This window comes from Wyeomyia smithii, chromosome 1, assembly GCF_029784165.1.
Source record: "Wyeomyia smithii strain HCP4-BCI-WySm-NY-G18 chromosome 1, ASM2978416v1, whole genome shotgun sequence".
Taxonomy (NCBI): Eukaryota; Metazoa; Arthropoda; class Insecta; order Diptera; family Culicidae; genus Wyeomyia; species Wyeomyia smithii.
Window position 1 is genome coordinate 117,400,911 of NC_073694.1, and position 72,089 is coordinate 117,472,999.

Below are 72,089 nucleotides of genomic sequence, written 5' to 3' on the forward strand. Positions count from 1 at the left end.
AATCTAGAGTAGAGAAATATTTAGCTCTACCTAGTTGATCTAAAATATCATCGATTCTAGGGAGAGGAAATTTATCCCCTAGAATCTTTTTATTCAATTGTCTGAAATCTACGACAAGACGCCATTTTTTGTCATTTGTCGCAGACTTCTTGGGAACAACTAGAATGGGTGAGTTGTAAGGGGATAACGATGGTTGTATGATATCTTCCTTCAACATTTTGTCAACTTGGATTTTAATTTCTTCCCGATGAACTTCAGGAAGTCTATAATTTTTAATGTAAACAGGCGAGTTGTCAATGAGCTCGATTCCCTGTTTATAAAAATTGTTACTCGTTAAGTTATCAGTCTTTAGGGCGAATATATCGTCATACCCCTTACATAATTCAATGACTTTTGAATTTAGTTCTCGCGGTGTTTGATCCAGTTGTAATTCCGAGATCAATTGTTCTTGTCGTTTTTCTACATTTTCATTATGCTTATTGAAAGTATAAACGTCGTAGTTCTCGATATCGGTCAAATGATTTTGAAAATTTCTGCTAATAGCTACCATTTTGTCGGTAGTATTTAAGAATTTTAAAATTGAATTTTTTGAATTTACTAAAGAGTTTGCGACGAATACTCCTGGTTTAATTTCGTTAGATTTTACTAAATATGTACTAGTCGTGCTTCCAATATTGACCTGTCTAAACACTTCGCAACGAGGTGGGATAAAAATGTTGCCCTCGATGCTGTCATGAATGGGAAATTCAAAGTTTTCAGATTTATTTCTACCTGTCAGAATCCAGGTATCATAATCAATAGTACAATGGTACTTGCATAAAAAGTCTCTACCGAGTATTCCGTCGGTAGGGATCGGTAAAGGATGGTCAACTAGATGAAATTTATGACCAATTTTATTTTGATTTTGTAAAGTAATGTAGGTAAGTGCGGTACCTAAAGTAGGTACTGCATAGTCATTTATTCCTGAAACAGAACATTGGTCATTGGTGTCAACAAATGTTGCTGGATTAATTCTGTTTGTTTTGAAAATAGATATTTCAGCACCAGAATCCACTAGTAAAGTGCATTCTGAGTCGAGAAAATCTAGCTTCAGGACCACAAAATTACTACAGGTTGAATTAATTGCAAAGAATTGTTTCGTTGGTTTTACTGGCGCTGCACTATTTGGGCTAGACGCACAGGTTGATTTTGTTGCTGTATTTGTTGGTTCGGAAGTATTCCCCCAATTTGTTGTTGCTGTTGGGGGATCTGGACGTTTCCCTGGTTCTGATTTGCGTAATAAATTTGCTGTCCAGCTCCCTGATTTCGATAGTAGGATTGCTGGTTACCTCTACCACGCCAATTATTGTTGTAACCAGTTCTGTAACCGTTATTATTGTACTGATTAAAATTGCGGTTATTGTTAAAGCGTCCACTATTATTATATGTGTTTCTACCTCGAGGACCATATCCTCGTCCGCTCTGACCACGTTGGTATCTGTGTCTTCCATGACCTCTCTGTGTTGCATGGAAAATATGTTTTTGTTGCAATGACTCTGAAGAGTCATTTTCTTGCAGTTTTTGAACTGCATCATTGATTTTTTCAAAGTTTCCTGCTTTCAGGATTAACTTTGTATCTTGGTTTTTTATACCATTTATTAATGTTTCCACTCCTCGTTTCGTAGCCATCTTTTCGGCTGTGTCTGGAGGGATTCCTTCAGTGAGGTAGGTAGATCTCAGATCGTTTGTTAATTTTTCAACCGCGTCGCAAAATTGTTCGGAGGTTGAATTCTGTTTTGTTATTTTTAGTTTGGCCAGAATTGCATCTGATGTTGCTTTTGAGGCACATCGAAGTTTTATAGCGTTGAGTATTTGTTGGAGCTCATTTAGTTCTCCAATCGCTTGTCGCGCTACACCGGTAAGCCTCGTTTTAATAAAACGGACCACTGTGTTTTGCGCTGTTACTTTTTGTGCAGCTGTTGCGGCCTCAAACTCTGCCTCGACGGTGTCAGCAAATAATGTGACCGCGTCGATAAATGCATTTAATTGCGCTGGTGAACCGTCATAGGTATTAACCAATGCGGTGCCAAGTTTTATATCTACTGACGGCATTATTATTATTTTTCTGCTAGCTCTACTCACTTTTATGCAAAATAGAACTGCCAACACTATTGATTTAAATGAATGGCTATTTTTCGCAAAAGGTAATTTTGCCTCAATTAGATCTTTAATTTCAAGGAAAGTTTGTCTGGATGATTTTATATAGAAGTTTAAAGTGTCCGGAAGAGTTACACTTTCGATTTTAATTAGCGTTTTTTCTATATTTTTAAAAAGTTCCCTAGAATATGTTATTTTTTTCAGCAATGTATCTTTTTTAAAATTCCTATAGGGGGCTTTTTTAGATTATTAAGTATTCGAGTTAGTTCTCTTATTCCGTTTTGAACTCTTATGTTATCAACTTCAAAATCCATCTAATTAAAAAAAAATCTCCATTTACGGTAACTTACGATTTGAAATCGTCATCTGCATGTCGTCGTTGGAAATCGCCGCTCGCTGGTAACCGTTCCTACGGGTTCGTTGTGCTCTGCTGCTGTAGCTCGCTCTGCTGTCGATCGTGTTGTTCCTCGCTGTTCCGTTTTTTGTTGTATTATGTGTTTGCTTTTTTTCTTCACATTTTTTTTTTGCACTGTTCCCTAACATGAAAGTCACTTAAAAGTCAGATTTACCATTGATTGTTCAAATCACTAGAAGAGCTTCATACGTGATTGATTGAAGCCATGCTTTTGGCTGCTTTCAAAGCCTGCTTTTTTGTGTGCTCCCTGAAGAGCTTATACACCATAACGGCAAACTGCACTATTAACAAAGCCAGGATTATGTTGAGTTTTGTATCGTGGCTGCTATGTAGTTCTTCGTGTACTTGTAATTGATTCAGTACTTGCACTTGAGGGTCTCCGTTAATTTCGGTGTCTTTTGACTTGGAGTTGCCCATTTTATCTTGCACAGTTGATAACTTGACTGGTTTTTACACAGGCACTAGCACTATTGGTAAATTCAATTTACCACTCAGATCAAATCAATTGAGTTACTGCAATAATTACAGGTCTCTTGTTCCGAGTTACGGTCAGCCATGTGGTTATTGTGGTTATTACCCAGTTAGACTGTGGATGATGATTAACCCCAACTTAGGGACTTGTTTCTGAATGAGGACTTTACGCCATCAAGTACTGGTTACGAATGAATGAGTTTATTTCAATATCACTAAATCGAACTTAATGCTAGTCAAGATACATAATTGGAAAATAGAGAGACGAGAGTGTCTCTCAAGAAAGAGAGAGAATTGGAGGTACCTGGTAACAGGCATGTGTACTTGAATTTTATGACGGTTGTCAACCCGTCGTGAAATATGGAAATGTTGTAATTTGAGTAGGGTCGAGGCTGAGCCTGTGAACTTGCATCGTTGGTGGTTCTAACATAGGCAATTGAACCCAAGCGTTATTGCTCACGCTGCGAGACCTCAACGATAGAATTGAAGGTTGCTATGCCACATCTGTTTGCAATATGCAACTCAAATATTTCATACTACATTAGGGATGTAACGGATATCCGCATCCGCATCCGCAAATGCGGAACATCCGCAAGAAAATTGACATCCGCATCAACATCTGCATCCGTAATCATATATCCGCATCCGCATCCGCATCATACCATGCGGATATTGAAAAAAAATATTGCTCCATAAAATATTGCAGAAAAATTTTCCTTGGTGTATTTATTGCTCGCCCAAATAACTTTTGCACTTGGGAGGGGCATGGTTATGTGAAAAAAGCAAAATATAACACAAGGGATGTTACGGATATCCGCATCCGCATCCGCATGAAAATTTACATCCGCATCAACATCTGCATCCGTAATCACATATCCGCATCCGCATCCGCATCTGCAGATGTCTGAAAAATCACATCCGTAATATCCCTGGTTACGATACAATATTACAAATATTTTAACAATTTTACCATACCTTTTCCGTTTTTTTTTATTTTGAGTCGTACCGCGTGCACTAGCTTTCAAGTCGCAATGTGTATTACTTAGCTATAAGTTTTAGTGAATATTAAACCCTGAGATAATTGTAAACTATATTTAACACCACCAACCTTCGTGCTCACTTCTACTGAACTAAGTGAATTACCGATTTTTTTTTTCCTTTTATCGAATTAACTTTTCTGTACTAATTTTAACTACTTTATTTTCCGTGTCTCCCTGTTGGTTTTTTTATCTTCTTTGCCTTTGGTAAGACCAACACTTCCTTTTGTATTATAAATTTTAAACGATTGAAACTTTCTTAAGACTGCGCCGCGCACTTCTAGTCTTGTCGGAGGTCCGGATCAGAAAGAAGACATCTCCCCATCAGCCAAGCTTCTGAAGCTAACGGTTGTTAGGAGGGAGTTTACATCGGCGAAAAGTAGCCGAAGTTTGACAATTCCTCCGCATCCGCTTGCGTTAGTTGGGTTCCGGAGGACGCGGTTAGTGAATGTCCCTGATGTTTATTTTTCGGGGTCCGTTCACACCATTCTATGGGCAGGTATGACAGTTGGTACGCAGCCCCAGAAGTACACCGCTATCAATCAATTTGGCAGTGATAGCATTCCTGTTGCTACCAGAGATGCCAGATGTTTTTGAAAAATGTCTGCAACTGCTCGAAAAACCGCAAAAATTTGCTCGAAATCTTAAAAAATTCTATCCGTGATCCGAAAAAATTTCGCTCGCGCAGGTAAAAGTTTGTAAAAATCTGCACACATTTTAAGAAATCTGCGCAAATATAAGGAGACTCTGACAAAAATCTGCAGAAACCGTGGAAAAACTGCAAATATCTGCAAATCAATAAAAATCTGCACACGGACTCCAAAAATCTGCGTTTTGCAGACAAATCTGCACATTTGGTATCCCTGGTTGCTACTCGGATCGAACTGTCAGCATGATATAGCATCGGCCAAAATCTGCAAAAGTATCGATACTCGAGCATCGATAATATTTTTGTGGTCGTATCGATACCAGGTTGATATCGAACACGGAGCATCGATATCAGCTGTATCGATATTCTAACTGCTACTTAAAACAGGTCTATGAAAAGCGGCAGTTTTTTTATCTTCATTGCGGTCAATCAGAGATGGCAGATGTTTTTGAAAAAGTTTGCAACTGCACGAAAACTGTCCAAATCTGCTTGAAATTTGAAAAAAAAATCTGGCCGTGATTTGAAAAAAAAAAAAATTCGTTTTTCGTAGGCAAAAGTCTGCAGAAATCTTTTTTATTGAAGGAAGAAGATACAGTTTAACAATGTTAAACTTTTTAAATAGGGAACTAGAAACATTCTGCAGTGCTTCAAAACGGTACAAGACATCGACCTAATTTAAGTTAAGCTTCCGTTTTACGTTTAGAGTTATCCGTTTTACAAAAAAATCACAATTTCTGGTGAAAATGTTGCATTTTTGTCTTTAAACGGATCACTCTCATATTCAAACATAGCAAGAAGATTTTAGAACGGTTTTCTTAGTAAACTTTTCAACTCAATTTAGTCATATTTTACGCGTTTTCATAAAAAATCGAGACGAAACCCCCGCATAAAAAGACTGCTGTATAATTATTGCCCCTTGCATGACTATTTGGACTTCTGTGATAATCATTCATTGCCCAATTTCTTATTTCGCTCTATCAAATTGACACCCCAGTAGCGCAGTGGCAGTTTTTTGGGTTCATTGTTTGTTTTGTTTTTCATTTGCAACATTAAGTATATATTTTTGAGCAGCTTTAGTTGAAAATAAGGTTGAATATCAAAACAAAACTAAAGCCTGTATTACACTCTTTGACCAATGGTCAAATATTTGACCTTCTGACATAATGGTTGAACTTATTTGACATCATGGTTGTTTTTGCCCATGTTTACCCCATGTAAAAATTGGAGAGTGACAAATAATTATCCAAATTTTTATCTGTCAAAGAGTGACAAATATTTGACGCTTGGTCAAAGAGTGTACTACAGGCTTAAAGCCTGTAGCCTGTATATATATATATATATATATATATATATATATATATATATATATATATATATATATATATATATATATATATATATATATATATATATATATATATATATATATATATATATATATATATATATATATATATATATATATATATATATTTAAAAAAAATTTTAATATGAAAATTATCTGAAGTCCATAATCGACACTTCATCTGAACATAAGGCGTTTTCTGTTATGCATTAGGAAGAAGGAGAATCTACCGTCATGTTCCATACTAGATTAGTACAAAAGTTCGCCTTTGCGATTAGGGGCCATCCACATACCACGTGGACAGCCGGGGGGGGGGGGAGGTGTGGTTGAGGAATGTCCATGGTCCTTACAAAAAAAAAGAATTTATATGGGCATTTGTCCACGGGGGGGAGAGGGAGGGGTAATAATCGCTAAAAATCTGTCCACGTGGTATGTGAATGGCCCCTTACAGCGTTGTAACCACCGGTTCCAAATAAAATTGTCTTGGGTCTTAAACCCAAGAGATTGGTCAATTTTACAGTCGTTCTCCTGCGTTCAGCCCTGTGAATCATGTAGCATTGGCCGATACCGTATCGATACCGACGGGATCGATACCGTGGGGCCTTAATATCGGTTTTTTTTATCGATGCTACTAACGCTGATATTAAGCTGGATCGATACTTTCGCCCCCGATATATATATATATATATATATATATATATATATATATATATATATATATATATATATATATATATATATATATATATATATATATATATTTATATATATATATATATATATATATATATATATATATATATATATATATATATATATATATATATATATCGGGGGCGAAAGTATCGATCCAGCTTAATATCAGCGTCAGTAGCATCGATAAAAAATACCAATATTAAGGCCCCACGGTATCGGCCAATGCTACATGATTCACAGGGCTGAACGCAGGAGAACGACTGTAAATTTGACCAATCTCTTGGGTTTAAGACCCAAGACAATTTTATTTGGAACCGGTGGTTACAACGCTGTAAGGGGCCATTCACATACCACGTGGACAGATTTTTAGCGATTATTACCCCTCCCCCTCCCCCCCGTGGACAAATGCCCATATAAATTCTTTTTTTTTGTAAGGACCATGGACATTCCTCAACCACACCTCCCCCCCCCCCCGGCTGTCCACGTGGTATGTGGATGGCCCCTAATCGCAAAGGCGAACTTTTGTACTAATCTAGTATGGAACATGACGGTAGATTCTCCTTCTTCCTAATGCATAACAGAAAACGCCTTATGTTCAGATGAAGTGTCGATTATGGACTTCAGATAATTTTCAATGTAAAGGACAAATGTATCATAGCACTTGGCGTTATTCAGATTTGGTCTGAGTCTCGCGGCGCGTATCACTCCCTTCATTTCCTCGCCAATCGACAAGAAAAGAAGTTGACATCCTCTCGCTGGATCGTTTGCATTTGCAAGCGTTGCCGCGATTTCAAAATGTTCACGGTGCTTGACCAATCCTCCCACATTTTATTCACAAGGATATTGTGTGGGAAAGGTTTGAGGTTGTCACATCGGATGGCCGTTTCGTAAGTAGCTGGGCGGTAGCTACCCCAGATAACTTCGTTTTCGTTGTTGCAACCTTGTCGTATTGTGATAAACGATCCTGGGCAGTTGCTAGTGCTTTTTCTAACTCGCTGATTTTCTGAAGAAAGTAACTGTCTTGTTCAGTGACGGGGGCGTTTTCTATCCCGGCTTCAGGGTGGCCCTGGTTTCCACCGTTCACCACTGCGGAAGACACACTGACGTTTGTGGCGGAATCAATCACGCTTTCGGAGCTCTCAAGTTCCGATGACGAACTCTCGTCCTGCTCGTTTGTAGTAAATTCTTCTTCATCCACTACTTCTGGTTCCGAAAGCCAATCTAATTTGGGAGAAACTGACCATGAAACGTTTCGTACGTATTTGCCAGCTTTTTCCATGTTTGATTGGTTGATACTGTTGAATACAGGGTGATCAGATAAAATGAGTATAAAGTATTGACCATAAAAACTTTTTTTTTTTTTTCAAAAGATAAATGTCTCGCTGCATCGATTCGCTTCACTGCTCCGAATCTACAATCGATAAAGCGTCTCATTATATCGTGCAAATGATCGTCTTTGCTAATATGGTGGGCGTCTCGCTTTTCCGAGTGTCAATATAATCGTTTCGAACGGATATTTTTTTTGCAAGTGTCTCGCTTCATTGTCTGGGAAACATTAGTTTTCGGTGTGCGTCTCGCTTATTCGAACCATTCCGATCATTTAGCACTGAATGATACTTTCTAATTAGCGTCTCGCTACACCGACTCACGAAATCCATGGTAACGGGTACAGTTGTGTAGAAGCAGAAAAAAATGGCGCTTTGTCTTTTTCCTTTGGATTGTGAAAAGAAAACCCAGTCGTTATTCATGATAACTCTCTTTATAGTTTTAATTTATTCATTTCGTCAATCAGAAGTAGACAATATACAATATTCTAATATTCTAATACAATGTTTACTTACAAACTATTTTTTTCAATAAGCGTTGCGATTGCGTATTGAGCTAAAAAAGTGTTTAAGTTCATGCCGAGACATTGTAAAGTCAATGGTTTCGCAGTATTGATTGTAAGTGGCCATCATACGATTCAAGGATCCGAATTTTGCATAATTTGTGCGGTAATGATTGGTGGCAAACGTGTTTCGATTTCGAAGTTGTCTAAGAGGTGCGTAGAAATTTAGCTTAGATAAAAGTGTAGCTGAATCAATGCGCTGCGAAACGATGTCGTTTACAAATGACACTATTGCGAATTCACAACGCTCTTTCAATTATTGTATGTTTATGAGCATGCAACGAGCTTCATATGGTGGAAGAGGAAATGATGCCCAACCTTATTTACGAAGAGCATACAATAGAAATTGCTTTTGTACTGATTCTATTCTTTCTTCGTGTGTGATTGTATAGGGTGACCATACAATGCTGAAGTATTCCAGTCTCGATCTTACATAGGTTATATATAATGTATTGATGGTATACGGATCCTGAAGGTTGTAACAAAAGCGCTTTATAAATCCTAGCATGTTATTAGCTTTGTGTATTATTGTGTTGTAGTGGTCAATGAAGGTTAGTTTGGAGTCTAAGACAACTCCTGAGTCCCTAACTCTTTCACAATTTGCTACAGTTTGGTTTCCTAATGATATTGTAATGTTTGGTGTTGTTCTTTTTCGACAGAATGATATGTGGTTGCATTTTTTTACATTTAACTCTAGTAAGCTTTTTTTACACCATGTGTAGAATATGTATATTTCATTCTGGAATGCATTGATGTCTTCTTCATTTCTTATTTTCAAAAAGAGCTTCATATCGTCGGCATAAATTAACACTTATAGTTTTTTGAGAATAAAGAAAATGTCGTTAACAAGATGAAAAGAAGAGGTCCTAAATGAGAGCCTTGGGGCACACCAGAAGTGACTAGAATCGGATTTGAGTTTTGTCCGTTAAATTTACCTATTTGTTGGCGATTGGTTAAATATGATTCGAGCCACTTCAGGAGTTTTGGCTCAAGTCCCATTTTTTGCAATTTGAAAAGTAGCATTGGTATGTCTATGCGATCAAATGCCTTACTGAAATCTGTGTAAAGAGCTTCTACATGGTTTCCATTATCCATTGCATTCAATGAATAATTTATAAATTCAAGTAAATTGGTCGATGTTGAACGGCCCTTGAAGAAGCCATGTTGCTTCTTAGTTATTCGGTTTTTAATTTGGGAAAATAGTTTTTCATTTACAATTGCTTCGAATAGTTTAGGAATGCAAGAAATTAGGGCTATTCCACGATAATTACGTATGTCGGATTTTCGGCCTAATTGGAAAATAGGAACTAGAAACGAGCTTTTCCATTTTGATGGGAAGCATCCATATTCCAATGACATGTTGAAGAGCCAGAACAATGGAGCTGTAAGTTCCGTTGCAAGATTTTTCATAAATACCTGCGGAATTCCGTTAGGTCCAGGACCTTTTGAGGCATCTAAGCTTTTCAACGCCTGAAAAATATCCTGCACATGAATTTGGTTTACACCAATATCCCTCGAGAAGTTTGGATAAAATGCAAAACAATCGTGGTCGCGATCCTCTTCAGAAAATGTTCCATAGATTTCTTGGAAAAATTTCGCAAAAAGATTGCAAATCTTTTCAGAGTTATCCCCGACATTTTCGTCAAGATGCATTATAGAGGGAAAATTGTCAGATTTTAGTTTAGTTTTCACGTAACTATAGAAGTTCTTCGGACAGGATTTTATTTCAAGTTCAGTTTTTGCATTATATTCATCAAACGCATTACTGATGGCAAGATTCAGTTGATCACATATATCCAAATAGATTGCCAAATTTTCACTACTGTTGTGTCTTTTATAGATTTTATGTGCTTTTTGTTTACGGTTTTTCAAATTTTTAATATGACTATTATACCAGACAGGATTTTTTGTATTTCCAGTACGTTTCCTTTTCTTCAGAGGTATTTCCTGTTTAATTATATCAAATAAAACTTCATAAAAAGTATACATTAAGACACAGATAACAGACATCCAAACTAATTTTGCTTCATGTGTAAAAAGACGCAACGGTTTTTTAGCATGTCGCAATACGCAGTATGGTGGCGCTAAGAACACTTAGTGGTCAATGATTCGAAAAAATCGATAGTTTTCCAGCTCTTATCGATTATATTGTAATAAGAAGGGTTGCCGTTTTTTAATGTAAAAATTTTGAGCGGTCGTAATTTGTACATAATCGACAATTTTATTTAGTCCCAGTTTATATTTGCGATGAATTTGTTTGTTTTAGTGCTGATAAGAAAAAACACAACTCTCACAAAACAGTGTTATACGTTGCAAAAACAGTGACTCTATAATCCGTGAAAATTTTCATGCATCTGGCAGCTTTGATTATAATCCAGCGCTGCCTTCACTAAAGTGGTCAAAGTCGCAAGCTGCAGAAAGATGTCGTTAGCATTCCAAACAAGTAAGAATTTGAAATCTTGCAAGCGATTTCTGGAGTTTTTAGTTCTAGCTTGGATATCTGTTATCTGTGGTTTAGTAGATTCCTTCTTTTTGCCTTTCTCCTAGAAAGGTATAGCAATCACTTGCAAAACCGAAAGTATAAAAGTGCTCAAAAGGGCCGAATGGCATATATCACTCGACTCAGATCGACGAACTGAGCATTTTCTGTATGTGTGTATGTGTGTGTATGTGCAGATTTTCATTCTCACTCACTTTTCTCAGAGATATCTGGACCGATTCTCATAAAATTAATTGCAAATGAAAGGTCTAGTTGCCCCATAAGACCCTATTAAATTTCATTGTGATCGGATTTCTAGTTTAGAGGTTATGTAACAAAATGTAAAAATCATCAAACATCATTATTTCGAAAACTACAATACCGATTTGAACAAAATTGGTTTCAAATGAACGGGCTACCTCAAGAACCCTTAACTTTTGAGTTTTATGAAGATTGAACTTGTGGTTCAAAAGTTATTAAAAGAAACGTGTTTTGAAGACTGTTTAATCTCACTCATGTTTCTCAGAGATGGCTGGACCGATTTTCAAATGGAAGGTCTAGTTGCCCCATAAAACCCTATTGATTTGTTTTGCAATCGGACTATTACTTTGCCTGTTATGTTGAAAAATGTGAAATACAGCTATGAAAAAGAACATATTCCGAAGACAAGTAGTCTTCAGTCCAAGTAAGATTCACTCACTTTTCTCAAAGATGGCTGATCCGATTTCCACAAAATTAGTGTCAAATAATAAGTCTAGCTGCCTCATAACACCCTATTGAATTTTACTGTAATCGAACTGTAACTTCGTCTGTAATGTACGGAAATGTGAAAATCACGAAACTTCATTATCTCAGAAACTACACAACCGAATTGATCAATACAATTATCAGACGAGCGGGTTAGTTAAGAGTTAACTGATGAATTATGATTGAACACGTGGTTTCAAATTTTGGCTGCCTATACGTTCCCATTTCATTTGATTATAATCGAACTTAAGCAACCGTTATGTATTAAATTGTCAATAAAACAACGAAAGTCTATAATCTCAAAGATAACATGATTTATTTGAACATAACTAGTGCCATACGAACGAGTCATCTCTCAAACTTACAGATAACAAACTTCATAACAATTTGATATGTGGCTCAAAAGTTATGGAAAGAAAATAAATTCAAAGACTATTGAAAGCTACACCTGCTTTGATCGATATATGTGGCCTCAACATAATTTAAATGTGGTATCGTACAATTTGAACTTTCCAAATTCATTGATTCCTTACGATGTGTTTAAAATCTGCAAATGTACGACGAATCGACCATAGGATGTGATCAAAGTCAAATAACAAATCGTTTAAAATGATTGGTTTTATCAAATTGACAACATCTTCGACTTTTGGCTTGTGTACATCGCCTTAATTCTGAATATATTTATATGGGACCATCCATTAATGATGTCACGCGTTTGGGGGGGGGGGATTTCAATTATTGTGACATTTTGTGACACATGGGGGGTTAGCTTGAGTGTGACATCACATTTAAACTCAAAAAAAAAATAATTAAATAAATAAAAAAGTCACATACCTAACCAAAGAGTTCAACTCAGAACTATTTATGATATTTGCATCATTCATTTATAGTTTTACGATCCCTTTTTGCCTACACTCAAAATATTTTTCACGTTATTGTTACGTGAAATTTCTTGTACTTATTCATTTTCTGTCATTTTGCATGATTTATGTGACAAACATAACATCTACGTGAAAATCACATGCATACTATGTTTTATCACGTAGCATCTACGTCAACTTGGCAACGTCAACCAGAATGAAGTATCGCGTGAACTCTCCGTGCGAAAATACACAGAAATCAAAATGGCGAAGCTGTTGACTGACTCAGTCTTTGAACATGAAAGGAATTCCTCGATGACTTCCCAATAAGTGAGCTTTAGAAAAACCATAAGAATACAGCATCGAGATTTCACACAGATTCAGTTCCAATTGCGAGGAATTTCCTGAACATAAACAGTTGCAGCTAACAGTGATGATCGCCAACGAATGTCGCAATATCATTTCGCCATTTTGTATGTCGTTTAATTCATTTACGAATTGGCCATTTTGCATGCCCGTGCGACTTATCAACCAACATATTTGGATAATTTCTGAAAACTATTCCTAGTCTCTAAAGAATTTGGGAAACCACGATCGAAAATTACACGTTGTATAAAACGTAGAACCTACCAGACAATCAAATGCTTTTTACTTTACCGGTAGTTAAATTCTGCGTGAAACTCACATGAAATGCATATGTCTACTGCATAAGATACATAGGATTAATCATCCTACCAGTTCATGATGAACTCAACTGACAATCACGTGAAATCTACACACTTAAATATGTCTACTGCATAAGATACATAGGATTAATCATCCTACCAGTTCATGATGAACTCAACTGACAATCACGTGAAATCTACACACTTAAAACTGGATCTCGAGCTCGGCAAAAAACATCCGAGTTCACTCGGCAACTTTGGATTCAACCGGTATTTCAGCAAAAAAATGCCGGTTGCCGACAGTTGTCAGATCATTTTGCCGAGACTTCGTCCAAAAAACTAAGCTTGACGAATCTCGTCTCTATTTTTGCCGAATTTATCGTTGAACACTGTTGATGCCGAGGTCAGCAAAAACATTACTGGTATCTCGGCACAAATTCTACTCGTTGCCGTGTTTCGACAATACAGCTGTCATTCTCATGAACGAGTTGCCGCCATTTTTCTTAGTGCAAATTTATGCGTGTTACGGGTGAGCAAACAGGAATCGGATACAAGTTTGGCTGATATTTGTGCAAATTACAAGTGTTTACAATCCGGTAGCAGAAAAAAATGTAGTACAGTTTGGGGGGAAGTGGCTGGAACTTAAAAAGTGTAGTTTCAAATCGTGTGAATACAATATTTTATTTGTTTTAGGGATAGGCATTAGACGTAATTTTAGATTAGATGTTTAGCTCAATGCCCTACTGGCGAGCAAGATAAAGATAAGTATTCAAGATTTAGTATGAATAAATTTCTTTACTTACTCATCAACTCATCGAGCTTATAATTTATCTTTTGAAAGAAAACTACCTGATTCACAGCAAAACTATTTTCTGCGATTGGATTCCACTGAAAAAACGGCTCTTTACTGTGCCGAACATTCACCTTATATAACCGAAAGGTCGTTAGACTGGTTTGCCGCTTCTCGGCTGGATTTGCCGAGAGCACAGTCAACTGTGTACCGCGATTCTCGGCATAAAATTACATCTGTCAAATATTGGTTTTCCGAGATTCTCGGCAAAAGAGATTCAGCCGAAATGGTTGCCGAGCACTCGGCTGTCCAAATCTCGGCACAAACAATGCCGAGATTCGGCGAAATTTTTTAAGTGTGTACGTGAAAATGACAGTGGAAAATATTCACATAACTTTTCCGGTAATTATAACGTGAAAAATATTTTGAGTGTAAGATTTGCTTTGAATAAAATAAGACATTTTTTTTCATGTTAAAAAGCATAATGTTCGTTAATTATGTTTTACCGTGCAGGTTCGTTTATGAATGACAGCGCAATTTCATTAATTTTTAGTGTCTCTCAATCCAATCAATAAATACAAAACTTGTGACAAAAGGTAAATAAAAATGCTTGGCTATTGTAACATGTGGAATGATTTGGATTGTGAATTGATTGAAGAAGAGGAACTAAATATTGATGGTCTTTCAAAATCAGCAATGATGCTGCAGTTACTGTCTCGGCTTTTTATGTCGTCGATATGCGACTCCATCAACAGCATCCTTGGACTAAGAACTAAACGCTTTCTAGTTATCTTCTATAATCTTCTTATCCTTTTAGTTTTAGTTTTTCTTTCAGTAAAATCGTTCTTATTAAGAAAAAATGCATTTCTAACTAATTTCTTGATTTTCAATCAATTATTACCAAAAATGAGGGAGGGGGGTTAAAAAAACGTGACGTAATTAAGGGGGGGTCAAGGAAGTTGTGACAGCTTGTGACAAGTGGGAGGGGGGAGTTAATTTTTTCCAAATTTTGTGTGACATCATTAATGGATCGTCCCTATTGGGTGGTATTCGGTCATTTTCAGCAGATTTTCTGGCATCAATCCGACACCGGAAATACCCATATTGGGAGGTATTTAGTTATTTTGGTTGTTTTCCAGAAACTAAAAGTGGTCGTCTTTAAATTCAAAATGGTGTCCAGGGTCAATGTTTGGTTTCTATGCATCATCTCGATAACGGAAATATCCATATTGAGTATTATTCGGTCATTTGCGACTGTTTCGTAGAAGTTGCCATTTAGCAATTTAAATGGTGCCTGAGATCAATTGTTAGCTCCTTGCATCATTCTGATTCCAGAGATACTCATATTAGATAGTATTTGATTATTTTAGGCTGTTTTTTGCCATCCTACAATTCATAATGGTGTCTAAGGTCAATTTTTAGCTTGCAACATTCTGGCTCCGGAGATACTCATATTGGGTGGTATTTGGTAACTTTGAGCTGTTTTTCAGAAATCGAAAGTCGTCATTTTGGAACTCAACTGACAATCACGTGAAATCTACACACTTAAATATGTCTACTGCATAAGATACATAGGATTAATCATCCTACCAGTTCATGATGAACTCAACTGACAATCACGTGAAATCTACACACTTAAAACTGGATCTCGAGCTCGGCAAAAAACATCCGAGTTCACTCGGCAACTTTGGATTCAACCGGTATTTCAGCAAAAAAATGCCGGTTGCCGACAGTTGTCAGATCATTTTGCCGAGACTTCGTCCAAAAAACTAAGCTTGACGAATCTCGTCTCTATTTTTGCCGAATTTATCGTTGAACACTGTTGATGCCGAGGTCAGCAAAAACATTACTGGTATCTCGGCACAAATTCTACTCGTTGCCGTGTTTCGACAATACAGCTGTCATTCTCATGAACGAGTTGCCGCCATTTTTCTTAGTGCAAATTTATGCGTGTTACGGGTGAGCAAACAGGAATCGGATACAAGTTTGGCTGATATTTGTGCAAATTACAAGTGTTTACAATCCGGTAGCAGAAAAAAATGTAGTACAGTTTGGGGGGAAGTGGCTGGAACTTAAAAAGTGTAGTTTCAAATCGTGTGAATACAATATTTTATTTGTTTTAGGGATAGGCATTAGACGTAATTTTAGATTAGATGTTTAGCTCAATGCCCTACTGGCGAGCAAGATAAAGATAAGTATTCAAGATTTAGTATGAATAAATTTCTTTACTTACTCATCAACTCATCGAGCTTATAATTTATCTTTTGAAAGAAAACTACCTGATTCACAGCAAAACTATTTTCTGCGATTGGATTCCACTGAAAAAACGGCTCTTTACTGTGCCGAACATTCACCTTATATAACCGAAAGGTCGTTAGACTGGTTTGCCGCTTCTCGGCTGGATTTGCCGAGAGCACAGTCAACTGTGTACCGCGATTCTCGGCATAAAATTACATCTGTCAAATATTGGTTTTCCGAGATTCTCGGCAAAAGAGATTCAGCCGAAATGGTTGCCGAGCACTCGGCTGTCCAAATCTCGGCACAAACAATGCCGAGATTCGGCGAAATTTTTTAAGTGTGTACGTGAAAATGACAGTGGAAAATATTCACATAACTTTTCCGGTAATTATAACGTGAAAAATATTTTGAGTGTAAGATTTGCTTTGAATAAAATAAAAGACATTTTTTTTCATGTTAAAAAGCATAATGTTCGTTAATTATGTTTTACCGTGCAGGTTCGTTTATGAATGACAGCGCAATTTCATTAATTTTTAGTGTCTCTCAATCCAATCAATAAATACAAAACTTGTGACAAAAGGTAAATAAAAATGCTTGGCTATTGTAACATGTGGAATGATTTGGATTGTGAATTGATTGAAGAAGAGGAACTAAATATTGATGGTCTTTCAAAATCAGCAATGATGCTGCAGTTACTGTCTCGGCTTTTTATGTCGTCGATATGCGACTCCATCAACAGCATCCTTGGACTAAGAACTAAACGCTTTCTAGTTATCTTCTATAATCTTCTTATCCTTTTAGTTTTAGTTTTTCTTTCAGTAAAATCGTTCTTATTAAGAAAAAATGCATTTCTAACTAATTTCTTGATTTTCAATCAATTATTACCAAAAATGAGGGAGGGGGGTTAAAAAAACGTGACGTAATTAAGGGGGGGTCAAGGAAGTTGTGACAGCTTGTGACAAGTGGGAGGGGGGAGTTAATTTTTTCCAAATTTTGTGTGACATCATTAATGGATCGTCCCTATTGGGTGGTATTCGGTCATTTTCAGCAGATTTTCTGGCATCAATCCGACACCGGAAATACCCATATTGGGAGGTATTTAGTTATTTTGGTTGTTTTCCAGAAACTAAAAGTGGTCGTCTTTAAATTCAAAATGGTGTCCAGGGTCAATGTTTGGTTTCTATGCATCATCTCGATAACGGAAATATCCATATTGAGTATTATTCGGTCATTTGCGACTGTTTCGTAGAAGTTGCCATTTAGCAATTTAAATGGTGCCTGAGATCAATTGTTAGCTCCTTGCATCATTCTGATTCCAGAGATACTCATATTAGATAGTATTTGATTATTTTAGGCTGTTTTTTGCCATCCTACAATTCATAATGGTGTCTAAGGTCAATTTTTAGCTTGCAACATTCTGGCTCCGGAGATACTCATATTGGGTGGTATTTGGTAACTTTGAGCTGTTTTTCAGAAATCGAAAGTCGTCATTTTGGACTTTGAAATTGCCTGTGAAATCAATTTCTGTCATCTGGGCGTAATTCTGGTTCCGAAAACATTCATATTGAATGGTATTTGGTCATTTCCGGCCGTTTTCCAGACACCGGAAGTCACCATGTTAAAATTCAAGATTAGATATATATATATATATATATATATATATATATATATATATATATATATATATATATATATATATATATATATATATATATCCGGAATTTACGCGGTTTTTTTACGCGGCACGTATCCCCCGCATAAAAAGCGACACTTAAGTGTATATATATATATATATATATATATATATATATATATATATATATATATATATATATATATATACATGTGGATATCTTCGGGATGTGTTATTAAAAAATATATGTCATATGTCGTTGTCGTCATCCTAGACGCTGATGCAGCGCATTGTTGTCTCGTTCCGTTGAATCGAGTTGTCCATCGCCGCTAGCGCGTTTGCTATCTGCTGTTGTTGTTGTTGTATCCTCCTTAGCTGGTCTAACATGTGTTTGGTTGAGTCCGGTGCTGCGTCAGGTATTGTTGTTGTTTACTAGCGGGTAAATCCTCATGATATCTGATGTTTTGTTCTCCAGTTGAGGGACGTTAAGCATGTATATGAGAATATTGTCTTTCAATGCTACCTTCGGAATAACGAATTGTAGTGCTCGTCAGGAAAATCCATCTCTACTCCTTGATCTTGGATGAGTGTTTCCAGACACCGGAAGTCACCATGTTAAAATTCAAGATTAGATATATATATATATATATATATATATATATATATATATATATATATATATATATATATATATATATATATCCGGAATTTACGCGGTTTTTTTACGCGGCACGTATCCCCCGCATAAAAAGCGACACTTAAGTGTATATATATATATATATATATATATATATATATATATATATATATATATATATATATATATATATATATATAAATATATATATATATATATATATATATATATATATATATATATATATATATATATATATATATATATTTATATATATATAAGTTACATATGGATATCTTCGGGATGTGTTATTAAAAAATATATGTCATATGTCGTTGTCGTCATCCTAGACGCTGATGCAGCGCATTGTTGTCTCGTTCCGTTGAATCGAGTTGTCCATCGCCGCTAGCGCGTTTGCTATCTGCTGTTGTTGTTGTTGTATCCTCCTTAGCTGGTCTAACATGTGTTTGGTTGAGTCCGGTGCTGCGTCAGGTATTGTTGTTGTTTACTAGCGGGTAAATCCTCATGATATCTGATGTTTTGTTCTCCAGTTGAGGGACGTTAAGCATGTATATGAGAATATTGTCTTTCAATGCTACCTTCGGAATAACGAATTGTAGTGCTCGTCAGGAAAATCCATCTCTACTCCTTGATCTTGGATGAGTGTTCGTAGAGTGTTTAGTTCTCGCAATGATAGTATTATAGTGGTATTTATAGTGGTTGATGCTGTCGATGTTTATTATTGTCATTATTGCTTCGATTTCGTTAAAAATGATGTTGTTACCATGGAGATTTTCAACAATCTTATTTATAGTTTCCGTGAGGTGTGCGATTCTGCCATTTAGTTGCATGTTTGTTTTCATCTGCGCGTTATTCTGGTCGATCAGATCGTTCATAGTGTAGGGTAAATCATGTATTTTGGACAGGCTAAGGAGTCATTCAGATGAAATTGTAAATATCTCTATCAAATAAACATAAAAGTGGTATTTTAAAGCATGCAAAGAATACCACAAGTATCAATAATCAAATGAGCATGACACCCCACAATATTATCAGGAGATGTTTCTAATAGAACATAATTTTCGAAAGGTATTTTAAATATATTTTAGGCAGGCAAAATATATTGTGGACATTGTCCAACATATATTTTGGACACCCGAGATATTCTTGCATATATTTTAAACATCTGATATTTTTCCTATATTTTAACGCATTTAATGAAATGTTTCTTACCCTTGAAAGTAGGGAACCATTGATATACAACGTGGACAAGATTTGAATCATTCAAGACCAACACCAACCACACCCGCCTCCTCAACTGTAATCTACCGCGCACGAGTGCCTCCTTATATATATAAGCTCTGTAAATTTTTATTTACCAAACGCTTTTTTTGTATACTGACCACCAGTTGATGTAGTGTCTACGTGGTACCAATTGAACGATTCATTTTCAATTTAAAAAAAAAAACATGCAGCGGCGTAGTGAGGGGAGTGATATAAGGGTTCAAAATACTCACAGAGCCTCAAAATCTAAGTAGGTTTTCTTTGCGTAATCCTTTTTGAGATTATATAACACCAAGGTAACTTCAATCTGAAAAAGACGTGAAACAATGAGCTGTCAAAATGAACAAAGCGCTTGCCTGGCAATGTGAAATTCGCCGTTTTTTTTTTTTGTTTCACAGATCAAAATGATGTCCAAAATATATTTCTTCTCATTTTTTTGAATGCATTTTGGACAGTACAAATTTAAGAGTTTTGAATGATTTTCTAAGAGTAGTAAATAAACAAAAATGTGTGTTAACCTAATAGAAGTGCGGTAAGTCAACTAGTTTGACGGTGTTTCTGTTTTATTCAGATTTATAGCTTCTTGAAGTACAGTCGGTTTTGCTCTGTTCCTCTTGATTTTGACTGAAAAATGGAAGTCTTTAGTCAACAAATTTTAAATTATGATTTTTTTCTGTAATTTTGAAACATTTTGTCTATATTCCCATACAGCCTTGAAACGACAGTTCAGATATTGGTTTAGAATACTGGTATGGAGATTATATGCTTTAATTACGAAATAAAAACTGATAATATACCCAGTCAGTCCAAAATATATGCATATCCAAAATATATTATCTACCCTAGTTAATAAGTCTCAAATCAATTGCGTCGGGGGTTCCGGCTATAAACTTGAATGCTGTGCCAATCATATTCCATCGCTTGCTCCGATGATTCCTTGGTTTTAGTCCATAAAATGTTGCGTAAAGTCGTTGGATTTTTTGTCGTATTACGTTTGTTAGTGGGTTAGTTTTTACAAGTTTTTGATAGGAAATATTGGTCAGGCTCTCAACTGCTTCTTCAATTATTGTCAAGTTAATGGGATGAATAAGCTTTACTAATCCAGTTTGAATTTTGCCTGGTCTCTCTCTTATCAACAACAGTGGGTTCGTGTGTAAATTATTGATTGTTAGAAATTGTGCTTGACTCGCGGTTATCGTAAGTAGTACCAGTATTAACATCGTTTTCTGAAATTATCAAAATATTATTGAGATTAGTAAGGGTTAGTATTACTATGTATTTGATTGTGACCGGTTGTTTCGAAATAATCCCTAAGTTTTCCTTTTCCTTTTTATTTTTGTTTTATGGATTCTAATGTTTCGCTGATCTATGAAAGTTTTTCTATTGTTCTGTTTAACCTTTTGTTTTCTAAATTTTGGTCTATGTTTAGCTTTTATGCCTTGTATTTTGTTATAAATAGTTTCGCCCTCGATTAGAGGTGGTTTCTCTTCTCTCTCGGTGTTCTCTGGTTTTATTTTGATAATTTTGAATTTTATTGATGACGTCATCGAAAATCGCGTTTCTATTTTCCAAGATGGTTTCAAGATTCAAAGGCCTTTCATCGCCTTCTCTGACTCCAAAAAACACCTCGGTGGGTTTCAATTCAGTTGCCGAATGGATGGTGTCGTTGTATAATGAAGTCGCTATTCTATACAGTTCCTTTGCTGACATGTCATTATACTTCTGTCGTACGCAAAGGAAAATTTCTGCAAGAATTGAATGGAACCGTTCTACGATGCCATTCACCTCACTATGTCCGGAAGGTGTAAAATAAGTTTCAACGTTTAGCCTTTGAAGAAGGCCTCGAATTTCTGGTGATTTAAAAGCAACCTCATTATCACAAACTATTAATTTTGGTGTGCCATAAGTGGTAATAAGTTTTGTGATACCTTTTTTAACATCAGGTATTGAGCGGGATTTGATGGGTATGAGAATAGCGTATCGGGATAGTTTGTCGACAGCTGTTATGAAAAGATTTGGGGAAGAAATGTAAATGTCGACATGCAAGATGTCAAGAGGATCCTGTTTTTCATCTGGGGGAAATAGAACTTTCTTACGATCGTTGCGTAATTTTCCTCTATTCCACGATGGACTCTGTCGTGTGTGGCTTCGATAACGTTATCCTGTTCTTCGATAGTTGTAAGGTCCTGTAGAATTGATTGGGTTAGAATAATTTTGAAAGATTTAGCGCGTGAAAATGGTTCATATATGTGATCTGAAGGATGTTCAACCACTCCTCTGGACAAAGAATGCAGTTCATTCTTGTTGGGTGCATGAAATCTCGAAATATTTTTATGGCAACTGGAACTCCAAATGTTTCTCGTACCATGGTTCGTCTAAGTATACCTGGAAATATTGTCTCGTATGTTTCATTATTGCTACTTCCCTTTTTTATAACTATTTGATTTTTGAAGACGTTCAATGGAGACTCGGTCATTTTGATGAGGCTCTCATTGTCGGAGTCTGCGGAATGCACTGTTGCTGCGTCTGATGATGCTTCGGCCTCGTTTGCATTTACTTCGTGTTGAATTCGCGAGAGTCCGTCGGCTACTACATTTTGTTTGCCAGGGCGATACTGAATATCATAGTCGAACTCTTCCAATCTCAACTTCATCCGAATCAATCTGTCGTTAGGTGTTTTCAAATTTAATGCGTACGTTAAAGGCATATGGTCGGTGTATAGGGTAAATTTCCGACCATACAAATAGGGCCTAAAATATTTGCACGCCCAGTCGATAGCCAGGAGTTCTTTTTCAATCGCTGAATATTTCTCCTCGGTTTTCGTTAGAGTGCGTGAAGCAAATACTATGGGTTTGTCTTGGCCGATAGGGCCTTGTGAAAGGACAGATCCCAGAGCGTAATTTGAAGCATCTGTAGTGAGCACAAATCGCTTCGAAAAATCGGGATATTGTAGTACATGACTACTTGTGAGAATGTTTTTGCAGCGGTTAAAGGAAGAGACAAACTCATGTGTGTGTCTGATTTCCTCTCCTTTTCTTAACTTCTGTGTCATTGGCTTCGCTATTTTTGCGAAGTCTTTGATAAATTTTCTATAATAACCGATTATTCCAAGAAACCCTTTTAGTTCCTTTTCGTTTTTCGGCAAAGGCCATTCCTTGATAGCTTTGATTTTCTCTGGGTTAGGCTTGACTCCCTCGGGAGTTACTATATGTCCGAGAGAAGCTACCTCCTTTCGAAGAAACTCGCATTTATCAATCTGAATTTTGAGATTGTATCTGCGTAAAGTTTCAAGAATTTTCGAAAGGTTTAATAAATGTTCTTGAAGACTGGTGGAAAAGATGATGATATCATCCATATACACCAAGCAAATTCTGCCAATATGTTCCCTGAGGACATTATCCATCACTCTTTGGAACGTGGCCGGTGCATTTTTTAACCCAAAAGGCATTCGGACAAACTCATGGTGTCCGCCGTCGACACTGAAGGCTGTCTTTTGAATGTCCTTTTTCTTCACCTCGATTTGATGAAACCCGGAGGCTAAATCGAGGGTTGTAAAATACTGACATTTTCCCAACTTGTCGAGAGTGTCGGTAATATTCGGGATGGGGTATCGATCGTCCACAGTTTTCTCATTTAACTTTCGGTATTCGATTACCAACCTCCATTTTCGTTGACCGGAAGCGTCTAACTTCTTCGGCACTACCCATACTGGGGATGACCAGGGGCTATTCGAAGGACGAATGATACCTTGGTCTAACATTTTCATGATTTGCCGCTGTACTTCCTCCTTATGGCAAAAGGGGTAACGGTAAGATTTTGCATACACGGGAAGCTCATCTTTGGTTGCTATTCCGTGGTGAATGGCACTGGTGAAAGTTAATTTATTGTTTTCGGTATAAAAAATATCTTCGTATTTATGAAGAACGTTCAAAAGTTTCGCTCTTCTGAGTTTAACTGATCAAGCCTAAGTTGATCGTCGAGAAGTTTATTTTTGCTAACAAGGCTGTTACTATGGACAAATGTCTCGAAATTATTTATCTCAATGTTCAACACATCGCAAATATTCAGTTCTCTGGAGACATCATCGCATTTATGAACATAGACCCTTGCTTTGTGGTCTGAGCATTTGTATAATCCAGAAGGAATGTGAATTCTCGGCAGCAATTCAATTTCGAAAGAAATCGCCATCGAGTCCTGAAGCTGGTATGATAATGGGTTTGATTTTGTTAGAATTCACTTGAATATATATAATTGGGATATTTTTTATTGAGCGGTATTGAGAGGTTTTTTATTTTTAAACTGTCGTTTGCTGTATCAATTACAGCACCCAATGATCGCAGCGTTTTGTACCCTATTAATCCATGAAAATAGTCGTGAAACTCAAATAAGAAAAATTTTTGGTTTGGGAGTGTTTTGTCGTGATGCAAGAAAGGGTTGAGAAAAGCATATTTGTTTACCAGGTATTCTCCGTTTATGTTTTCGATTTTTTGATTTGTTCCTATTTTTATACAACTTGCTGGGACTAATTTTGGAGAGATATAATTTTTATTGGCACCGGTGTCGATGAGAAACTTAAAGGCTCCAAATTTTAAAAAGGGTAAAAAATTGTTAGTCACTCCTCTTGTTGTGGGGGTTGTGCTAAATGAAAATTTGATTCGTCGCCAATAACTTCCTGTTGTTGGTTCGGGTCGTCGGTAAATGAGTCTTCCGTCTGTGTGTCTGTAACGTATGGCTCACCGAACTGATCTTCATTCGATGTGTCTGTTTCGTGCGTGTTAATCTGAGGCTTTTGGTATAGAGTGATTTGCCTAGAACCGTTTTGTCGCATTTGACCTGATGGGTCGGGTTTTATGCCGGGAAGTGCGTGCTGTTGGTTAGGTACCGGTCTGGTGGGAAAATTATTATATGGTGGTCTTGGGACATTTTGATTAAATTGTGGTCTGAAGGTTGAATTATAAAATTGGGGTCTGAAGTTTGTTGGTGCGGCTGGGGTTTGATCTTGCGGTCGGGAATTATTTGAAGGAAATTTCCTAACATTCTGATCGGGGTACTTATTGATCTGCCAATTGTTCTGTTGTGGTGTAAGTTTGAAAGTTGCTTTGGATTTTTTCTCTTTCTTCCGTTAATCCGCGTCGAATTGATAGACAGCGCTTTGGCGTGCTTCGTTTAAACTTTTTGGACGCGACGTTCTAGTGAGCGTCGAGCAGAGTTGCCAATGTTCCAGTTTAAACTGGGTTTTTCCAGTTTTTTTCAAGTGATCCAGTCAAACAGTTTAATCCCAAAATCTTCCAGTTTTTCTGTATATCTGCCAGTTTTATCCAGATTTTTTGGACACTCAAGCTCCGACTGGTTTGGAAATATATTTAGAACGTAAATTTTGTGGTTTGATAAGCAGCATTTTCAGTGTTGTATCTTCTCGCACGAAACACGGCCAAACTCAGGATGTGTTGTGCATGGTTGAAATAGAAAGACAAGTAAGTTCAGCTTTATTCTGAAACCAACAAATAGGTGTGATCAGATCATGAAGAAAAAAAATAATGGCAATGATGGGTTAATGTTATATAAAAATAGAAACAATCTATCTCAAAGATATTATATATAGGCGGTATTCTTCAAATTAATTTCAGTTGCGTAGCAGTTTAAAATTGATCGAATACACAGATGTGACGTAAGAAAATGTTGCATCAATTAAAAAAGCTTCATTTTCTTGATTTTGCGATAAACTGGTTGCGCAATTTAAAATTTTGCTCCTGTAAATGAAAATTTTCAGTTTACAATTTCAAAAAAATGTAGGCTCGAAGTTGCTGTATTTAAAACTTATATTGGATTCAATAACCATCACAGAGAAGCACTCTCACAATTTATTTTTTCGGTATTTTGTAAATTTATTCGGAGTCCAGTTTTTTCCAGTTTTTTCTTCAGCAATCTTCCAGTTCAATTGAAAATTTTGTTGGCAACTCTGTCGAGTACGGTTCATTCAATCCATCTATGAATGCGTTCGTAATCATGCATTCATAGTTCTCCGCCAGGGTTTTTGCGCAAATTCGCATCTCCCGATGGAGCATAATTTTGGCCGTGATGTCGGCTAAAAGCTCTCGACATTCACTATAAAATTCTTCAATACTTTTTGAATCTTGTTGTAAGTAATTAATTTTTGTTATTAAACTGCACAAATCTTTCGTCACCAAAATATTCCTCTAACGTTTTCTTTATTTCGCCCCATTCAGTGTTTGTATGATTTTGAACTAGCACGTCATTAGCTCGGTCTATTACCTTATCACGAATGATGCTGTACCATAAGGGTATAGCAGCTGCTTCGTGTTCTGGTGTGGGGCACAGTTTTTTGGCAAACAGCAGTTTACTTTCGACTCATGCCAACCACGAGGAAAGGGTTTTCGGATCGCCGCCATTTTTTTTTCTCTGTGTGGACTCATCACTGCGACCAGAGACATTTTGATCTATTGTTATATTGCCCAGGGGTTTTTTGTACTCCGCACTTCATATTATTGGCAGTATCACTATTGAAGTGAATGATACGCTTTTTTTATTTATATCCGTGCTTGTGTGTGAGAGTTTACCCTTACATTTCAAGCTTACTGCTCTACTATACCGAGCCTCTTTTCTATCCTACCAATATCGCCAAATTACAATTGCCTGAACTGAGGCTACACCTAACGTTCCTCTCTGGCCAGGTTTATTCTAAGAGGGACTTATTATGTCAAGAGGAAGGAGTCTTATCGAAACCTCGTTCCTCGTGCCAATATCGCCAATTAAAATTCCCTGTAGAGGGTAAGTATTTCTGAAATCAGTTTTATTATAAGAAGGACTTATTTTGTCAAGAGGAAGGAGTCTTATCAAACCTCGTTCCTCCTACCAACACCGCGTCACAATCACAATTCCCTGAAGAGGCACTCAAAGCTTCACCTCTGGTCAGGTTTATTATAAGTAGGACTTATATTTTTGTCAAGAGAAAGGAGTCGTATCGAAACCTCGTTCCTCCAGCCAAGACCGCGTCATAATTACAATTCCCTGAAGAGAACTATTATACGTTACCCAGAACAGTTTTATTATAAGAGGGACTTTTTTGTTAGGATGAAAGTCAGCAAGGGTACTATAGAATTCAGCTTGAAGGAAGGGGATGTAGTGGAGAGCCTGAGGATGAACCAATGTTAAAGTCCTTTGACAACCAAATGGCTTGATTCTACTAAGATTCGAACCCACGACCACTCGCTTATCAAAGCGGACTCTGTAACCTTGCGGCTACGAAGCCATATGGCGCGATCAATTTAATGGCATCGGGCACGCGCGATGCATCGAACCTTGTCACTGTTTCTGTCACTACCGGATCTACAGGCACTGTTTGACAAATATGTGTACTATTTGAGGCTACTGCTGCCTCTAAACTCACTATTTTTAAACGCTGTTGTTCTAATTGAGCCAACAGCTCATCAATTTTATTTTGAATTTCTTCGGACATTTTCCGTGTAAACATGCACTTGATTGTTGCAATTATTCGACTGCGCCGTAATATTTAATTTTATAAAGTTTCTTATGTTTATTTTCACTCTACTTACGATTAGGTTCGCGGTAAGTTGGTTCAAAATATGTTGGTTGCCGTCGCCTTGGGGGTGTAGATCTCTTAGCCGCGGTTCCGGTGATCCAGTGTTTGTGATCCGTCGCAAGTCCTTAATATCCTGTTAAAGATGCCTTCTAGCGGGTGACGATTTTCTCTCGTATCTGCCAGTCAGCGGGCGAATCAACTAACACTTTTCACTAATTTTGATTAAGAAGAATCCTACCGACCTGAGCCAGTTACATATGGATATCTTCGGGATGTGTTTTTAAAAAAAACCACAGGAGGGTTGTGTGCAAAGCCACGACCGCAAGGTTGAAGTAGAATACTTTTACACAGCTCTACTTACGGCTGTACGTTAACCTACGACCGGGCGAATCGGTTCGCGCCGCTTTTCGCGTTTAGCCTGGCAGAGGCCTAATGCGCACGGCCAACACAATAGAAAGGTGTTTTCACATTGAAAATTAGACACGGCTTTACTGGAGTAAGTGTTAGCAAATGCATCTACCGCTAATACCGCCGCTATCGTACGAAAGCGCCTCGTTTCATGTGGGGAATAATATCAACAACGAAAAATGACGCGCGTCTAAGCACACCCGAACTGTTTCGCCGTGCCGCTTCCATTTACTTCCTTATAACATCGGCCTCATGGAAGTGCCGGCTGCACCTACCGCTGAGGCTGTTACCATACTGGTACCCAAAACTATTAATTCTTCAAAATAAGTGTTTTATTTGTCCTCAAAAGAACAATTGTTCAATTCCATATCGGATATAATGCAATCGCATCTCTGTAATATTACCGACAGTAATATTCTTCTGAACATAATGATCCAACTTTTCCATTAGAGGAAGTGCCGGCTGATGGACGGCAAAAATCTCGCCCGATCGCTCGCGTTGGCGTTCGGTCTCAGGCAGAGGCCTGGAACGTGGTGACCAACCAAAGGGCAAGTGATTTGTTTAATTTGAAGGTAGCCACAGGCGCAACCCGCTGCTATATTCTGTTACTGCTGAGTGCTGATATCTGCTGCTACTACTGTCAACGTTGTGGAGGTCTATCCAGCTCACCGTCCAACTAATGAATGTAGCTAGTTTTCCTAGAAACACTCTTTTATAGCCGAAGGGTGCTTCGTAATAGGCCACGCCTTTCAGTTCAGTTTTACCATTTCCCAATGTTCTTTAGACGAATTATTCCACAATTCGCATTTGATTTTTGTATCCAGCGAATAAACACCGATGGTGCGCTCACACACGCAACGGTTTTAACCCGTATCTTATTGCGATTTGTAACATCAAGCGATTCCGTTGACTCGCTGTTGCGTGTTGCATCATGTTGCAACTTGGCAGCTGGGAGACGACGAAATTCTGTTAATGCTGATTGATTGAATCGACTTCATATTAGCTCTGCATAGTCGAACTAACTGCTTTTGTGAATGCGTTCTAACAGTGCAGTTTATTATTCAATGTCGGTTATGCTGATCGCAGCCTTTGCGCTGCCCCTACAGTGAGGGGTTTACTAAAAAAAGTGAAAGTTAGAAAACTACAACAGAATTTGATTGCATCCCGCACAGAATGTCTGCTTGTGTTGATGCCAGAAAATTATTAACCTTCAATTATTTTTTTATTTGCCTTGAAAAAAGCATGTTGCGGTTCAAAATCGGTTGCCAATTACAACCTTTGAGCTGCCCTAACATTGGGGGAATTAAGATACACGGACAACATGCACTGTGGAAGCTATTTCACATTCAGTAAATTAGACGGGTGCGACAAATTTAAATTGCTAGGATGCAACACAGAATGCTTGTTTGCGTTGACAAAAATTATTAACTTTCAATGACTGGTTTATTTGCCTTGAAAAAAGCATTTTGATGTTCAAAATTGGATTTCCTGATGGCAATCTTCATGCTGCCCCAACACGGGGGGAATAATGGCAGTCTGGCGACACACGCTGAGAAAAACCGCGCTGCTCCTGAGACGTGATGAGCAACCACAGGGCAAGCGATTTGTTTAATTTGAAGGCAACCACAGGCGCAACCGGCTGCTATGGTCTGTTACTGCTGAGTGCCGATATCTGCTGTTACTGCTGTCAACGTTGTGGACGGTCCATCCAGTTCACCTTCCGACTAATGAATGTAGCTAGTTTTCCCAGAAACACTCTTTTATAGCCGAAGGGTGCTACGTAATAGGCCACGCCTTTCAGTTCAGGTTTACCATTTCCTTATATTCTTTAGACGAATTATTCCACAATTCGCATTTGATTTTTGTATCGACTGAATAAACACCGATGGTGCTCTCACACACGCAACGGTTTTAACCCGTATCTAATTGCGGTTTGTAACATCAAGCGATTTCGTTTGCTTGCTGTTGCGTGTTGCATCATGTTGCAACTTGGCAGCTGGGAGACGACGAAATTCTGTTTATGCTGATTGATTGAATCGACTTCATATTAGCTCTGCATAGTAGAACTAACTGCTTTTGTGAATGCGTTCTAACAGGGCAGTTTATTATTCAATGTCGGTTATGCTGATCGCAGCCTTTGCGCTGCCCCTACAGTGGGGGGTTTACTAAATAAAGTGAAAACTAGACAACTACAACAGAATTTGATTGCATCCCGCACAGAATGTCTGCTTGTGTTGATGCCAGAAAATTATTAACCTTCAATCATTTCTTTATTTGCCTTGAAAAAAGCATGTTGCGGTTCAAAATCGGTTGCTAATTACAACCTTTGAGCTGCCCTAACATTGAGGAAATTAAGATACACGGACAACATGCACTGTGGAAGCTATTTCACATTCAGTAAATTAGACGGGTGCGACAAATTTGAATTGCTAGGATGCAACACAGAATGCTTGCTTGCGTTGACAAAAAATATTAACTCTCAATGACTTGTTTATTTGCCTTAAAAAAGGCATTTTGATTTCCGAAATTGGATTTCCTGATGGCAATCATCATGCTGCCCCAACACGGGGGGAATAATGGCTGTCTGGCGACACACGCTGAGAAAAACCGCGCTGCTCCTGAGATATGGTGACCAACCACAGGGCTAGCGCTGCTGCTAAGGAAAGACGACTGCTGTTGTCGCTGTCTAGAACTGTTATGAGTGGCTCCGGCTGAAACAGGCTCTTATATAGGCCAAATAGCATGTTTTCAATTGCAAGGTATATGATCCTGTCGACCGTGCTTGGGAAGCAAGCATATAACGACCAATCAGTGGTCGAATTTTTCATTTTGACAAGGCTCGACTATTTTCAATAGTACAATAGTGTGAATAATAAAATTACAACTATCTTATTTTGGGAAGAATCTTAGAAGATTTTCCAATCTATTGCTGCAAGAACGAAGGAAATCCATCGAATACTAACCGATTTATTAGCATTTGAAATTGGACATATTTTTCACTTTTTTCGGTTTTAGATTTTCATTTCACATCCCTATGTAGCCGAACTTCCTGAGAGAAGTATTCAACTTCAAAAAATTCTCAAACCTAGCTCTTTCACTTACCTTACCAATCAGATGAAAGCCGTTGTAGTGACTCGTGCTGTGCGTGGAACGTTCCTTTCTATATATCGGGTCGTCCTTCGTGAGGGCAGTGCACATTGAGAATACTATAGTTGTAGAAACGGTCTTTTATTCTCAACAAACACAACCTGTGGCTGATCGCCTGCCACTTGATCGCACGAGTCTGCATCTTGCCCAGCACTATAAAACTGGTACTTAGTTCAATGGTTGTGCCACCGCTCTGGTAGTACTGTGCCCTGCGGCCACAAACACACCCTACCTTCTTTCCTTTCCGGAAAAGATGCTGGAGCGCAACGATGTCGAAGTGGCGGGGTTCTAGCTGATCCAGTAGAATCCAGTCGGCACCCGGGGTGTTAAGCGATTTACTGTTACAGTACGGATGTACTGTTGGTACGCACTGCCCAGCCGTTTACCAAACCTAGCTCTCCTCAATATCGAATCAGTGTTACTGAAAGAGGTTGGCGTTGATGCTGTGGTCTGACCACAGTGGTCAACATATTCAATACATATTCGGAGATTCAATCCCGATTGAAGTTATTTTTTCTACTGTCACGACACTATTTTATGCGTTTTTAAATGAGCGCATTTTAACTCTTTTGCTCTTTTTTTTAAATAAAATGTAATTACCGATTGAAATATGATGTAAATCATATTTCAATCGGTAATTAGAAGTGATTCCGTGTGGTCCCTCTGACCGCACGTCCAGTATTTGTGCCGCGGTATTTTATCGTAAAATTTCCCGCATAATCAATAACCATAAAACGTGCCTACAACTAGTTCGGGATATAGTCACGACTGTATGGGCTATCGTTAAACCATATGGATTATCATTCGTTTATATTTATTGATTATGCGGATTATCACAAGTCCTGCTAGAGTCCTACAGAGGACTCTACAATTGGGTTGTTTAGCTATATCAGTTTTTTATATCATCTGAAAGATCTGCATTTTCTGAGTAATACGTGATTTAAAAAAGAATTCCATCGTTGTCCTTCGCTCTTTAAATCAAGATTTAAAACTGCTCGAAATCTGCTCGAAATCGCTACAATGACAGTTCGCCCACATACATAAGACATACGTAACACTGGCGTTTGTTTCTGGTACACGTTGCCCCATAGTACTCCGTACCTCGCCCTGTCAAACTGCTCGATAAATAATGAACAAAATGAATTTTCTTTTTCTCGGCCTTATCGAGCCCCAAAGAAAATCCCATAAGGAACTGTCAAACAGTTATTTACAAAATCAATGCAGCATTTTTCGAGTAGGAACGAGACAAATGCAGGGCTGCGCAGGTACACTGCCTTCAAAAACAACTCAAACAGAGGTTTTTTTTTACAGAGGTTGGTACTTTCGAGTAGTTCATTTTGTACCAACTTTTTTGGAAGATTTCTTCCTGAGTGTTACGTATGTCTTATGTATGTGGTGTTACGTATGTCTTATGTATGTGGTTCGCCCACATAAGACATACGTAACACTGGCGATTTTTTTTTTTGGTGCACGTTGCCCCACAGTACCCCGTACTTTTCCCTGTCAAACTGCTCGACGAAAAATGAACGTAATGAATATTCTTCTTCTCGTTTCTACGCGAGCCTCAAACAAAAAACGATAAGAACCTGTCAAAAAGTTGTTTACACTTTTTTCATTCATGTTGTCCAATTCTGTCTAATCCATCTTACCGAATTGATTACAAAAGTTTTCTCGTCATTCTTTTCAAGGATTTAAAAATTTGAATAAGTTCTTCTGTATTTAACGGTTTGAAATAAAAATGAAGATCTTGACTCCAGTGGAAGTGGAGGCGGCAAGCAGGACAAACATTATCGAATCAACCGACCAGTCATCATTCAAAGCCCATCGGCTGTCGGAATCCAAAACTAGAACGATTAAAGGGATGTGTTGATTTAGTTGTTTGTTAAACCATTGACTGAAAAGGAAGGGACATTTTTTCGAGAAGGTAATGATAATTGTATTCGATATTTAAAATGTATGTCTTATTCTACTCTTGCAGATCGGTTACCGGTGTGCTTACAGTTTATCGACAGTATGTGACAAATAATAAACAATGCACAGGAGCGTTGAAAATCAACAAATATCTAGAACTGCGGAATTCATCTGGCTATATTATTCATAGTAACCAAACAAACAAGTTACTTACAGGAACATTTGAGCGTTTCATGTTTTTAATAAGATTAGTTTTATTGATAAGGATACTTTTGAATGATTTTCCAAACTGGTTTGTTTTTTTTTTCCTGCGAATAAACAGAATGCGTTTTCTTTTTCATATAAATTTTTCGTTTTTACTCAAGATATATGATAAGTTATTAGATTAGATAAGTATTAGGTGTTTCCATGAATGGTTATAATTACAATTGCATGTTAACCCTGGAAAGATAATCCTATTTTAATGGAAAATTGACGCATGACTTTTAAATCATTGAAAATGCCAGTTTTTGTCTATAAATTTCCAATGAGTGTTAATTACGATATTGACACAGAATTTAGTTGTTAAAAAATGAGAACAGATTCGCATTATTTAGAGAAAAAAAATAGAGCAAGGTCACTAACAGCGAAGAGTCAAATTGACGCAGACTAACTTTCTGGGATTAATAACTACTATAATAGCAAACAAACCCCACCAAATAGTCGATAATCAATCGGCTTCCATTAAGGACGTACACTTTACTGGGACAAAAACATTAAGCATTGCCAGGTATATGTAAGCCGTTGTGGAACAGAGTGGTCTATGTGCCATCGAGCAAATTTTTGGGAGAAGAAATTTTCGAAAAATCTTTTAACAAAGAAAACAATTTAACTCGTTCAAAATCGCATACTACATAATACACATAATATGTCCATGTCACAGTAGACATTAAATGTAATGTATCATGTTACAAATTACATGTTACTGAAAATGTTACATATTCATGTTATATCACATATAACATGTTACAATTCAAATGAGGCATGTTACGTATTACATATCACATGTAACATGTTATATGTTACATGGCACATGATGTTATACCGACCTATGTACATAGACCACTCTGTTCCGAAAAAAATGGCTATTCTGTTTCAGACGAATTTCAACATAGTTTAAATCAGCTTTAAAGTATGATTATTTGAAATTTTTATAATCGCCCAAGTACAGTTTTTGAGTAAATGTGATGATTGCAAAAAACTCATTTTTGGAAAAAATGGTTTATTGACCACTCTTTTCCGCAACGGCTCATGTTATAGTATGTTCCTGACGTTTCAAAGTTAATTTTTGCATAATAAAACTGGCACAAACCCAGTGGAATGAAGAAATTCGCTATTAGAAGCGCGTATGCTTCAATTGGAACACCCAGGTGAACATGCGTCATCAGTGAACGACGATTTGGGAGAGTTTCAAGCGTTTGCGTGCGTATGGAAAGAAACCAATACAAGGAACGTTTCCTGGAATTTCAAGATGTAGTATGCTGGACGATAATGCGCGCTTCACGCGTGGAACATTTCGATCAAAACTCAAAACATAGCATATTGTGAGGCATAGAAGATTTTATTCGAATGAAAAAAAAAAAAATCTATTGAAAATTAAGTTTCGTGGACTGAACATTATTTATCATTTGCACATTTTTTTCACGTATATAAACTCGCTTTCGTAGCAGCCAGAAACCAGCTGATTGGCACACGTAATCACTCTCCCTGCAAGATCCTGGTGGGTATAACAATCTGAATGCATTTGAAATTACTCATCGTTAACTGCCATTGCTAAATCGTCTTCCCATCTGAGTTGTCGATAGTGTTGAAAATCCTGCATAATTCTAGAAAACAAACAAGAATGAAATAAAGACAATTAAACACAAATTATGAAACTACCGGATGTGCGTTTTTCTGTTGAGAATACGATGAATTTCGTGGATCGTTCGAGTTCGTGGATCAATCATTTTTATAAATTATCATTTCTTCCTGAAGCTTCACATGCTCTTCGCGGCTATCGAATTTATATACGGTAATAAAAATCTTTAAGCCCCATTCATGTATGAGCACGGAGTCCAAAAATTCAGTATGCTGCAAAAAATACAAAAAAAATATACAAAAATATACAAAATATATGTGTGAAAAAGTGGTTGGTAAACGGCTGGGCAATGCGTACCAGCAGTACACCCGTACTAATTGGCATAAAATAGACCCCAGTGTGGTCCATAGCATAATGCCCAGCAACTCCTATCCCTACCTCCACGTGGTATCAACTGGGATACGAGCAACCAAGGGAAGATCGGTGAACCGGTGGGAACTTGGTCGTATGCTGACAGGGAAGGGGGAGTTGTTCTCCTTGAAGAGCAGCTTGCCTGAGCGTCTGTTCCTCTGGTCAGGGGCGGCTCAAACAGCGACTGATCCGGAGCGGACGGCTGAACTATGAAATGCGGTGCCTCGCCAGCTACACCCAAGACGCCAGCCGCGTCGCGAGACTAGGCATCGCAGCCCTAGTAAGGCAGCATGCTGAAAATAAACATACTACGAACGAAGAAGGACAACGATTGGAAACTTGGTACAGTCAGGTTTTTTTACGCGGTTTTTTATACGCGTTTTTTTACGAGGTTTTTTTTACGCGGATTTTTGAAATAGCGCGGTTTTTTTTACGCGGATTTTTGAATTACGCGGTTTTTTTTACGCGATACCGCGCTAATTCAAACAAATTTTCATGAATTTCCGAATTAACGTGGGTTGAACCCGAAAACTTTAAGTGTTTATCTAGTAAAAGACTTAGTCCAAAAAATACTCTCCGCCCACCGAAAGATCCGGAATGACCGTCAAAAAGGACAGTTTTAAATACTAGTTCTAGTGTGTCTCGGGTTTTTTCTAAAGCCCTTCTTGCTGGACTACTTTACGCGGATTTAAAAAAAAACGTGTTTTTTTACGCGGATTTTTGAATTAACGCGGTTATTTTTACGCGGTTTTTTTACGAGGTACGTATCCCCCACGTAAAAAAAACCTGACTGTACTTGGAATGTTAGGACTCTGCTCGAACCGGCACGCGTGGGCATCTTGGCCAGAGAGCTACGGAAGGCAAAAGTGGAGGTAGCAGCCATACAAGAGGTGCGTTGGCCTAAAACCGGGGAACGTGAATTCCGGGCGGTCGATCCGACCGCAGGCACTTCTTTCAAGTATCACATCTACTACAGTGGCGGCGATAAAGCGGAACGGGGCGTCGGTTTCGTACTACTTGGAAACCAAATGAAGCGTGTTATTAGCTGGAGGCCTATTAATGACCGTCTATGCGTATTGAGGATCAAGGGCCTTATCAACGTGTACGCGCCGACAAACGATAAAACCGATGACGTAAAGGAGGAGTTCTATGAGCTCCTCGAGAAAACGTATGGAGAGTGCCCACAACACGATATAAAGATCGTCATCGGAGATACGAACGCACAAGTCGGACGAGAGGAGTTCTTTTGTCCCGTTATTGGTAGGGAAAGCCTTCACTCTACCACCAACGACAACGGCTTGAGGCTAGTGAATTTCGCCGCGGCCAGAGGAATGGCCATCTGTAGCACCCATTTTGCACGTCTGAATATTCGGAAGCACACCTGGAGACACCCCAATGGAGAGGCCTGCTCCCAGATCGACCACATGCTGATCGACGGCCGGCACTTTTCAGACGTCATAGATGTGCGGTCCTTTCGAGGGCCAAACATCGACTCGGATCATTATCTCGTGGTAGGCAAGATTCGCGCCCGGTTGTCCAATGTATTTAAATCGAGATCGGCGAGGAAGATACATCTGGACATCCAGAGGTTATCAGCAAAAGAAGTTGCTGCAGAGTATACTCGGAAAGTTGATAGACGGATCGGTGGACCAGCTGGAGTGGACCTGAACGAGCAGTGGAAGCACATCCATGATGCGGTCAGCGAGACAGCGCGAGAAGTGATAGGCATGACAACGGGAACCACGCGTAGTGGGTGGATCGATGCTGAGTGCCTAGAGGTGACGGAGAAGAATTGAGCCTACGCCAACACGCTGTTGGAAGCAACATTTCGAAGTGGTGTTGAACGGCGAGGAAGGGAGGAGAGTCGTCGAGGGGAACAGGATAGAAATTGGGGAGGACGGACAAGTTGAGGACCCACCAACATTGGACGAAGTGAAGAATGCTTGCAAAGAGCTAAAAAACAACAAAGCCGCTGGGAAGGACGGCTTACCGGCCGAACTTTTCAAAGTTGGGAGCGAGCGGCTGTGTAGTGCAATTCACCAGATTATCCTAAGGGTATGGTCTGAGGAACAACTACCTACGGACTGGTTGGAAGGACTCATATGCCCTATCTACAAGAAGGGACATAGGCTCGAGTGTAGTAATTATCGAGGCATAACCCTCCTCAATTCCGCTTAGGCGACATCCATAAAGTACGTCACGCAAATTTTGATCAAAATTGACCCCCCCCCCCTCCCCCCATTGTCACATTTTGTCACATATTATAAAATAAATTACGTCTCAATCAACATATTTTAGTATTGCGTATACCTGTCATCACATTTCACGATTTGCAAACAATATTGACTGGTCCTGATGTGCGCTTCACACCAACTTTGATCACGACATTCAAGTGTTTTTGGATCCACCTCGAAATCATCTGGATCTACGTACTCAGCAACCGTAGGAAAACCATCGATAAATAAATCACCCCAAACTTCGGCCAATATATTTCCTGCAAACTTGAATTTTTTTTCTCTAGCTCGAAATCCGTAGTGCGAAGTTGCGAATCCAAGTGCGACCCGAAGTGATCGTGGGAGATGATCAGGCCTGCAAGCTCTCTGCTAAGAGGTGACATCCTTCGTTCCACACGATTAAATGCACTTCTCTTTGGAGCATTCGTTGCAATAAAAAGAGCATCTAAGTTGTATTTCAAAAATTGTGTACTGCAACCTGAATCACTTTACGATAGCGCGGATTTTCAACTATTATAATGGAACTGGTGTCACCAAACCATCCGTTTTCATAATGGAGTCAAATTCATCGATTTCCAGCAACCGCTTGAAGTCGACTGCATGGGAGTAAGAAGTGGAAGATGCATGTTTCCCGGATCGAATAGCAACGCAGGTTGGACTTGAATATCCAACTTCAGCTTGACCTAATCCATTACGCTTTACCTCGATACCTGCTGTAACCGACGGTATCAGCTTGTGACGCTGAGCCACAACCCAGTCGTGATCTGGGAGACTGATTTTATACTCAACATGCATCAGCATGGGAGCCTGCTTGTTGGCTGCTGTCAAGCCAATCACAACTCTCGCCTTGTCGTCCTGACTTAAGAATGCCACTTCGTTTGGTCCAACCAATGAAGCCACCTGCTCCAAAGCTCTTATTGTGGCAGTACAAAATCGTCCGTCTTGGTGGTCTTCATGTTTTGCGTTACTGGCACGAAGCAATCTTACTGGTACAGTATTCACGTGCCGTTTACCCTCTGCTGTGTTAGCACGACGAGGTAGCAGTCGAAGATAAGTTGCTGATCTGCTCAGATGGAATCCTTTTTCATGTAGAGCCGACGCTAACTCATCCAGAGTTTTCACACTTCTCATGCTTTCGCATTGCCGTCGCTCTTGAGCTGCCGAGCCATGCAATGCAATGTCACAAATCTATTTCCGATTGCTGTTCTTCCAAACGTGGGCGACCAATTGTTGCCCTTGCGTTAATGAATTGAGCTGTAATTTTGTTTTGCACATCAGTGATCAAAATTTGTTTTTTTTTTCAAATGAAATTACATACCTGCTTCTGGAATTGCTTCAATTAGTTGCAGTTTCGAAGACTTCACCTGGTTCCTGTGTTTTTGTTGTCTAGCTTGTTCAAAAATTTTCGTTTTCAGATCTTTCTCAAGTTTGATTTTTTAAATTGTCAATCCACGAAGTACTGTGGTTTCTTCGCTCGTAATCATACCAGCCGAATGACGCTCTTTAAGACGTAGTACTTGTTGCGTCACATCATTAAACTCGGTTTTTAACTTTTCTTGTACCGGTGCTGAGCGCTTCGAACATCCGGATGTACTAGGATGTGGTGAAACTTTGGCCAGAGTATCCTGAGATTTATTTTGCTTCGTATCGACCGAATCGATAACAACAGTTTTTGATGAGTTTGCAGCAGTCTTACCCCAAAACGGTAACAGTTTTCCTCTTCGGTTCAACGCAATTCCCTCAAGCTCACGAATTTTACACCGCACCAACGATTCCAGGTTTTCGGCAGATTCCTCACCCTTCGTTTCTTTCCAAAATTTGACAGCGTTGTTTTGGCATACAGATTTATTTGTTTCCGGATACGCTTTCACAAAAGCATTATACAAACAACGGAATAATTCATTTTTATCCATTGTGTACGCTTTACTTCACTATCAAACTATTTGAATTACACAGCCTGAATAAATAAATGATTTATCAATCACTTTCACCAGTGTATCATAATAGACTGCTTGTGTCAAAGAGAACGGAGAAGCGTAAACGAAGAGGCATTAGCAACACCCAGTGATACCAGATGTGCAGATTAACTTGCTAAATGTAAATTTTTGGAGTAAATTTTTATTAATTTGCAAATACTTGCAGTTTTTCAGGGTTTCTGTAAATTTTAGTACGAGTCTCTTATATGTACGCCGATTTTCTCAAAATGTGTGCAGCTTTTTTTCTTGTTTCAAGCAAATTTTTCGAGCAGTTTCAGACCATTTCTGAAAATATCCGGCATCTCTGGAACAACAGACCAGTGAGTCAGCAGCAATGTTAGCCCCAAGCGAAGCAAAGCAAAAAAGATAGAGATGCCAGTAAGATGGTTTTTACATTATTGGAATGAAATTAGGCTCACACAGATCATTTGAAAAGTAAACCTGGTGCAGGTGTTTTAAAATAAAGGGAAAATGGTCAATTTTCCAAATCATTTTTTTAGTTCCGAACATTCTCCATGTGACGTCACGCAGCTTCACACCCCCCCCCCTACGTCACAAATCGTCACGATTTTCTTAACCCCCTCCCCCCTATATGCGTGACGTACTTTATGGATGGAGCCTTACAAAATTCTCTCCCGTATCCTGTTCCAGCGACTGAGGCCGTTGCAGGAAGCCTTTGTTGGAGAATACCAATGCGGTTTTCGAGTGGGGCGATCTACAACGGACCAGATGTTCACCTTGAGACATATCCTCGACAAGTTTCGAGAACACAACCTGCAAACACATCATCTGTTTATAGACTTACGAGCGGCGTACGATACAGTGAAACGCAACGAGCTGTGGCAAATAATGCTAGAACATGGTTTCCCAACTAAACTGATTAAACTGATACGTGCGACGCTCGACGGTTTCACATCATGCGTCAGGACAGCGGGCAAATTTTCGGACGCGTTTGTGACGTTAGATGGTCTGAAGCAAGGTGACGGGCTCTCGAACTTGCTGTTCAACATAGCTTTGGAAGGTGCGATACGAAGGGCAGATGTGCAGAGGAGCGGCACCATCATCACTAAGTTTCACATGTTTCTGGGCTTCGCGGACGACATTGATATAATTGGTGTTAACCGTAGAGCAGTTGAGGAGGCCTTTACGGCTCTCAAAAGGGAAGCTGCGAGAATTGGACTCACCATAAACACTGCCAAAACGAAGTACATGGTGGCTGGCAGAGAGCGTGGTAGTTGTACGGGTGTTGGTGCTGCGGTGGAGATGGATGGGGATACTTTCAAAGTGGTCGACGAATTTATTTATCTTGGTACTCTCGTGACATGTGACAACGAGGTGAGCCGCGAAGTGAAGAGAAGGATTGCGGCGGCAAATAGGGCTTATTACGGATTGCGTAGCCAGCTTAGGTCCCGTAGCCTACAGATCCGTACGAAATTTGCGCTCTATAGGACTCTAATCCTCCCGGTGGCGCTCTACGGACATGAATCGTGGACGTGGAAGGAGGCCGATCGACGGGCGCTTGGGGTCTTCGAGCGTAGAATCCTGCGATCAATACTCGGAGGCAAACTAGAGAACGGGATGTGACGCAGGCGCATGAATCACGAGCTGTACGAAGTATACAAACACGCTGATATTGTCAAGCTGATGAAACACGGCAGGTTACAGTGGGCTGGCCATGTAGCACGGATGGCGGATGAGCGACCGGCAAAGATAATATTTAGTAGAGAACCGAATAGAGGCCGACGACTTCGAGGCAGACCGCGCACGCGCTGGATGTGTGCTGTCGACGAGGACGCCAGAGCAGCGGGTGTAAGGGGAGACTGGAGAGTAGCAGCCCAAGACCGAGTTTTGTGGAGACGTATTCTGGACTCGGCATAGGATCTTAATGATCTGTCGCCATAAAAGTAAAGTAAAAGTAAGTAATGTGTGAAAAAGAGAACATTGATTCATACAATTCCTTCTTCTTTTTCCGTTAGTAATTCATTTTCTAAATAAAGACTCATGCGATATTGCTGCTCATCAGTGAATATGTTCGATATTTGGTACCATTTCAATATATTTTCAATTTTTGATAAATGTCGCCCATACTTGATATATTTATCAAACAACGTTCGACGCTCAAACTTGTACTTTTCGTACGTACTTGCAATAAAATCTATTGAAAGATCATGACAATCTCTGAAAAAACAAGGAATAAAAACATGCTTTTTGTTGATTTGAGCTAATTTAACCGATGACTAACGATTTTTTTTCCCCGATCAGGAAATGTGGCTACAAGCTCTTCGAGTAACTGGATGCTGTTTCTTGTTTGCTCCATATTTGCATCGTCATTACCAACATTTGACGAACCAGCACGTGCAAATATGCCTTTTTGCAGACGAGTTTCCTTTCTTGTTACATTCTTCGATTTTTTTATAGGTGATTTTCGCTTTGTTATCCGGGTTAAAACCTTAACCCCATACTTTCGCTCGCCCCGATACTGCTGAATCCAACCACCAGACCCGTCACAGGTGCCTCGAAGTATGCTGAAGTAGCAAGATCCGGTAGCCGTTTACCTCCACCAGGTCTCCAAGGAAACTCGTCCGCAATGACTTTCTCCCAAGCTGCAACTGGCACAACTGACGACGAAACCATGCTCACCATGAAGCATATTTCACTGGTCGTGGAATGCATCAACACTTTTCGCACTTGCAAAAGTAGAGCTGAACAACTGCAATCTGCGGTGATGCTCGCTGGACCGTGAAATCATCAAGATTGCTAACTGGAACACTTGCTCAGGAACAAGAATTACGAGCTTGTTGACTTCCTCAACGTACACAAAATAGACATTGCTATCATCACGGAGACTCATCTCAAACCTGAGGAAAACATCTTTCTTCCCGATTACCGACTTGTACGGCTGGATCGAGCATATTCTTCTGGAGGAGATCCCCGGTCATTTCCTTCTAACAGCATCTGAAAAAGCCAATGCACTTGGACAGCATTTTGTCAACTCTGACAATTTTGATCATGCTATGGTTAACCCGCACCAGCATGCCGTCCAGGAAGTAATAACTAGAGTCGCCGATCTTCCCTCAGTCATTCCCGATGAATCTAAAACATCTGCTGATGAGGTGTTAGCTGTCATCAAGCGTACCAAGAACATGAAGGCCGCCGGTGTCGATGAGGTCCTCAACCTGGAGTTGAAAAACTTGAGTCGAGACATTTTCGAACACCTGGCAGCGATCTTTAATAAGTGTCTGGAGCTCATCTACTTTCCGTCACCCTGGAAGCTGGCTAAAATGATTCCCATCCACAAACCCGGTAAGGACCCTACCAACCAGACTTCCCGTGCACGCGCTTTTTTTTTCAAGCGACGAGAGAAATCTTTCTCTCGCTCGTAGAATTTCCATGCATGTGCGACGAGACGAGACACGTCACATACAATTTGCAGGTTGCTCTTTCGCTTCTCTTTCGGTTCGGATTGCGATGCGCAAGGCGATGTTTCATCGCACTACGAACTGAGCGAGACGCCCGTACTGTACACAGGGTTGCCACATTTAATTTTGTATTTTTGCTCGGAAATATCTGTATATCTGTTTCACGGGCCAAAAAATCTGTATAAAAAATCTGTATCGAGCAAACTAAGAATGTTGTCACAAAATATCAAAAAATTGGTCGCAGTGACGAAAACACCCAACACGGAAAAAAAAACTAAGAATGTTGGATGAAAAACTTCTTCCTTATAGAATATATTTAAACAAATCACTATTTTTTGCTTTAGCTTAATTTTTTGTTGGTGTGGTGGTGAACTTATTTATAATTAGGCGATAATCAAATGCAGTAACTGAACACGATATTGCTTATTTTTATTACGTGATGTTCATGCATGTCTTTGTTAATTTAATTTTAGTAGCTCCTGCTTGGTTAGCAACCTAGCTTTTAGCTTTCAAAATTGAGCTCATAAGCTTAGGGCCCATGATATTTCTGGCCTTAGACTTGCTGAAATTATATATTAAATATATATTGAATGCGTTCTACACAAGCTGAATAATGTGGAATTATTGAAAAAAATCGCACAAATAATCTCAGTAACGGAAGCATGAATTTACCATTTGGCATTATGGCGTCCAACTAATCAGACCAAGTTAAGCCATCTGTTTCAACGGATCTTCCGGTCAAAAAGTTTGTTCTTAGCGAGGAAAATTCGTTATCCAAGTCTTGTCGATCAGTTACTGTTACGAATGTGGGAAATCAATCCAATTAAATTTTCCAATTTTACGAATGTTTTAGGATTAAATAAAGTTACCGTTTTACAACAGGATCGATAGAATCGAACAGCTTCACATTTTGTTTCACGAATTTTAATTAGAAATCTCGTCAAATATTTCGAAACGTCATTTTTCGCCTTCGTCTAAGCCTCATCCCTCTTCTTCTGCAACGATACCAACATAAACAGCATCAGGTTTTTTTCACAAAAGTTTGAAAGTCGTTGAATCGAATTAAACATTTTAAGAAATTAATTTCAGTTCAAATAGCAAAAAATTCTGTAAAATTTGTATTTTTGACAATATTCTGTAATTCTGTAATACAGATTCTGTAACGCTTTTTTAGTTCGAAAATCTGTAAAATACAGAAAAATCTGTATATGTGGCATCCCTGACTGTACATACTTGATACAGCTCGTGAGACTTTCTTGTGTACACAGACTTCCTGTACACGCGCTTTTTACTGAAACGACGAGAGGTTTCTTTTCTTTTTTTTCTTCGGTAAGAGACTGCGGCGCACCACACGTTGTCTTATCGCTTTACGAACTGAGCGAGACGCCCGTACTGTACCTTAGTGAAACTGTATATTAGAGAAATGACAAAGCACTCACCGTTGAGGAAACTGTCAACATCAAAACGGGCGAGCTGTATAATTTTGCATTGCCGTTATCCGTTTTGATGTTGACAGTTGCCTTAACGGTGAGTGTCTCTGCGTCTCTCTGGTGTATAGGCTGCCTACCGTACCTACATACGTGTCGTGTTCTCCTCCGATTTCCGATGGATCTTGCATCATGCAACTGCCGCTTCACTCTACAACGTTAGCCGAAAGAATTAACTTAACTTGTTGGTGCCTGCAAGGCGAACCGTTTTTCTTGCATACTCTCTCACCAAACATTAAACTCTCTCGCTCTACAAGTTCGCACACGTACAGTCTTTCGTTTTAGCCATTCGAAACACGTCATACTCACACTAACACATGCTCTTTTAGACTATACAAACTCATGACACACACACACATGATTGCACACGAAGCAGGCCATCTCAATTATCTCTCGGATTTGCTCTCAACGAATCCAAATGAAGCATTCAGTCGGTTATTTTTCGACAAATGATTCAAAAGCACGCCTATGTCGGCTAAATTGAATGTCGAATCGAAATATGAGATCAAGACTAACATTTAAATTGGCCGCATTTCCAATGTTGTTATTAATTCAATGTTATCCCAATTACTTCCCCATCACTCTCTACAATCCCTTCCTCCCCTACTCTTTGTTAGTAGTGTCTTTTTTTTATATATATATATATATATATACACACATATACACACACATACACATATACATACATATATACATACATACACACATACATACATACACATACATATATATATCAGCGATCGCAGCCACAAATTTGAAGCCACGTTGATTTACCTCAAAGCTCGTTAAAATTTCTGCCTTTCCTCTCTGAAACCATCAGTCGACACAAATATATCAGTATTTTCTTCCCGCGTATTTTTTTTTTCAGCTCAACATCCCAAAGAATGCGTATCTCTTCTTGCAACGGATGGTTTCTCCACACACATTCTAATCTACTGCACTCTTTCCTAAATTCATTCTCAACTCACCCACTTTCATCGTGAGCAATATCCAGCTCTAGCCAGGTCTCAAACCCTTGGTCATTTACCAGGAATTCCAAATCGTTCCATATACGTTTCACACAGGATTACACACCTTAGACTTCACCATGGATGCCAGAATCATTTCTTCAAATGTTTTCACAATTCAGATATGTAGACACCAAGGGGATGGCAGCCCTATCTAAACTCTACACGATTGACAATCGCCCACATATCGGGGCTATATTTAAAATATAGCCCCGAGTCAGATGCCCAGCAAAAATTCCATATACCTGCCACTTTAGTCGGGAAGACTCTTTACTCCTTTAAACTAGAAAGATGTCATCCCCCTGGTAGACACACATCAAAAACATGTAAATTCAATCCATTAAAATTTTGACGATTGGCCAAAAATTCCAGGTAAAACATTAAATCGTGTGCGGCTAATCTACCGGTTATAAGGCTTCACGTCTTAATACAAGCTTAAATGCCTTCCAATGATGACATATCTTAACATCTGGCATCACTGAACTCCACATTAGCCATTTGACGACTGTTTTTCGATGCCTGTTATCAGGGATACCAAATGTACAGATTTTTCTGCAGAACGCAGATTTTTTTTTTTTTTTTTTTTTTTTTTTGAGCCCGTGTGCAGATATTTATTGATTTGCAGATATTTACAGTTTTTCCACGGTTTCTGCAGATTTTTTTCAAAGTCTCCTTATATTTGCGCAGATTTTCTTAAAATGTGTGCGGATTTTTTTTTGTTTTTTTACAGATTTTTGCCTGCGCGAGCGAAATTTTTTTTTTTTTTTTTTTTTTTTTTTTTTTTTAGCTTTCGAGCACATATTTCCGGTTTTTCGAGCAGTCGCAGACATTATTCAAAACCATCTGGCATCTCTGCCTGTTATATACATATTTACATGAGAGATCTGTCAGTTGAAACATTGAAACTTATATACTGAAATGTGCGACCGGCTGACCTACTTTGTTCTTGCAAAAGTACATTCGGAATTGCCGTTGCATTTCAGTTTTAATACTTTTCGCATAGAACTATAAACGATAGAAGGAATTAGTGCGGGGTAAGTATTATTGTAATAAGGTTTATTTAACTTTGTTTTTCGTTCCAGGACTACTCTACTATAGGCAAGAATTGCGTAAGGAAAATCGGATTACTCATTCGATTGAAGACAACTTTTCATTCTTTTGGTTTTGCGGGGTTTTTTTTTTTTTTTTAAGTTTTCAATTTATTTAATCATTAGCTTCATGGTAACATTTATTCAAAAATATGATAGAGATGCATGTCGTTGAATTTGTTTGGCATTCGCCTCGCTCTTTTTGGTCTTGGTGGGTGATCGTCGGGCTGATCTTGTTCGTATTCTATGTCAGCCGAAGGAACCGCATCAACTTCCGGAACCTTCTTAGCATCTTGGACGTTACGAGAATAGGTGACACCTCTATCGCTCCTCACTACAATTTTGGCGCCTTCCCTAGCAATAACCGTAAATCGTTCGGATCCAAAAGTAGGGTCAGATTTAACCCTTTTCGGTTGTGTAATGATGACGTTATCTCCCATCGCTATATCCGAATCCTTGGCTCCGCGCATCTTGTCAGCATATTGTTTGCTCTGAAGTTTAGAATCCGCATCTTTCTCTCTTATTTCGCTACGATCTATTTTCCCCGTGTTGGTTTCCCAGAGGCATGGAAATGTTCCTCTAAATTTCCAGCCTACTAACAACTCAAACGGCGTTACACCCAATCTTGACAACGGTCGCACCTTGTTGTAAATCGTAACATATTTCTCGAGGGCTGTCTTCCAATTTTTATTATCGAGTTTAGCTGCAGCTAAAGCGTTCTTAATGCCTTTATTTTGGCGTTCCACTGCACCGTTAGATTGTGCATGGAACGGAATAGATTTACGAATCTTCACGCCCTTATCCTCCCAGGTTTTGATGAAATTCTCACTCTGGAAGGGTGGGCCATTATCACTCTGGATCACCAGAGGTAATCCCCATATCATAAAAATATTATTTAGAGCTCCATTAGTGTTATCTGCGTCCATACTCCTCATCTCCACTACGTGTAGGTAGCGTGAATACGTGTCAATTACAACGAGAAACTCTCCAAGTCCGAATTCCTTATCGGTGTAAAAGTCCAGTTGCAATATTTCCCACGGACCATCAGGAAGTTCCCGGCTTGTAAGTGGTATAGGGGGATTCTTACGAGAAAGCCTCAAACAGGTTTCACACTGTTTTACAAAATTAGCTGCATCGGTGCTCATATTTGGCCACCAAAAATACTCACGAAGGATTCTTTTTGTTGATCCTATACCAACATGGCCCTGGTGAGCAGATATAATTGCTCGTCTCCTCAACGCTACCGGCAAAACGATTTGCTCTCCTTTGAACAACATGTGACCCAGTGTCCGAAGTTCTTTCTCCTGCGACTCGTACCTACGTAACCCCGGCTCCCACGTTCCCGTAGATATGGCGTATCTTACCTTGGCGAACTCAGAGTCGCTCTCAGCAGAAGCTTCGATTTCATTCCATGATAACTCCATTATACCAGCATCGATCATATAGAGGAGATGCCGATCGTTTACATCGTCAAAAGGTTCAGGCGGCTGAGATTCCACAACTAGCCTCGACAAAGCGTCCGCAACATTCGAATCGCTATTCACCCGTTCAACGCGAAAATCATAGGGTTGGAGCCTCAACGCCCACGCTTCCGCTCGTGAAACTGCTCGTTTGCCAATCCTGTGTAACCCATCAAAGATGAACTCATTCGATTCGGCGTCTGTCCGTATTACAAACGGAATGCTCATCAGATACATCGAGAAACGTTCCACACCCCACACCATAGCCAGGGCTTCTTTCTGGGTGTGGGGATACTTCTGTTCTGCAGTCGAAAGAGCTTTTGACGCACAAGCAATAACTCTTGGGGTAGCATTTTGATCGAATTGCACTAGAACAGCGCCCAGACCGTACGGAGAAGCGTCAACATACAGCTCTGTTTCATCGTCCCTGTTATAGTATCCCAAAGTGCTGATCGATTTCCAAGCCTCGTTCCGTAAATATTCAAATTCGTCTTCTAGCTCGTTGTTCCAGTAGAATGTTTCCGCCTTCGCTAGCTCTCGCAGCAGCCGAGTTTTGTCAGCTCTTTGGGGAATAAAGCGTTCGACGAAGTTTATCAACCCAAGGAAGCTTTTTACTTCTGCATTCGTTATGGGTCTCCGGAAGTTTTTAATGGCTGAAATTTTCTCCGCCTCTATTCTCCATCCGTCTGCAGATAGATTGAACCCGAGAAATTTAACTTCCTGCTTACGAATTGCGCATTTCTTCGTATTTATTTCTACGTTATGGTTCTCTAGACACTTCATTACCTCCGCTAGATTTTGGTCATGTTCGCTTTCGGTTGCTCCAAATACAATGAGGTCATCCAAGTAATTCACAACCCCTTTGCAACCACTCAAGATAATAGTTTGTACTATTTCTTGGAAAATGTCTGGTGCGTTCGTCAACCCAAATGGTAATCGGCGATATCTATACATGCGATCTCCCCCAAAGAAGTTAGTCAAGTGCCGACAATCTTTGTGTAGTTGCACATGGAAGAAGGCGTTCGTCAAATCTATAGTGGAGAACCATCTAGCACCATGTAACTCCATCACAATGGATTCGAATGTTGGCATTTTGAATGGGGTCCTGTATATGCAGCGGTTTGGACCTCGTAGATCGATAACCAAACGAATATCGTCTTTATTCTTTGGGACGACTAGAAGTGACGAACAAAACGAACGATCCATATCAGGTGTGACGATTTCAATTATTCCTGATTGAAGCAAGTCTTGCAGTTTTTGTCTAGTCAAGTCTCTGAAGGCTGGCGGAATGTGCGTGTAGATGTTCCGAGCCGGAGGCATTTCTTTGTTATATCTCAAAGAAACCGGGGGGACATTGAACGTGGGAAACTCTTTACTGGTAGTTTCTTCCAAAGCACATATAGTTTTTAACTCGCATTTCCAAAGATCAGCATAGAAGTCCTTAACGGCAACATCTAAACCAACAGCCAAAACACTATACCTAGTAGCTGTATTGAAACCTAACAGAGCTCGGATCTCATCTATGACGTAGAATTTCTCCATTAAAACTGGTCTGTCGGGTGTTATGAACAGTTCCGCTGAAAAGTGAGCGATTACGTCAATATTCGCGTTTGCTGCGTAAGCTCGTAGGGGAACATCGGAACAGTAGCTCAAATCATATAGTTGATTACGGGAGGCTTCATTTGCCAAAATCATATTAAAGGACTTCTTTGTTATCGTATTTACTTGGGCTCCAGAGTCAATAAAAAAATTAATCTCGATACCTGCCACTTTGGCGGAAACAATAACAGCTTTTTCATTTAGATTTTTCTGCTCAGTGGGATTTTGGGACTCGAAAGCGGAACAGATACGCTTCTCTTTTTCAGTTTGTATTTTCACAGGAACCAACTGGTCGAATGAAACCTGGAATATACAACCAGTCAATAATACTACAAAATAAGCTTTAAGGAGGCGAGACCGAAGAAAAAAACCATGCAGTGATCTTTCTCTTGCGCATATCTCTATTTATTAGATAAATGAATTCAGTTAGATAAAATTCTTAAAATAAAACAAAATCTAATGCAAACAAAGTTCGCTCAAACAGTAAATGACTAATGCATCGCATATCGTATTATGTTTGGTGCTAGTATCTATGTGGAATCATTGAATGCTGACTTTACCTGCTCATCTGGAGTTGGCTTTTCCTCGGGTTTTTGTACCATCGCCACGTTGCTGCTACCCTCACCAGAAGCATTATTCCAGCGTCGCTTCTGTGTTCTGGTTTGTTTGGTTGAGTCAGAATTAGGATCGGGACAAGCTCGAGCAATATGACCCTGCTTTTGGCATGAGTTACATATTTTATCTTTGGCACGACACGGGTTTGATCCATGAAAGTAGCCACACCTCCAACATCGAGATCCATTCCCGTTGTTCTCTCGCTGATTGAATCCTCCACGACCGGGTCCACGGCCTCGGCTACCTCCACGAATGTATGGTCGTCTGTTTCCGCTCTGCCAGCTATCGTAACTGTTGCTGCTTGTTCGTTGAAATAAATCATTCGATCCTCGACTCACTGCGGCAATAGTAGCCGCTCGCTGGCCTTGACTTCGTTGAAAATCTTCTTCATTGGACTTCTCAACTTCCCAATCCATCACCGAGTTGATGAGGTCACTGATTGAACGCTGGCCTACCCAGTTCCTGTGCGCTAGGGTGCGAACTCGCCCCTCAAGGGCTCCTTTGATAACAGTACGAGTAACAGCTTCAATTTCTTCCTGAGTACCGTAGTTGCAAAGTTTGGCAGCTGCTGCCACTCTTCTGATATACTGGACGCTGGTTTCTTTCGTGGACTGGTTCATACTCGAAAGCTTACTACGCTGTGTCAGTATGTATGCTCTCGACCCAAAATAACCATCGATTCGAGCGAGAGCGTTTAAAAATGGAGCTTCATATTCATCTGGCATATCTGATTCTGTCACTGTACTGTTGTAGATCTCCAGCAGTTTGGGTCCTGCCTTTATTTTAAATATTGCCATTTTTGATTGCTCATCAGACGCGGAGATCAGACCTAGAGCAGCCAGCAACACCTCCTTCCAGTGCTCAAAAGCCGCTTTATCAACCTCTGTCTCCCCTTCGGCAGCTTTACATTCCGGTACATTAAGGGAACTTATTGTCATGTTATTCATGGTGGAAATGAACAACGACTCATTTCCAGTGTTTATTTGAATACTATCATCCTCACGGTCCGTGTTCTGCGGAGCATCAGACGAGCTGAAGTTCTGTTGCGATTGGAACTGAAACATTTGTTCGCGTAACAATGTGTTCTCCTTTATAGCCGTAGTCAATGCCTTACGCAACTTCTTTTTCGAAGTTTTCCTAAAATAAAATTGTACCGAACAAAAATTCATTACTAAAATATTCTTCACAACTGCGCAACACAATATAGAATAATGAGAAAAGGATTCCTTAGAAATATGATAACTCTCTTAAAATCAGTTTTTTTTTTTTTTTTGATACCAGAATGTTGGTATTTTCCGAAAATTATAAGGGCAAATCAGTCCTCATGTAGCCAGATTGCTCTCTTCAATTTCCACAGCAGTTCTGTCCCGCTCATGCCGGAATATTACTATCGCCATAAAAAACAATGTAAATCAAGAGCAAATCTGTCCTTTTTTTTTTTAACGCCAGATGCTAACAGAATTCTTGCATTTTTTCTTTTATTAACCAGAGCAAATCTGTCCTTGTCCGCCAGATTACTATTTTCTCAGCAATTCAGTCCTGCTTACGCCAGAATGCTTGCATTTTCATGTAAATAATTGGAGCAAATCTGTCATTTTCGCCAGATTGCTATTTCTCCAGCGATTCTGTCATGTTGACGCTATAATGCTGTTATTTTATTTTATCTTATACTCACTTTTTCTTGACCTGCATGGGAGGCATATCTGCGCCATTGTCGTGTTCTCCTCCGATTTCCGATGGATCTTGCATCATGCAACTGCCGCTTCACTCTACAACGTTAGCCGAAAGAATTAACTTAACTTGTTGGTGCCTGCAAGGCGAACCGTTTTTCTTGCATACTCTCTCACCAAACATTAAACTCTCTCGCTCTACAAGTTCGCACACGTACAGTCTTTCGTTTTAGCCATTCGAAACACGTCATACTCACACTAACACATGCTCTTTTAGACTATACAAACTCATGACACACACACACATGATTGCACACGAAGCAGGCCATCTCAATTATCTCTCGGATTTGCTCTCAACGAATCCAAATGAAGCATTCAGTCGGTTATTTTTCGACAAATGATTCAAAAGCACGCCTATGTCGGCTAAATTGAATGTCGAATCGAAATATGAGATCAAGACTAACATTTAAATTGGCCGCATTTCCAATGTTGTTATTAATTCAATGTTATCCCAATTACTTCCCCATCACTCTCTACAATACGATACATGCCGTCAGACCCTTCTGAAGGTGTATTAATCGGAAGAATTCACAAAACTATATTACTACGATCAGATTATCACGAACCATCAGAACCTGATTTGCAATATCTATACACTAAGGTCGCTTTTTACGCGGTTTTTTTACGTGGATTCCGGAATTCAGGCGGTATTTTTTTTTGCGGATTTCGGTTCCTCTTCACTCGGATTGCAGAATTTACGCGGGTTTTTTTTACGCGGATTCCGGAATTTACGCGGTTTTTTACGCGGCATGTATCCCCCACATAAAAAGCGACTTTAGTGTACTCAATTCGAAAATTCTATCCAACATCAACATGTACTAGAAAATATAAACAATTTCAATGGTTTTACTATTTTTAACTCCCAAAAAACTTATGTTGTAATTTCTAACCACATTTATTATCCTTAGAACTACAAAACAGAGTTCTATCATAAGATAGTCAATGACATCTAAACCGACGAAAGGAACACTTCTGTTAACCAACGTAACACTCTGCATCCGGTGCATTTCCGTACCGTTAGCATAATAAGTATAGTAACAAAACGTTCCTAATTCATGTTAACAAAAGTCGGATGAATTAATCATAGAATTTGAATTGATAAATAAATGAACTAGGTTATATCATTGATAATTATAACGGTGTTTTGATGCATGCTGCTATAACACCGTAAATAAAAAAAAAACATAAAATCCCCTGCTTGTATCCTTCTGCGCAAAATCAATTTCCTTCTCGCACCATTAGCGCAAAGCAACATGCGAGGCAAGCTCGTGAGACGAGCTCACGAGAATTCGCACGCAAGCTGTCTCAAGTACGCGACGCCTATGCACCGCACTCGTTAAGTTGAGAGACGAGATATCTTCGTGTACGTCGCAATAAAAATTCCCATGCGACGAGACATGGCTCGTACGAACGGTAAGTTTTCTCGCTCGCACGCTGCACACAGCACGAAGCGACTGAATGAGAAACGAGACTTGTAGCGCAAAGCACACTGTCTCTTCTTTGTGCGAGCGAGATTTCAGGAAGTCTGCTACCAACACTTAAAACTATCATCAGCCTATTATCGTGCATCTCGAAGTTGTTCGAAAAGTTGATTCTTAGTCGCTTACTGGAATTCGTAAACCAGAATAACATCTTCCTCCCAGAACAGTTCGGATATAGGCAGGGTCACTCCACCGTTCACCAACTCACTAGAGTTACTCAGATCCTAAGGCGGAACAAGTCCGTTAGTAAAACATCGGCCATGGCGTTGTTGGACATCGAAAAGGCGCTCGATAATGTCTGGTATGATAGCCTGGTGTTTAAGCTGCAGCGATTCAATTTCCCAATCTTCCTCGTGAAGATCAAGAATTATCTGTCGAACAGATCATTCCAGGTCTTCTTCAACAAAATCCCCTCTGATACGTTTAACGTAGACGCTGGGGTTCCACAGGGTAGCCTTCTTAGTCCCATCTTGTTCAACATATTTACCTCAGATGCTCCTCCCCTTTCCGGGTGATGGCATCGTGTCTATGTCTGCAGACGACACTGCCATTATCTACAAAGGTCGAGTGATTAGAGCTTTGCCGTGAAGACTACAGGAGGGTCCGGATGTTCTGTCCGACTATTTCAACAGCTGGAAGATCTGCATCGATGCAGCTAAGACCCAGGCTATTATATTCCCGCATTAAAAATCAACTCGACTTGTTCCGCCTGCCAATGTGAGAATCCACCTCGATAACACTCCCATCGCATGGTTGAGTGAGGTTGTATATCTTAGTCTCTCCCTGGACTGAAAGCTTTTATTTCGTTCACATGTAGAGAAAACTGTTACCAAGTGCAACATACTGACCAAATCCCTCTATCCTCTCATTAATAGGAAATCCACCCTTTCCATAACCAACAAGCTTACCGTTCACAAGCAAATAATTTTACCGGTCATAGAGTACGCTTTGCCTGTATGCGAGGGCTGCGCTATAACCCACCATCCTAAACTTCAGATTGTTCAGAATAAAATATCACGTATGATCCTAAACACTTCTCCGAGGATCCATCGCCTGGCTGGTTTTCAGGTGCTGGAGGAACGGAGAACAACATCCTTGACTAGGTTCAGAGTCCTGCGCCAGGTCACCTCACCAGATCATTCGTGAGCTGACACCTTAGTTTTAAGTTAGGATGAACTGTAAAATTCTACACAAATAATGTAAATCTACAGAATTAAGTAACCAGCAAAGTATTTTCTCGTTTATTAACATTAACACTTCAGTAAATGTATTAAAACGCCTAAACGAACACGGTTGAATCATTTGATTTTTCAACAGCGATTTAAACTTCTTCAGCCAGTCTCTATTCTTCGTGGAAAAATTACTGTTGATGAATGATCAACACTTATTTGCTAGAAATTTCATTTAGATCAAAAGAGGTTCTTTTGAGTACCGTAAAGTATCGGTAAAAGGAGTACCATAAATTATCGGTAAAGTTTTCTCAATTCAGCATACATTTAATTTTCGTTTTTATTTTTCGGTGCACGGTTTTGTTTTGATTTCTTGCACACAGAGACAAAAACAAACTTGTCTCCATCGTGGAAAATAACGAATCATTTAGAAATGCTCTAATCATAATTAAAGAAGTAATATATATTCCTGTCACTCGCCAAAACCTTGATAACAACTATGTAAAAAGCGTGTATGAGTTCTTGTTTTTTAAATTTATTGAAATACAGGTAATTTTTTAAAACACAAAGTTATATAGGGTAACGGGGGTATTTTGGCCAGCTTTCGGAAGTGTTCGCACAGTTCAATAAAAACAAACACAATTTTTCAACATAAATACCTACTCTATTATACCATTGTTAAAAGCTAAGCGTCTATTTTAATATACACCGTTCAACAATGCAATATATTGAAAAATATCCTAGAAATATCAAAATTTCTACGAAGTACTAAAAACATATTTTGGTCCACCAAATTTTTACTTTGGCCCACTTTTATATCTACAGACGTGTATGGAAATAGTTCGGAATAATTATATTAAAGATCATCATCGGTATTTTTAGAGCAAAAATAGTGGGTTTGAGAAGAACATCCTTCTGCTGTGAATTTTTGTAAATTTTAGGTATCTTAAAATGAAATGATTTGGCTTATAGCGGTTTGACAAGCATTCTCATCTAATTTTATATCGTTAAATGTGATAAATTAAGAAGTAATTACCTGTAAATTGTCACAAGCTGCTTCTTTGTTCACGTGCAACGGCCGAACGGTAATCAAAGAGATGTCAAAACTTGGCATGGCCAAAATATGTTTGCTTCAGAAAGAGGCAAACATATTTCGGCCATGCGTTTAACCACTTTTGAACTTTTTCCAACATGTTAGAGTGTAAAAACTGTTTCTAGGACATTTGTTGTTACTACAACAACGAATTGTTTCATAAGCATACATATTTGTTACAATAGCTTCCGGACGTTGACTTGTATATTACCACTTCCTCTTGACTTTGGGTTGACTCAGCCATGACTTTGAATATGTATGAACTAATTCCAAAATAACACTACCTAGAGCCAGTTTTTCGCCGAAAATTATAGTGTAGTATGATTCTTAGGTGTGTTATTCAATGTTGCATGCATGGTTTTCTAATATTCATTGAATTTATCAGATAAAATACCTAAAATGTACCCAGGTGGGCCAAAATATGCATGTGGGCCAAAATACTCCCGTTACCCTACTGGGCTGGAGCCAACCTAGCATGAGTTTGATCAGTTTAATGTCAAACAATTTCCAATCTTAGAATTTCCGCTTGAATCGTTCTGGTCTCCAATTTTAGATAGTCTCGTTGAGTTTGCTTTTTGCTAAGGTAGAAAAATTTTACCCAATTTGCTAAATCAAATGATTGTCTTGGTAGTGCAGCTACGAAGAAAGGTTTTTCTTAAGTAACAGCGCTTTTATAAAAGATCCATTTTTTTAATATATATAATTATTTATAACGCTTTAACGTCTCCGCATTTAGAAATGCACTGTAAGATAAAACTCCAGAAAATACTAGAGTAACAATTCCGTCTATTATTTGTTTTAACGGAATATAGAAATACCGTAGTCCACCTCATGCAGTCGTGTCTTGGATACCACCCTCCTACTTTTGTGCATTCGGCCTTTCATGCATTCAGCCTTTCGTATATGATACATACCTCTCAGCCTTTCGAGTTTCAGCATTTTGAGTTTCAGCCTAACCACCCAAAGCATTTTGAAGTTAGAAGGTATGATCGACCGTACAGTTGTTCACTAACACCAATGAAATCGTTTTGTCAAGCCATTCAATTTTCTATGGAAACTATTTTTTGCTTCCATTACAATACATTCACCACGACCCTTCAATCATACCTTCTAACTTCAAAATACTTTGCTAACTACTGTCAAAACGAGTGGAATAAAACATTTTACCAATTATTGATTTACATTTCACTCATCTCGCTCGGTCTCTCTCAGTACGAGCAGTACGACTGCCCAAAAATTTTAGAATATTTATTATCGTTTTCAATTCACTAAATCACGAAAAAAAACATGTATTTTTTCAAGTTGAGAACAAAAAAAAATATCTTGTAACATTTCCGAATGAATCTTTGCCTCTTGCAGGTAAAAACTCTTCTATAAGTTTGTATTTCTGGAAAATAAATGCTCTTTTGATATTGTGCAGGTCAAAATTGTTCAGCAAACATCAAAAATTAAGTTGAATAGAAATAACCTCACAATTTTTCATACCTGTTCTCCAAAATTTAAATGTACTAAAATCATCTCCTTGAGATAAATTGTTGATTACTATCAGCAGCAACATTACGCTTCTCATGGTTGCACACGAGTAGAAATCGAGTTCTGCTGCACTGATATACGACCAGTCCACACAGTACTCTGGCCAGGCAATCTTGAAATGGATCCTTGGGTGAACATTAGAACTGTCACCGTCCACCTCCAAGGCTAAAAATGTTTGCATCTATGCATAGAATACTTTATAAAAATTATTAATAAACAAATGCAGATAATTTTTTTTTTCGGTCAGTGGGAAATTGTATTTTGGAACACAAATATTTTGCCAACCATAATTCTTTTGGATTGAGTAAAGATCAACAAGCTATGTTTGAATCAGTAACGAACCTCTAACGGCTCAAAAAGTTACACATTGACGATCTGGAACAATTAAAGATTCTGCAATAACAACATTCCCACCAAACAGTTACAAGTTTGGGGACTATTTTCCATGTATATCAATTTGGGAATATGCTTCTTAGTCAACAACTTTTACGAAAATAGAACTTCACATATAGAAACAAACCTAACAAACCTAGCATCCTCTAAGCCGGACGAAATCGATCACCAGGACATTGAATCGGGATGGTCTAATCTTGAAGGAGATGAGTTAACGGCGAATCCACAGCTTTCTGTACCTGCAAACGTGAAGCAAGGCAGATTGCATGCTTGAGACACCGGACACCACAGGCATCGACGCATACATCGGACATCGGCAGCTAGCAACAGACGACGGACATCAGGTAACCGACGTAGCACTAACCGTAGCCTGGATGTGAATAACATTGTATAACCTAATCGGAAATCTTTTTCATAGTGGAAGAATAAGCAGCGAAAATTAAAACCAACCTAGAATGACCAATTATGTAGTAAGTTCTGATTGTGATTTTATTTATGCGGGCAGTTTATAAAGATATATGTTTATATAAAAGTTGTGAATTCAAAACAATCTACACAATCTGCTTCAACTTTGTACTCACCGGTAATATTTTTCTGGCCTAGCGCCTGAAGAACGTGTAATATTTAATCACAACTAGTGAATATTCGAATTCAAAACTATTTTAAAGAATAACAACACAACACTTTCAAAACAAAATTAGACACTTTTAAAAACAAAATTCGGCACTTTTAAAAACTTTAAATGGAATTTTTCATGAAACAAAACCCGTATACTCCGGACAAAACATCACAAACACTATGCGCTTTCATGAACTCAAAAACAAAATGGTAAACTCATTCAGTTGTTGGATGTTTTTCCGTAGGATCGTTAGATTTATCGTTTGGATGACAGTTGAACGGGTACACTGGCTTCAAAAACTACTCAAATCGGAGTTTTTTTAAAGGCTGGTACCATTCGAGTAGTTCATTTTGTACCAACTTTTTTGGAAGATTTCTTCCTGAGTGTTACGTATGTCTTATGTATGTGGTTCGCCCATATACCAACTGTCATTGTAGCGATTTGGATCGAATTTTATTCCTTCATTTAAAAATCGAAAGATAATGATATAAAGTTTTAAAAAATCAAGTTTTGCTCAGAAAATTACACTCTTTCAGATGTTATATAAAATCGGAAATACGTGAATAGCTAACCAACCCAATTGGCACAGGAAGGCTTTTTGAATCGTAAACTGTCATAACTTGTGGAAATTATTGAAAAATTGACCGAACATTGATTTTTGGATATTGTTTTTGGACTTCTACGTCAACAATGTTGACAAACAAGAAAATATTACCAAGTAAACACGTAAAAACAACGTGAATTTACGTAAACCCGATTGTTTTCAGTGATGCTGTGGACTCCCGATCAAACGATTGTAACAAACGAAACGGCTATCACAAATATATCTGAACTTGATAGAAATAACAAAGCCTGAATACTCTTGATATGCCAGAATGATAAAAAGTGCAGAATTATATCAAATTCTGTTATCATACACTTGAATGTTGAAAAGAATGTTTTTCAAAAGCATATTTATAACAAAATTTGTTATTCAATTAACAAAATATTGTACATTCTAACTAATTCTGATCTTTTTCTGCCAAAAATCTTACAAAACTTGCTATAATTTGTAATAATCAGTAAGTAATTTTTAAGGATTTTAGATATTTTAACCAGACTTGGTAAAGCACGCACCGCACTAGGAGCGGAACGCAAATTGAGCTCTTGCTTGCTAGGTAACACGCACTCAAGCTAGCTGCCTCGGTCGCCGACTCGGCTCGTGAAGAATAAGAGAATAGCACCAAACAGGTGTATCTCTTCGTTGGTGTTTTTATAAAGTTACATGTAGCGCGCGGTGTAGCCCCGATCCATTTTTGCTTGCTTTTTTGCTTTGTGGCATCTCCGCCTCCTTGTACTCTGATTGTCCTTGCTATGTATATTACACGTTGAGCTAGCGCACAGTGAGCGCTGACGACGTTTGCGGGTGAATGGGTGACTATATATTTGTGTTGTTTTTAAAATTAAATGTTGAATGAAATTCAATGAAATGAAGCAGCATGACAATGCTTTGTTTAACAACACCGGTGTAGCCAAGGATACAAAAAGGGTTCAAGTGATAACTGATCAGTAGTCTAAACTGAGTTTCTATTTCTTTTTATAGTTTTAAAAGAACATGCGGTGAAAATTTTTTATTGAAATAGTTGAAATTACTTGGCTTTGTTTGTTTCGTTCTCACATTTGATATTTTTTCACACGTGTACTGTCCACACGCGCAAACCAGAAGACTAACTTACTTCTTTTGGAAAAATGAAGCAAGAATAAAAGTAAGGTGTTCTACGAGGTGTTGCTCTTTAAATATAGAAATCTTGATATACGGTTAAGAACCGAAGCGCATTACACATTTTTAAAGAAACCATACGTTTCGGTAAATATTTCCACTAATATGAAGTTTAAATTGTTTTATATTTTTAAGCCTTCAGCCAAAGAATATAGTAGAGAATGATCAAGACACTATTTTGATACTTTCCGTCATCAATTATCAATTCACAACACGAGTTCATATTTCAAAAAATATTACAAAATTCCTATTCGAACTTGGTAAAGCCCGCACAGCATCTCGAGCAAAGCTTGATTGTAGCTCTGCTTCATAACCCACACGCACTCGGTCTAGGTGCTTTAATTTTCACCTGTTAGTTATTAAATTATTGAATGAACCTTCTACATATCAAGTTTCTATCGATTTCCAACTATTTTTAGTACTAAAATTAAAATGTTCGAATGTACAACAATCGCAAATAAAAACAAAATAATAAGGAGCGCATTTTATTACTTTTATTACTTTTTATTTCATATACTAGTTGAATATGCTGCTTATGTTGAACAGAAGGATGGTTTTCGTAAAACAAATGCAAATATGTCCTGTATTTTCGAAAAAATAAAGTTATTTAAATACATTTACGCATAACAAATTCGTTAGTTATTTTGCCACCCACGGATTTTTCGAAAAACCTTATAAGAAATTTTAAACCCATTACATACGCATATTGCAATACAGATCGGACTCGATTATCTGGAGGCACGATTATCCGGAGGCTCGATTATGCGGAGAGAATGGCTTGATTATCTCGAGTTGTTATTTTTCTCCGATTTCGGATTTTGTTGACTATTCTACCTAGAAATACCAACTTTGATTAAGTATTTTGCGTTATATGCTGCGTAGTCAATTCAATGATGCAAAAAGAGGAGGAGCAAGATTGATTATGGTTCAACTTATTATTATTGAATTTCCACTATTTTGACGGTCACCGTACCCGTCGCATGGATGGGTTGCTTCTGAATAAATCTTAGTCGCTTTCTCTGATTCGCAGCTTATCTAGCCGCAACGCTTATATAATCACCAATAAGAGACATATAAAAAGGGTATCAAGGTGTTTAGCGGCTTCATGTTTCCTTCATAGTTATTCTGGAACTTATTTCGGAATCTGGTGACCGATTACGATAAAGTTTATTAGAATATGAAGGCAGCTATACCTTTAAAACTAAATATGTTGCGTATAAATCCGTTCAGACATCACCGAGATAAATGAACTTAAATAAACTGAAAGTGGTTTATATGATAAACATCGACATCGACCATTAGACCATTTCTAAATATTTATGTCGGCACATTTACACTTATTTTTATTAGCAATCTAGCTGTTCTTGACAAGCGAAAATAGAAAAAAAAGTCAAAATAAATAAACGGTTCGATTATCCGGAGAATTCGGTTATCCGGAGTGAAATATTATTCAATGCTCCGGGTAATTGAGTCCGACCAGTACATACATTCAGAGTTGCGATTTATCATCAATCCAGCTACTCATGTGTTAATTCTGATTGAAAAAGCGAGACATGATAAGAAATATTTTATTTGATTTAATCTCCATTAATGAATATTCTTTGATATGATAACATTTTTTCATACTAATCAAATTAAAATAATATTCACCCTGGGCTCAGTAACGAAAATTAATTGAAGGCTTAAACGGAAGAGAAAAGTGCTTCCAACTTGCACATAAGCTAATAGCCGAATTGAAAAACAGATGTTTGCCATCACAATGTTACCGGCTCAGTCAATGTAATGCAAATAAAAAAAAAAAATCACAGGAGGGTTGTGTGCGAAGCCACGACCGCGAGGTTGAAGTAGAATACTTTTACACAGCTCTACTTACGGCTGTAAATTAACCTACGGCCGGCGTATCGGTTCGCGCTGCTTATCGCGTTTAGCCTGGCAGAGGCCAACACAATTGAAAGGTGTTTTCACATTGAAAATTAGACACGGCTTTACTGGAGTAAATGTTGGCAAATGCATCTACCGCTAATACCGCCGCTATCGTACGAAAAATGACGCGCGTCTAAGAACACCCGAATTGTTTCGCCGTGCCGCTTCCATTTACTTCCTTATTACATCGGCCTTAGGAAAGTACCGGCTGCACCTGCCGCTGAGGCTGTTACCATACTGCTACTGGTACCCAAAGCTATTAACTCTTCAAATTAAGTGTTTTATTTGTCCTCAAAAGAACAATTGTTCAATTCCATATCGGATATGATGCAATCGCATCTCTGTAATATTACCGACAGTAATATTCTTCTAAACAAAATGATCCTACTTTTTCATTAGAGGAAGTGCCGGCTGATGTACCGGAATAATCTCGCCCGATCGCTCGCGTTGGCGTTCAGTCTGGCAGAGGCCTGAGACGTGGTGACCAACCACAGGGCAAGTGATTTGTTTAATTGAAGAAACAGATCGCGACCGCGAATACTTCTCGTATTTTCCTTAATTTTCGAATTCTTTATCTGTCAACCAAATATCTGAATTCGAAATTCAAAACGCACTTAAAAATTTAGACGCTACGAAAGGTCCTGGACCTGACAGAATAGCTCAAATTTTTCTCAAAAATTTGGCAGAAGAACTATCTACACCCTTACAACACCTTTTTAGCATGTCCCTGAAGAATGGAATTTTCCCAGAACTCTGGAAAACTTCATATTTAGTGCCAATTTTCAAATCTGGCGCTAAATCTGACATCGTGGAATTGCCATTATTTCATGCATTCCAAAATTATTTGAATCAATAATTAATGAAAAAATCCTTCAACAAGTAAAACACCAAATTACAACTCAACAGCACGGCTTTTACAAAGGCCGATCAACTACCACAAATCATTTGGAATTCATAACTTTCACTCTGACTGTAATGGACAACGGTAACCACGTAGAAGCTCTTTATACGGACTTTAGCAAGGCATTTGACAGAATCGACATACCATTATTACTCTTCAAGCTCGAAAAATACGGAACTGAAACAAAATTTCTGGAATGGCTGCAGTCATACCTAACAAAACAAACAAAAGTCCCCTCTCAAAATTCCTTTTCAAACCCAATAGAAGTAACTTCTGGGGTTCCTCAAGGTTCCCACCTGGGCCCTCTTCTTTTTATATTATACGTAAATGACATTTCCTTTCTTCTTAAGTCAATACATGTGGTTGTATATGCTGATGACATGAAGCTCTTTATAGAAATAACCAATGCAGAAGACTTCGAAATATTCCAGAATGAAATTAATGTATTCTACACTTGGTGCAACAAAAGCCTATTACAACTCAACATTAAAAAATGTAATTCAATAGCCTTTAGCAGAAAAACAGTAACACCACCTACAAACATTTTCTTAGGAAACCAACCAGTAGAACAATGCAAAATCTTAAGGGACGTGATCTTAGACTCCAAACTTACATTCATAGAACATTATAATACAATTATCAACAAAGCAAATAGTATGCTGGGCTTTATAAAACGCTTCGGCCACAATTTTCAAGACCCATATACAATCAAACTATTATATATTACATACGTCCGACCAATTCTGGAATATTGTAGCATTGTATGGAATCCCTATATTGCCACACATGAAGAACGCATTGAATCTGTCCAAAAACAATTTCTTTTGTACGCGCTTCGTAAGCTAAATTGGACATCATTTCCCTTACCATCATATGAAGCACGCTGCATGCTTATAGACATACAAGCACTTAAAGAACGCCGCGATCTTTCAATGCTTTATTTTATCAAGGACATTATTTCTCAACGCGTGCAATCTACTCAATTATTATCACAACTAAATTTTTATGCACCCAGTCGTCAATTAAGAAATCGTAAAATATTTTCGGAAAATTCTCACAGAACAAACTACTCAAAAAATGGGCCAATAAATCGCATGATGCGTCATTATAATCAACACTGCGAAAATATCGACATCACCATGGGCAGAAATCAAATAAAAAAACGACTAACTACTGGAAATAATGTGTAGAATATAAGAAAACATTGTATTATTATAACTGTAGTCTACATTTGCTTGACGAAATAAATAAATAAATAAATAAATAAATTTGAAGGCAGCCACAGGCGCAACCCGCTGCTATGGCCTGTTACTGCTGAGTGCCGGTATATGCTGTTTCTGCTGTCAACGTTGTGGACCGGCCATCCAGTTCACCTTCCGACTAATGAATGTAGCTAGTTATCCCAGAAACACTCTTTCATAGCCGAAGAATGCTACGTAATAGGCCACGCCTTTCAGTTCAGGTTTACCATTTCCTTATGTTCTTAAGACAAATTATTCCACAATTCGCAGTTGATTTTTGTATCCAGCGAATAAACACCGATGGTGCTCTCACACACGCAACGGTTTTAACCCGTATCTTATTGCGGTTTGTAACATCAAGCGATTTCGTTTGCTCGCTGTTGCGTGTTGCATCATGTTGCAACTTGGCAACTGGGAGACGACGAAATTATGTTTATGCTGATTGATTGAATCGACTTCATATTAGCTCTGCATAGTCGAATTAACTGTCTTTGTGAATGCGGTCTAACAGGGCAGTTTGTTATTCAAAGTTGGTCATGCTGATCGCAGCCTTTGCGCTGCCCCTACAGTGGGGGGTTTACTAAATATAGTAAAAGTAAAAATTAGACAACTACAACAGAATTTGATTGCATCCCGCACAGAATGTCTGCTTGTGTTGATGCCAGAAAATTATTAACCTTCAATTATTTGTTTATTTGCCTTGAAAAAAGCATTTTGCGGTTCAAAATCGGTTGCTGATCGCAACCTTTGAGCTGCCCTTACAGTGGGGGAATTAAGATACACGGACAACATGCACTGTGGAAGCTATTTTACATTCAGTAAATTCGACGGGTGCGACAGATTTAAATTGCTAGGATGCAACACGGAATGCTTGCTTGCGTTGACAAAAATGATTAACTTTCAATGACTTGTTTATTTGCCTTGAAAAAGGCATTTTGATTTCCAAAATTGGATTTCCTGATGGCAATCTTCATGCTGCCCCAACACGGGGGGAATAATGGCTGTCTGGCGACACACGCTGAGAAAAACTGCGCTGCTCCTGAGACGTGGTAATCAACCATGGATGTGCTGCTGCTAAGGAAGGACGACTGCTGTTGTCGCAGTCTAGAACTATTATGAGCGGCTGCGGCTGAAACAGGCTCTTATATAGGCCAAATAGCATGTTTTCAATAGCAAGGTATATGATCCTGTCGACCGTGCTTGGGAAGCAATCATATAACGACCAATCAGAGGACGAATTTTTCGTTTCGACGAGGCTTGACTATTTTCAATAGTACAATATTGTCAATAATAAAATTACAATTATCTTATTTTAGGAAGAATCTTAGAAGATTTTCCAATCTGTTGCTGCAAGAACGAAGGAAATCTATCGAATACTAACCGATTTATTAGCATTTGAAATTGGACATATTTTTCATTTTTTTCGGTTTTAGATTTTCATTTCACATCCCTATGTAGCCGAACTTCCTGAGAGAAGTATTCTACTTCAAAACAACGCTAATCTACTTATATCGCTAAAACTATTAATTTATCAAATCTCAAATATCATCAAATTGACTAACGTTTATAACAACAGCTTTTGATTAATGAAAGCATAATCTTGATTATAAATAGCATAGACGAAATGCAGTAAGCTCACGATCCGTAACGAAGGTAAATGATATCACCCGTATTGCATTCATTGTTATAAATCAATAGATTTATTTTTTCATGCGAGTAAATATCACGCTGTTGAAATGATAATAGGGGTCTTCACATCGAGCTCGTATACGAATACCCAGCCGTAAACTGTGTATCTTCCATTACTCGTCAATGGAGGTGAGTATTTTTGCGGCTGGGTATTTGTTTACGAGCTCGACATGAATACCCATAATATTATTTTGGATAAATCAGTGTCGGTACTGTTAGCAGTAGGATGTTGACACTAGCGAAAATCATTGTTACATCGTATACTTTTACTAAAAAGTACAAACCACGCATCTTCCAAGTTGGCGGTTTGCAAGAGCAAGACATGTTTACCATTTATTAGAAGCCACATCAAATTAGAATTACATCAAAACGAATACCGGCTATGCAAAATCATGTTCAACTTCACAAGCAAACACTCAGCCATCATCCCTCCCTGCTCATCAATCCATAGCAGCACTGCAGCAGAGTAAACATCGAATCAGCGATGCCAGATTGGTTTGACTTCAATTCCGTAGACGGCCGAAATTGAAGCCCCATAAAAATTTTGGCAGTCGCAACTCGCGTTGACGGTGCTGAGAAATATTTCAAAGATCGGTCGCACCATTCACACCTACGTGAACTCTCATATTTAGTTCGTGTTAATGGTGTTATGAGAGAATTCAAAGGCTGTTCGCACCTCCGCAAATTCCCATATGTAAATGTCAAAATGTGCGAGATGATAAAACAAAAATGTTTCCATCCTTCTTTCCGCATGCAAAAAAGAAACAAATATTAGTAACACTGTGTTAACACCAGCTAGCTGGCATCCCGCCATGTTTCGAGGACTAACATCTCAGCGTGTGTGTAAACGAGATAGCATATCACCGCCACTTTTCATACGCATAACATAGCATCTGTCAATGGGGCCCGCAAATTGCGGATCCGCAGTGATGTTAGCTCCTAACGGAGCAAAGCAAATAAGATAGAGATGCCAGCTAGCTGGTTAACACGGATTATGGGATAGTCAAAATGTGCTTGATGACGAGAGCGAAAATATTTTCTTTCACAAGCAAAAACCAAACAATAATTTCTGCTGAAATTGACAAAAGTTAGGGTGCTCAACCAGCGCGATACTGAGTCGATCCTGTTGATCTTTTGACTGGAAATTGTAACCGAAATTTAGCAAACTTCCTATACGAAAGATTTTGGGTGCAGTGACATCTTGTGATTTTTTTTATTTTGGCATGTTGTGGGTTTTGAATAACAATTTATTCGAAGTTTCATTTTCATAATTATTACCAGATTACGTTAACGCTATTGTTAAATCAATGAGACTAGCAATAGGCACATTCAACGGATTCGATTTGTCGCACAAAGTTGTAAGCAGTATTCGACCAGTTGGATCCTGTTCCGCACGTATAGTCGAGTACAGATGATTCTTGAACGTGCTCGAAATCTGAAAATCACTGGAATGAAAAAACAATCATCAGATTCTGAATAAACTACTTATTGCATTCCTCTCTTACACGATAGAAATTTTTCATTGGGCCTCAACCTCTTAAGCTGGTGTGTGAAGATAATGATTGGTTCAAAAAAGCATTCGAAAACGAGTTTCTTGCTCCAGCAAGATTGATTTTCCGAGTCCGTTACTGATAAATCGTATTTCTGGAGATATATGGTAATGTCACTTTCCCGCCTGCTATCACTTTTTTGCCATTTGTAGCTGAAGAATCCGATTTGCATACTTGTTTAATGTTTCACTTTATAAATTTTAATGCTTTGTCATTGTTTTGCTTTTCGTTGCTGTTGTAGCTTATAAAATTCATCGCTTACAAACAGATTACTGTGGCACATGAAAATTCAATTACCTTCAAATCACTACTGACACAAAGAGCCGTGTATGTAGGAGTGCCTGATGGCGCTGAATGAACCCCTTGTTTTTTCCAACATTTCCATTCGACTTGCACTGTTACCAAAATTTAGCAACCTTCCTCCAACCTTTTTGAATATTTTACATTTGTAGCTGAAGAATCCGATGTGCAATGATGTCGACGCTCTTGTATATCGATGGGACTAGCAATAGACAAAGTCCATCGATCCATCGCGCAAAATTGTAAGCAGTTTTTAATTAGTTCGGTCCTGTTTCTCAACTGACGTTATTTTTGAACCAATAATCTTTTCTTCTAGATAAAAAAAAAATTCAAGAAATAATATATACAAGACACTTAATCTATTAAAACCTACCACTAAATCTGGGAACTTTTTGTGATTCTCGATAGAATCAATATGCTCACGATAAATGTTATGAATATTTTCCATCTTTTTTTTTTGAAATACAATGCGTACGATTTCTAATAAATCGCGGGGGTCTGTTTCCCAATTCCAAAATAAAAAGTTCAATTCAAGGATGGTTTTCTCATCTGTGATGTTGATCTACAAATATGGTGGGCTGTTATTGTTGTTAATATAAACTTCCGATGGGTTAACAAACCTTTTTTTTTCAATCAGATTGATCAGATTGTAGCAAGTTACAACACTATTCTCCTCTTAGAGAACCAGCTAGGAAACATAAACAGATGATACTGAATCTAAAAAGGAAATGTTTTTGTTTAAACAATTTTCAAACATTGTGACAATTTTTAGAATACTTACCTATTTATTAGAGAAGTTCTAGGACATCATGGTAATCTTCAGTTTCACATTCGTTGTCTTCAACAGCGATAGAATACATTTGACTATTAAATTTAAATCGCATTTCCGTCGGAATTTGCGCTGTATTCGGATTTCCGAATGTTTTTATCCAATCTTTTGTTCGGAGAATTCCCACTAGGGAAGCATTTTTCAAACGGTTTTTGGTTTTGGTTTTGTTCAAATTTTGGGCGGAGAATATCCTTTCAGCTGCCGCCGATGAATGTGGTAAAGATAGTATTGCTCTCATAAGTCGTGCCAATTACGGATACTTCAGTGCATCATTTCTATCGCGGAAATTCGTTATTTTAATCCAAAAATCCTCCGCGTTATTTAATTGCGTTAGTCCTAAGCATTTGAAATTCAAGTGCCTAATTTCATTAAATTCGTTATCAACATCCTGCCACATGCTACCTGGTATTACAGTTGGGAAATGTGGTAAAACGGGGCCAACGCTCAAACTTCTCCCCTCAACAATGTTGATGGGTTCCAACATTTGAATACTTTTATAGATTTCATTCTCTAATTGGAACCGTTTAAACATTTGCAAGGCTAACTCTAGGTAAAACGCAGTGCACGTATTTTGTATAGCAAACAATTGTGTTTTTTCAATTTTACTGGCATCTAGTTGGGTAGCTACCTTTACTCCTAGGTACACATCATGAACCGGCTTGAAATCATGGGGGTGAAATTTAATATCAGTCAAGTTTGTAGATCGCGTGACATCATCTTTTATGAAGTAGCTAAGTAACTGTCTAAGTTTTCTTGATAAAGTTGCATGGAGTGAAATGATTTCCGGTTTTTCCGATTGCAAAGTTTGTTCATATTATCAACGAACGGCAAAATGAAATCTAAAAATAACAGGTAGATTTCGGTAACGGTATCAGCGAGCGTTTTATGAATTTTCGATGCGTTCGATAAATTATCAACGTTTGACGCAAGTCCAAAGTATATCTGCAACGGTTCATATCTAGACAAAACAGCCTTCACAACCTGTAAATGATAGAATTAACAAGTGAAAAAGGTTGAACTATAGTGAAGTGCTTGACAACCTGTCCTCTAGACAAAAATCGCACATCATGCATCCGTGGCACGCGGATTGGATTGAAATCAAATTGCTGCAATCTAACCGGGCTAGCAGATAGATAGCTGTAAATATCTTTTAGCATTTGTTCCAGATGATCGGGTAACTTTTTGCTAGCGTAAGACGCGCATAAGGCGAGAGAGTGGCATATACAGGGCACACTGACGAGATGCGGACAATCGTCCCGCAGTAGACTCGTTACTGAATGTCTCTGTCCGACCATGACAGCAGCGTTGTCGCTCCCTATTCCGAGCATAAACTTTTTATATGGGATGTTGAACTGATCGAGTCTTTTAACAATTGCTTTTTTTATAGAAGAAGCGTTACTCGCATCGAGTTCAATCAGATCAAAAAACGCGTCGCGAATGTAACCCACATTCTCGTCGTAGTACCTCACAACGACACACAGAACTTTTTCAGATGTAATATCGGTGGATTCATCCACGATTATACTGAAGTAAGTTTGCTGCATGATCTGGATCAGTCTATTTTTCTGCGTTTCTCCAGTCACTGCGATGATAATTCTTGCCGCTTTCGTGCGGCACATTCTCACTGAATTAGGAATTTTTGAATCAGGAAAGGATGCTTTTAATGTCGGTATGAGTTCGTCCATAGCTCTGAACGAAATATTTTTGTGTACTGCGTACAAGCATAATCGAATGCACGCATCTACAGTTGCTAGTTTTGATGGTAGCATTTTCTTCAAATCATTGCTTCGGTTTAAAATTGCTGATGCAGCCTTTTTGTGAGTTTCCTGTCTTTGATGTGTTCGTAAATCCTTTATCCCTCCGTTTTCAAATTTCAAGGAAGATTCACAAACCTTACAGTATGCAGATTCTCCTCGCTGTTCAAGCCACGGTAGCTCTTTTTCCCAGATTTCTTTGTATTGTTGAACGTAGCGTTTAGCAGCTATTCGATAAGTTAAAATATTTAATTAAAATGCATCGCTACACATGCAATACTAAAAATTCGGAGTTATCCGAGACTTTTAGAGGAATACAGTCAGTTTTTTTACGCGAATTGTTTAGAAGGTTTAGTTTACGCGAATTTCTAAAATAACGTGGTTTTTTTAATTAACGCGATTTTTCTTTAAGCGGATTTTTGAATTACCGCGTTTTTTTTCGCGATAACGCGCTAGTTCAAATTTTTTTCGCGAGTTTTCGAATTATGCGGGTTCGGAACCAAAAACGTCTAAGTGTTTATTGAGTGGAAGACTTAGTCAAGACTTAGGCGCTCCGCCCTCCGAAAGATCTGAAATGACCGTCAAAGAGGAAAATTTTTAATACTGGTCGTAGAACGTTTCGGTTTTTTCTAAAGTTTTTCTTGGTGGTTTATTTCAGGTGAATTTTCGAATGAACGCGGTTTATTACGAGGTATGTATCCCCTGCGTAAAAAAACTGATTGTACATACATTATATAGATTATACACATATACAAAATTCTAAATATATTTACAAAGAGAACCAGTAACTGACTTACATTTTTTCTTTTTTACGGTTAAACTTATTCTTGCCTCATTTTCACTAATTGCAAGTTCCTCATTGCTGTCTATTTCCATAGCTATTGTGTTGTTGTTGTAGTCTTCTGTTTGGATTTGATGTTCCGGGTCGCTCGCTTTGTTCCAGACAAAATAAAACAAAGAAACAGATTCAATAGAACACAACTTACTATTAAAATCAATAAGTAACGAGCTTGGTTTGTAAATGGCTGGAGAAGGCGCACCATATCTCGTATCTACAGGTATAAAATAAATCCATGTGAAGTATCACTGGTGACCCTTTAGCCTCCTATCCGTACCTCCCTGGGGGGGGGGGATCTCTAGTCGTATGCTGACAGTAAAGGGGGCTTTTTTGAGAGCTGATTTGAGCGTCTGACCTCCATGTATGGGGTGGCTAGAAACAGCGTCTGTTCTTCATGTTAGGAGCGGCTGAACTACCGTCTTGTTAGTGCACCCAGGACTCTAGAAACCAAAGCCAAAACGTATTCGGGACTTAGAACAGTGGTAGCACGTTTGTCCTTCTTTGAGACAGTGGGGTTGGTTGCTGGCCTTGCGAGCCTGCACCAGGAAAAACAACTTAGCAACAAACGAAACGGCTGGGCAGTGCGCACCAGCAATACACCCGTACTAGTTGGCATAAAATAGACCCCAGTGTGGTCCAAAGCATAATGCCCTGCAACTCCTATCCCTATCTCCGCGTGGTACCGACTGGGATACGAGCAACCAAAGGAAGATCGGTGAACCGGTGGAAACTTGGTCGTATGCTGACAGGAAAGGGAGAGCTGCTCTCTTAGGAGGGCAGCTTGTCCGAGCTTCTGTTCCCCATGTAAGGGGCGGCTCAAACAGCGTCTGATCCGGAGCGGACGGCTGAATTATGAAATGCGGCGTCTCGCCAGCTACACCCGAGACGGCAGCCCCGTCGCAGACTAGGCATCCGCAGCCCTAGTGAGGCAGCATGCCGAAACATCAAAATACTACGAACAATCAAGAATTGAATACGGACCGGAACAATTGGCAACGACCTAGGCGACGAAATAAGGACGACGATTGGAAGCTCGGTACATGGAAATGTAAATCACTGAACGCCCCGGGTAGAAACCGGATTCCCGCCACTTCGACATCGTTGCGCTCCAGGAGCGTTGCCGGAAAGGAGAGAAGGTATGGAGGATTTGTGGT

At 38.7% G+C, this 72,089-nt stretch overlaps 1 protein-coding gene and 2 long non-coding RNA genes across 10 annotated transcripts in view; 1 reads left to right on the forward strand and 2 right to left on the reverse strand.

Moving 5' to 3' along the window:
• The first annotated feature begins 32,671 nt into the window (after positions 1-32,671).
• Positions 32,672-33,343, forward strand: LOC129730243 (uncharacterized). Its single transcript, XR_008728814.1, has 2 exons — positions 32,672-33,010; positions 33,065-33,343. It is a non-coding gene; the product is annotated as an uncharacterized LOC129730243 (long non-coding RNA).
• A 1,245-nt stretch (positions 33,344-34,588) lies between these two features.
• On the reverse strand, positions 34,589-45,894 carry LOC129730250 (uncharacterized). The gene is made up of 3 exons (XR_008728815.1): positions 45,333-45,894; positions 34,918-35,109; positions 34,589-34,862 (listed from the first exon to the last, which is right to left on the reverse strand). It is a non-coding gene; the product is annotated as an uncharacterized LOC129730250 (long non-coding RNA).
• A 20,974-nt stretch (positions 45,895-66,868) lies between these two features.
• LOC129719697 (uncharacterized) overlaps positions 66,869-72,089 on the reverse strand; it is a 32,339-nt gene continuing 27,118 nt past the window's right edge. For 7 of the 8 annotated variants that reach the window (XM_055671106.1, XM_055671121.1, XM_055671114.1 and 4 more), the window contains exons 2-6: positions 70,895-71,029; positions 69,384-70,324; positions 68,296-69,324; positions 68,135-68,231; positions 67,888-68,076 (exon numbers count right to left, since the gene is read on the reverse strand). In XM_055671106.1, coding sequence (XP_055527081.1) covers positions 69,064-69,324; positions 69,384-70,324; positions 70,895-71,029 — 1,337 coding nt within the window. In that variant the 3' untranslated portion in view covers positions 67,888-68,076; positions 68,135-68,231; positions 68,296-69,063. Of the gene's footprint in view, positions 67,110-67,169; positions 67,827-67,887; positions 68,077-68,134; positions 68,232-68,295; positions 69,325-69,383; positions 70,325-70,894 lie in introns of those variants that run through there. The other variant, XR_008727227.1, reaches the window with a different exon arrangement.